Consider the following 70,281-nt stretch of genomic DNA (forward strand, 5'->3'; position numbering starts at 1 on the left):
GGTATTTACTACTATTTCACAGTGATTATTGTGCTGGGATGCTGTTGCAGGACACAACCTAGTTTTTTTATATGAATATAATTAGACAATTATAACAAACTACACACTCAGAAATAAACTGAGTAACATCTGAGTGTATGTATGTAGTGTATATTTGTGCTATCGGTTCCTTAAATTAGCTTTAGGGGATTATCATTGCTCTCAAAGGTCCATTTTGTACCTTAAAGTTTTTTTTTAAAAAGAAAGATGTATGCTATACCCCACCAGGTGAGATACCACACTTAATTTTTAATTCTTCTTTCCATTATTAGTATGAATTCAGAAAATAAAGCTTATAAAAAAAAAAAACCTCAAACATAAAAACTCAAATATAAAAAGCAGCCTAATTATTTATTATTATTTTAGTTTGGGCCATTCCAACATTTGCAATTCATTTTCTACGTTGACCTATTATTATTATTATTATTATTATTATTATTATTATTATTATTATTATTATTATTATTATTATTATTATAAAAAACAAACCCTAATAAAATTCATGAATTGGAAAGAAACCGACACCCACCGTCATGTGTGGCTTCCAGAATATTTATTCCGTTAAAAGACAATGTAGTCTTTTATAATAATAATAATAATAATAATAATAATAATAATATTTTGATTATATTCATAACAAATATATAATTAAATATATTATACTAGTTTATATATGCCAAATGCTGTAAATATGCAAACAAGCCATAATAAAACACACTGGATGTAACTGATTGAATTGAAACCCAGAGACTTTGCTGTCGCTTTATACAGTCAGAATATTATAGAATAGAATTTTGTTATAGAATGTAGGTTTACGTGAAGCGCTGCCATTGAGTTAAACAGCCTGTAATTCAACTATTGCAACATAAAGCCGCATCGGGTCTCTTTGTGTGTGTGTGTGTGTGTGTGTGTGTGTGTGTGTGTGTGTGTGTGTGTGTGTGTGTGTCTTTTCGTGCTTTTTCTTCCGTTGAGGGTGTGAATCCTGGTGCTCTCTTCATTGCCCTTCCATTGTGCGCTAGGAAAAAATCGGAGCCGTTTCTAAGGTATCCGAGCTCGCGCTTGATTTACAGCCTCGGTAGTAAAAAACGTTTTTTTTTTTTGTTGTGTTTTACGAGGCTCGCGCGTCCGTCATTGGCCCGCCGCGGACCAGAGGCGAGCAGCTCGCGCCAGTCCCGGCCCCTTCTCCGCTCCTTTCCCACGCGCTCCAATAACGCGCAGGACACTTTCTTCTTCTTCTGCCTCCGTCCTGAGCTTCGACCGGCGCTTATGCAGTCTCATTAATTATCTTCGTAAAAAAAAAACTTATTATTGTTATTATTATCGTTATTATAATTATATATATATATTTTTAACAACCTCTTAAAAAAATCTGCGTCAGGTGGTAAGTACCATCTCTCCATCCATCTCATCCATCTATCTATCTCTCCATCCATCTCTCCATCTACCTCCCCATCCATCTCATCCATCAAAACCAACAAGAATGCTTTCTTCTTAACCCAGCTTCATTTGTGTGAATGCTTTTCTTTAAAAAAAGGAAAAAGAAACGTTTTTTTAAAAAAAAATTAAATATAGATATTAGATAAAATTTTTAAAACGATTCCCACGTCTGCACTTTCACTATCATGTTGCAACCCGAATCCGCATCATGTTCATTTCTTTCTGTCTTAACTTCGCACGCAGCTCTGTTTTATGCCTAGAATATTCCAATGGGTATTAATGTAAAAAAAAAATGAAAGAAAGAAAAAAGAAATGACAGAGAAAAGAGTTTAGTCTTACAGTTTACTGCTTTACTGCAATGCGGCGAGGGAGAGAAAGAGAGAGAGAGAGAGAGAGAGAGAGAGAGAGAGAGAGAGAGAGAGAGAGAGAGAGAGAGAGAGAGAGAGAGAGACAGACAGACAAAGACAGATGGAGACAAAGACAGAAAGACAGACTGTAGACTCTCTGTAGAGTCGACAGTCTGTAATTAAACGTAGTTACATATTTAAGAACATATAAGAACAATATTTATTTCTAGAGCGAGTGTAATTTCATTATTTGAACTGAAGTACATTTGAAATGTGAAACAGAACAGATGTGAACAGCTGCATTACTCTTATATTCTTATTCTTATATTATTGTAACGTATATATAATAAATCTGTCTAGAAACGAATTTAAAACCAGACAGAAGATTCGAGGATTCACATAATCATAAATAAAGGCTTTATTTATAATAAATCGAATCTAGAAATTATTAGTGAGCGAAAGGAAATGCGCTAAAATTCTTTCCAACGCGCATTGTGTTTATTTTCGTTTTTATTTCCAGGCGGTTTTCGTGCTGACAGACCTGATGAACCCTGCTGATGTCCTGAAGTTCTGGCTCTGCTTGTTTATATCTACCCTGTAGAACCGAATGTGTGTCGGCTCACAGATCACAGATTCGGTTTTAGGGGAGAATATGAGCGACGCAAAAGCACCGCTGCCGAGATTCGGTCCTCAAAACCACGTTTTCAGACATTAATCTACCTACACTGAATTTCTCTGAAATATGATTAAAGAATAGGGAAAAAAATAGTATAAAGCAAGCAAGCGCACACGTACACACGGGAGCGCGCACACCGTTATCAACACATTAAATCAGACACAGTAAATAAAAAAATTAATCTAAAACCATTACATTATAAATTGTGTGAACATGCGCACAATTTAGTTGGAGCACACTAACACTAATTCAAGTCTGCCTTCATAATTAAACGAATTTATTGTAATAATACATGAATATGTAGCTATTTATTTGTTTTATTGTAGAAAGCTTTTGTAGTTATTTATTTATTTTATTGTTATTATTATTATTATTTTTAATCTTTTGAAAGATTTTGCTGTTTTTAAGATTACGAAATAAATAAAAATAAAGATGTGGATGCAGAAAGAGTCATCTGTAACTAATTCTTTCATTTTCTTGATGTGTGTGTGTATCTCATATATTACCTCAATCAATATTAAAATACACTGGGATACCTATATTAAACTATTACATAAATATTAAATAAAATGTGCTTGTTGTTCATGAATTATAAGAATTGTAACAGAAAGAATGTAGATTTATAAATGAATAGCTTATGTCTAGCACCTTGAGGAGAAATGTATATGTTCTGTAGAATTTTATCCATTCTTTGAACAACCACTTTAGAATGTTAGGCTATTTCATATAATAATAATAATAATAATAATAATAATAATAATAATAATAATAATAATAATAATTGTTTTTTATTGGGGAACTTCACTACAGCCTAATAGATAGATAGATAGATAGACAGACAGATAGATAGATAGATAGATAGATAGATAGATAGATAGATAGATAGATAGATAGATAGATAGATAGATAGATAGATAGATAGATAGATAGACTTTTGGTTTTTCCTATAGGTGATAATTTACATCTTTCATAAAGAATGTTCACTACAGACTGACTCATCATCTGGACATTTAAAAAATTAAGACACCATTTTCTCAAGATGTGTGTTTATTTGGTTCCATTGACAGAGAGACAGACAGAGAGACAGACGGAAAGACAGACAGACAGACAGACATACAGACAGACAGACGGGGAGACAGACAAACAGACAGCGAGGCAGGCAGACAGACAGAGAGAGACAGACAAACAGACAGACAGACAGACAGGCAGGCAGAGAGACATAGAGACAGACAGAGAGAGAGAGACAGACAGACAGACAGACAGAGAGAGACAGATAGACAGACAAACGGACAGACAGACACATAGACAGACAGAGAGACAGACAGAGAGAGAGACAGACAGACAGACAAACAAAAAGACAGAGAGACAGAGAGAAAGACAGATAGACAGACAGACAGACAGATAGACAGACAGACAGAATGGGAGCAACTGGGTCTCTATGACTGGATATCATACTAAAACAATACACTAAATCGACCCTATTATCCGTAAACACTCTTATTTAGTGTGTTAGTACAAACGAGCTCAACATTATTCCCCTTCTTTTTTAAACGTTCACGAAAATATATAAAGCAAACATAATAATCAGCCACCGATGAGCAGGACCTTTACCATGACAACCACCGGAAGTGAAGGGACCTGATTAGCCAGAAACACGGAAGCGTCACACTGTCGCTTCCTCGCTTTGCCCTTGTGTCTGAAAGCAGCGTGTTTTCTTGTTAAACGTCATTACAGCGTTTGCGTCGCGCTCGAACAACAGTCGTCATTACCACTCGACATGTCTCTTGCAGCGGAGGCTTTCGTCTCTCAGATAGCAGGTCTGTACCTTTCAGCTGCTAATGAGTTAGCATTGATGGCTAGCTGACAACGTTACTGATCTGCACCACAGCAGGGCTTTAAAGTCGGTGTCGTGCTGTGGACGTGTTTATAGTAAATACCCCTTGGTTGCGTGACATCTGGGTGTTTTCTGGGTGATCTGTCATGAGTACAGTAGGGCTAGTTAGCATGGAGCAGGCTAGTTAGCATGGAGCTAACTGGGTGAGGTTGTCATTGTACACTACAGTTTGTCTCCATGCTCATGTCACGCCAGCTGGACGTCCTTGGTGTCATGATGTCACTCGGTGCTGCTCAGGGCTTCACACCATTTAGTCCAGTGTTGTCCATCTGTTTACAACACAGAAGAAGCGTGCTCAGGATGTGACGTCATAACCCGCTGTGACGTCACAATCAGATCTGCATATAACTTAAAGTCAAGTCAAGTCAAGAAGCTTTTATTGTCATTTCAACCATATATAGCAGTACACAGTGAAACGAGACAACGTTTCTCAAGAATCATGGTGCTACATAGAACCTGGTGCAAACAATGCAGGACAAGACAAACAAGACAGTGAAGGACAAAAGACAGACACTGGGGCAGTGGTGGCTCAACTGGTTAAGGCTCTGGGTTGTTGATCGGAGGATCGGGGTTCAGGGTGCAGCACAGCCAGGCTGCCACTGTTGGGCCCTTGAGCAAGGCCCTCAACCCTCCCTGCTCCAGAGGCGCTGTATCATAGCTGACCCCAACCCCTCTGACCCCAACCTCCTCATTTGGGGTATGTGAAGAAAAGAGACAACGTTTCTCCAGAATCATGGTGCTGTAATGTATATGTGGCGATAATAAAGGCTTCTATGCCCCCTACAAGACAGTGTAGGACAAAAGACAGACAAGACAGTGTAGGACACAGGACAGACAAGACAGTGTAAGACAAAAGACAGACAAGACAGTGTAGGACAAAAGACCGACAGGACAGACAAGACAGTGTAAGACAAAAGACAGACAAACAAGAACAAGACAGAGACAGTGCAAACAAAAAAATTACAAGACAATACAAAAAAGACAATACACAAAAGACAATCAACAGAAACGGCACCTAAACCTAGACGCTGTTATCTCTAAACCTGTGTGCTGTGTTTAACCTTCTCTGTGATGTGGGGTTTCGTTTGCAGCTGCAGAGCCATGGCCGGAAAATGCCACGCTCTACCAGCCCCTGAGGGGTAAGTCAGGCTTTTATTAAAATGCAGCTTGTGACACAAGATTAGTGAATTTGCCCTCAGTCTGATATCATTGTTTGTTTGTTTCCCAGAGGATCAGATCCTCCTGTCTGATTGTGCATCATCTTTAGCAGTTCAGGTAAAGGAAAATGGAAACGGAAGCGCTGACATCATCTCTGACATTAACATAGAGTTCCTGCTGGGTTTCTCTCGATGCCAGATTATGTAGTGAAACGTTTGTCTGTCTCTCAGGCGTACCTCAGGATGCTGGGGCTGCCGGTGCGAGTACGATGCCGTGCTAATGCCGAGTACATGTCACCGTCAGGTAACACACTCACAAGCTCAGGTTAATCAGGTCGTTTAATCGTTCGTCAGAATCCGACACCTGATTTATTTATTGGGAAAATTTGCTTTATGTGTTTTAGAGCAAAAGTTTGTTCACGCTTTTAGCAGATACTATAAACTTAAACGTTAACTGTCAATATATTTTTTTCATTAATACTTCCTGTTTTAGGGAAAGTTCCTTTCATCCATGTCAGTAATCAGGTTGTTTCAGAGCTGGGGCCGATCGTGCAGTTCACAAGAGCCAAGGTAGGATCATTTATTTCATGAGTGAAACCCAGATTGTTCAAATTATTTTTGTTATTAAGTCAATGTTCTCTCTTCATTTTTTTTCTGTTTTCTTTCTTGTTCATTTCTTTCCCCACATTTCCGCAGGGACACTCTCTGAGTGACGGCCTGGATGACGTACAGAGAGCAGAGATGAAGGCTTACATGGAGCTGGTCAACAACATGCTGCTCACAGCAGAGGTGCAGGAGAACACACACACACACACAAACACAAACGGTTCAGTCCTGTCTATGATCTCTGTACATTTCATCGAACTTCATATTGTCTGTTTTTTTCCCCCCTTCTTCTTTAGTTATATATTCAGTGGTGTGATGAAAATACAGCTGCAGAGGTAAAGTTCCAGATTTTGTCTCTGCTAATTCAGTTCCCCTCATCCCTGATTTTCGGAGGACATAAATGTTGACGTTTTGTGTTTGTGTAGATCACAAGGCCTCGCTACAGCAGTCCATACTCCTGGCCTCTGAATCACATTCTGGCCTATCAGAAGCAGTGGGAGGTCCGGAGAAAGATGAGCGCTATCGGCTGGGCGGGAAAGACTCTCGAACAGGTCGGTATGACACAAACGTGGCTTGTAATTCCTGTACTATAGTTCCTGTACTGATTCATGTGTGTGTGTGTGTGTGTGTGTGTGTGTGTGTGTGTGTGTGTGTGTGTGTGTGTGTGTGTGTATCTTCTTTGTTTTCAGGTGTATGAGGATGTTAGTCAGTGTTGTCAGGCTCTCTCACAGCGACTCGGAACCCAGCCTTTCTTCTTCAATAAACAGTATGCATCACACACACCACATATATTTACAAAAACAAAACAATAAAATTAACATTGTTGATTTAAATAGTTGACTTGCAGCAGGTTCCTCGCGTGTCCATTGCAAATCCGACCTTTGCGAAGACTAAGCTTATATTTAAAGATGTCACCATAGCGATGGTCAAGAATGTGAAGTTTACAGCTGGTCGTAGCAGAAATTTGAGCGGTTTACGACCAGGTCTTAACTCTAAAGCCGTGAGTTTACGATCAGTTCAGCTGACAATCAGGCTTCAGCTCTGTTTACAGCAGCTGCTCCCTGAACACTAACAACAGGTCTCATAACCAATAATAATAATAACAATAACAAGAAGAAATTGTTCATGCTACCTTTCAGGGTAGTCAAGGACACTCGCATCTAAAAACCCTCAAGATGGACTTTGGTACTTTTAGTTCACTTATTATATTAAAAAGTAAACAGATTGCTATGAGTTCAAATATTAGACCTGGAATTAAAACATAATTACAACATGTTTGTTTAAAAAAATAAAAAAAGGCTTAAATTTATGTGTAAAATATCTAATGATTATTTACACCGGTTTGTGCTGAAGCGAGTTCATTTGAGTCCTACAATTTTCCTACAATCAGCTTTAATTGACTGTCTATAAGTGTGAAGAATCTTCTGGTAGAAAAATTGACATGTTGAAAATGCAGCAGGTTCTGCAAGACTTCTAACCCTTGCGCCGTTTAAACCTCTTGCAGGCCGACCGAACTGGATGCGCTGGTGTTTGGTCACCTGTTCACAATCCTGACCACACGCCTCACCACCGATGAGTTCAGCGAGAAGATCAAGTCCTACAGCAATCTGCTCTCCTTCTGCCGAAGAATCGAACAGACTTATTTTGAGTCGCAGGACAAAGACATCCAATCAGGGGCCTTGGATTACTCAAAAGGCCCCTCCCTTATGTGAAGCCCCGCCTCTACCCTTCCTTTCACCTGCTGATCTGAAGTCATGTGAGAAAGTGATAGGACTGATCCTGAGGCATGGTATCGTCATCGGTCGTGAATCACACAATTGTCTGTTATCACACCCACAGATTAGTGAACGAGAGGAAGAGGAGGAGGTCAGATCAGTCAGTGTTTAAAAGTACCCTGAGATTCTTTCCACATTTTCGTTTGCTTGATCATTACATGAGCAGGTCCGGATATTATAAATGATGTTATAAATCAAGACCGAAAAATGTAATTATTTAAACTGATATGAAATTCCTCTGGGTTTGTCTTCAATCTTGTGTATATTTAAACAATGTGTTCGAAAGACATCTGTAATTCCTAAGTGATTCATTCTTTTAAGAGATCAGCTTTATTTACCAAGTGTGAGCAGACATACAAGGGATTTGTTGTGGTTTTTAAGATGCTCTTGGTACATACATACATGCATACATAACTTGAATTAAAGTTGACATGCTGCACATGAATCTCCTTGACCATTGTTTCATTTGTTTACTAATTGATTAATCTGTTTTTTTGTATCCCACACGTGTTAAGACCATTCCGACTTAATGATCTGAACTGAATTACACCATGCATTGACAGTTTTGTAAATTGGTTCGATAGTGGCAGTGGCATTGAACATCCAGTAGATGGCGGTATTGCTCTGCAGTGACTGCTTTAAGTAAGACCACGCGGTACAAACACGGCTTTGTAAAGAACAAAGTACTAAAATATTTCAAATATAACATATTAGCTAATAAAAAAATAAAACGCTGGTAGAAAATTACAAAATTAATAAAACACGCGTGGTGTTTATAAGCTGAAGGGGTCGACTCTTACTGATGAACCGATTCAAATGATTTGACTCATTGGTATGAAAATATATCGACACTCGGATAATTGTACGCTTCTCTTGCTCAATGATTCATCACAAAACGTGCCAGGAGACACCAAGTCTGACACCTTGTGAAAGCAACGATAATGAGTGTCATCACATGAATATACGTGACTTCATAGTCAGCTCAGAAGCAGCTCACCGCGCCAACTCCTCGTTAGTATAGTGGACAGTATCTCCGCCTGTCACGCGGAAGACCGGGGTTCGATTCCCCGACGGGGAGACAGCAAAATCTTTTTTTTTTGTTTTTGTTTTTTCAGCTTTAAAAACGTTGTATTTAAAGCTGATGTACTGGTCTACGAACTAAAATAATAGTGGCAGTTGTTATTAAACATCCACCAATCCAAGATGATGGCACGGCAGTAGCACACGAATGTGGTGGGTCTCATCAGCAAGAATGACGAGTCAGCGTACAGAGAGGAGGTGCAATGTCAATAAAACCAAAGAGATGGTTGTCGACTTCAGGAGAGCACAGAGCGACCACTCTCTGCAGATGACGGATCATCTGTAAGTGATCTATTGGGTGAAGAGTGTGTGTGAGGTGTGTGTGTGTGTGTGGGTGGGGTGAAGAGTGTGTGTGAGGGGTGTGTGGGGTGAAGAGTGTGTGCGGGGTGAAGAGTGTGTGTGGGGAAGAGTGTGTCTGAGGGGTGTGTGTGAGGTGAAGAGTGTGTGTGGGGGTGTGTGGGGTCATCCACAATGCTTTTGGCTTTGCAGATGCAGCGTGTGGTGTAAATGTCCATGATAGAGGGAAGAGAGACTCCAATGATCTTCTCAGCTGTCCTCACTATCCGCTGCAGGGTCTTGTGATCCGATATGGTGCAGCTCTCAAACCAGACAGTGGCGCAGCTGCTCAGGATGCTCTCAATGGTCCCTTTGTAAAAAGTAGTCAGGATAAGTAGTCAAAAGTAACCATCTCTTTGGTTTTATTGACATTCAGAGACAGGTTGTTGGCTCCACACCAGGCAGTTAGCTGTTGCACCTCCTCTCTGTATGCTGACTTCTTATTTTTGCTGATGAGACCCACCACATGTGTGTGCTACTGCCACTATTATTTTCAATAACTATATTTTGTAAAGAGCCACACGGAACCGCGGAGTACGTAGACCAGTAAATCAGCTTTAAATGCTATGTTTTAGTGCGTGGTCAAAAAAAAAACAATAAATTTTGGTGTCTCCCCGTCGGGGAATCGAACCCCGGTCTTCCGCGTGACAGGCGGAGATACTGTCCACTATACTAACGAGGAGTTGACGCTGTGGTTTGAGCAGGTACTGTCATGAATGTAGTCTGGCTTGTGGATAGAAATTCTTACATTTGTGAGGGCCGAATGCTAGGTTTCTTTTTCCAGACAGCAGGAGAGTGAAGAGTGTTTGTGTTTGTGTGTGTGTGTGTGTGTGTGTGTGTGTGTGTGTGTGTGTGTGTGTGTGTGTGTGTGTGTGTGAAGAGTACACTGCGGAGTATGTAGACCAGTACATCAGTTTTAAACTGCATTTCATTAGCTCTGTACATCAAGAAGTCAAGAAGTCAAGAAGCTTTTTATTGTCATTTCAACCATATATAGCTGTTGCAGTACACAGTGAAATGAGACAACGTTTCTCCAGGATCAAGGTGCTACATAAAACAAAGACAGGGCTAAGGACATGTAAGTAGTCTTAGCCACATAAAGTGCAACTGTGCAACCTGGTGCAAACAGTGCAGGACAAGACAAGCAAGACAGTGCAGGACAAAAGACAGTGCAGGACAAAAAACAGTGCAGACATTAAGTTACAAGACAATACAAAAAGTACAAAAAATGCAATACACAAAAGACAATACACAGTAACAGAAACAGCGCCGACCGACCGGTGTGTATACTGAATGTTCAAACAGTATTTTGTGCAGTAAAAGAATGAACAGCAGCAGGTTCTTAGCAGCAGGTCCTTTGGATTATATATGGAGTTGTGCAAAAAACAGCAGATGACTGAGATATTGTCCAATATGTGCAAAAACAGCAGAAAAGTGTGCAAAACAGTGTGTGTGTTTTGTGAGGGTCTGTGCAGTCCATACAGATGATGTGTGTGTATGTTGTGCTCAGTATAGTACAGTTCGGTTATTGAGAAGTCTGATGGCTTGTGGGAAGAAACTGTTACGCAGTCTGGTCGTGAGGGCCCGAATGCTTCGGTACCTTTTTCCAGATGGCAGGAGGGTGAAGAGTGTGTGTGAGGGGTGTGTGGGGTCATCCACAATGCTGTTGCCTTTGCGGACGCAGCGTGTGGTGTAAGTGTCCATGATAGAGGGAAGAGAGACCCCAATGATCTTCTCCGCTGTCCTCACTATCCGCTGCAGGGTTTTGCGATCCGAGATCGTACAGTTCCCAAACCAGACAGTGATGCAGCTGCTCAGGATGCTCTCAATGGTCCCTCTGTAGAACATGGTCAGGGTTGGGGGAGGGAGATGTGCCTTTCTCAGCCTTCGGAGGAAGTAGAGACGCTGCTGGGCTTTCTTGGTGACGGCGCTGGTGTTGAGTGACCAGGTGAGGTTCTCCGCTAGGTGAACACCCAGAAATTTGGTGCTCTTGACGATCTCTACAGATGATCCGTCGATGTTCAGCGGAGAGTGGTCGCTCTGTGCTCTCCTGAAGTCCACAACCATCTCTTTAGTTTTGTCCACATTCAGAGAAAGGTTGTTGGCTCTACACCAGGCAGTTAGTTGTTGCACCTCCTCCCTGTATGCTGACTCGTCGTTCTTGTTGATGAGACCCACCACGGTCGTGTCATCGGCGAACTTAATAATATGATTCGATCTGTGCATTGCTGCACAGTCGTGAGTCAGCAGAGTGAACAGCAGTGGACTGAGCACGCAGCCTTGAGGAGCTCCAGTGTTCAGTGTGGTGGTGCTGGAGATGCTGTTCCCGATCCGGACTGACTGAGGTCTCCCAGTCAGGAAGTCCAGGATCCAGTTGCAGAGGGAGGTGTTTAGTCCCAGCAGGCTCAGCTTCCCAATCAGGTGCTGAGGGATGATTGTATTGAATGCTGAACTAAAGTCTATGAACAGCATTCGTACATAAGTGTCCTTATTGTCCAGATGGGTGAGGGCTAAGTGGAGGGCTGTGGTAATGGCATCGTCTGTGGAGCGGTTTGGACGATACGCGAACTGTAGGGGGTCAAGTGAGGGTGGTAGCTGGGTCTTGATGTGCCTCATGACGAGCTTCTCGAAGCACTTCATAACTATGGGTGTGAGTGCAACGGGACGATAGTCATTGAGGCAAGACACTGTAGACTTCTTTGGGACAGGAACGATGGTGGTAGTTTTGAGGCACGTAGGAACAACGGCGCTGCTCAGGGAAATGTTGAAGATGTCCGTAAAGACATCCGCTAGCTGTTCCGCACATTCTCTGAGCACCCTGCCAGGAATGTTGTCTGGTCCAGCAGCCTTCCGTGGGTTAACTCTGCATAGAGATCTCCTCACGTCGGCCGTGGATAGACAGAGTACCTGGTCGTCGGGACGAGGGATGGTCTTCCTTGGCGTAACGTTGTTCTGTACCTCGAACCGAGCGTAGAACTCGTTCAACGCGTCTGGGAGGGAGGCGTCGCTATCACAAGCAGGTGAAGCTGTCTTGTAGTTTGTGATCGCCTGTATGCCCTGCCACATGCGCCGGGTGTCTCCGCTGTCCTGGAAGTGGCTGTGGATTGTCTGGGCATGTGCACGCTTTGCCTCTCTGATGGCTCGGGACAGTTTGGCCCTTGCTGTTCTTAGGGCCACCCTGTCCCCTGTTCTGAAGGCTAGGAACATGTATCTAGGGTTAAAGTTTAATCAAATCTAAATGCTACTTTTTAATGCGTGGTCAAAAAAAATAAGGTTTTGGTGTCTCCCCGTCGGGGAATCGAACCCCGGTCTTCCGCGCGTGAATCGTTTAGCTAAAATTCCCTAAACCGTTTCCCATTCATTTTCTAGGTTAGTGCTAAACCACTACGGCTGCGGTATATTTTTGGCCGCTTGACCCTCTTGTGGCGCTGTTTATTCTTGTGGTTTATTCAGTATTCATATTAATTATAAATCAATATTAATTCTGAAATCAGAGTTTTCCAGGGTAATTACATACTAAACGATGAATGAAATTATCCATTCTTGTTTCTGGTTTTTTTTTTTTTGTATATTCTATATGTTTACAACAAAAGCGCAAGAGGCTTGAAGCACTCCGTGTTGGACGCCTGTGTAGGTTTTGTAAGATGGAACTAAAGCAGGGCCCAAACATTCCACACCTACATACAGACTTCCCTGGAATAGCTGGGAAATATATTTATGTCTTTCAAAAGTCTTTTCCATTTACCAGCATCAGGGGATGGATAAAGAAATGACCTGGAAGGAGTTTCAGAAGTCTGCATTTTATGAGATGGAAAGACAAAGATGGGTGGCAGAAAGAAGAAAAAAATGTTGTAAATGTCCTTTCACATGCAGTAAACTTTATGTAAACTTTTGTAAATATATTTGCTCTTTATTTTAATGTGTATTAATTGAATTAGTCTTTAATGTTGCATTAATATGTATAGGTGCAGCTTTTTTTTAAAGAAGTGTTTTACTCCTTTTAAAGTGTTTAGAATGCAAAATAAATATAATGATTAACACTAATTGCTTTGTAGTGTGTCTCGCTTTACAGAATTTGTTATATATTGTTCAGAAATATGTTAAAAAATATGTATATGTATATAGTACAAAATAGTGTGCAGAATATTTATTTTTTAAGTTGAGGCATTTTTTTCAAAGTTGCACAGAGTGGGATTCGAACCCAGGTCTAGACAAACTTTCTAGTCCAATCCATTTTCTACCGCTTTTAGACAAACTTTTAATTAATTAAAATGTTTGTTTAGACCGGGGTTCGAATCCCACGCAGTGCAACTTTGAAAACTATACACGTCTTGCGTGTGGAGGAAAATAAACAGGTGTGTAATAACCAATGTGTACATTCATGACAATACTTGCTAGCACTGAAGCGGCAACTCCTCGTTAGTATAGTGGACAGTATCTCCGCCTGTCACGCGGAAGACCGGGGTTCGATTCCCCGACGGGGAGGAAATCCTTTTCACCCACCTTTCTGGGGTCAAAACGCATCATAAAGCCACAAGCTCTACACACATTCTCTGTACAGCACAATGTGAAAGCTTGATGGTTGGATGAAGAATACTGTGGCAGAAATGGCATCATATTTGTTGTCCAGCATATTCTTGGTCCACAATGTGCCTCTAACCATGATTCTTACTTAGCAGACCATCGGTGCGTCTTGTACAAACACATCTCCACCAAGATAAATACTTACCTGCTTCTGACAGATAAGTCAGATGCTGTGATTAACAACAGGATCAGCATGAACCTGAAAGAGTCAACTCTTACTGGTGAGCTGAGTCAAATGATCTTACTCAATGAAAGCAGATAATCATGTGTAATAAGAAAACATTGAGGGTAATGCCAGGTGGAAAATATGGCACTTCAAGAGGAGCAAAGGTTATGTTAGTGTGGGTATAGACAAGAAATACAGTCAGTCAACTGCACGTTAATCTAGGAGATTGTAAATGCAGACGTTATACTGTCAGGAAGTCTAAAATTCACACCAAAGACAGGCTCACCCAACGTGAGAGCAACATATCATGAATATTATACAACCAAAATATTATACAATTCAAATCTTACGTTGAAGTTCATAAGTCTGTCCAACATGAAAGAACACAGCTCACTCCTCGTTAGTATAGTGGACAGTATCTCCGCCTGTCACGCGGAAGACCGGGGTTCGATTCCCCGACGGGGAGAAAAACCATGATTTTGCCCCCATATTTTGTGACACACCACAAAGACGTGCTCCATAGATGTGAAAAATGAGTTACTATTATTAAAGATCCTGTCTATAGCTGGCTGGCTAAACCCTTTACATACATACTGTGCCGTGTTATTTTACGGAACGTGTACTCGTGGACTACAACCTTAAAAATGTCTGTCTTACCGTGGTGCTTACTTAACAACCTGCTGATGGTGTCCTTCATTAGTGATGTCCAATGTTTACGGTCCAGTACAAACACCAGGTTGCATAGGTCATATACATATGGCTGCTCCTCTGGACAGGACTGCAGAAGGTGCATGGTGGTGTGGTTTCTATAGCAAACAGAATAAAGAGAGTAAAATAAGCGATTAGAGCTTGAATATAATAAAAAAAAAAAGCTTCCGGTGAATGAGACGCTGAAAATTGCAGCAGTCATCCCCTGCAGCTTTCCACATTGACATATGTACAAGATCCCACTCGCTAGCCCATGATCACTAATGCAAACAGTCAGGATGTGCTCATGTTAAATCAGCCACATCTTAATCGAAGTGACTTTAAAAACAGAAACATCGTAGGAATCTTTAGCCTAAGTTTAGAAATCCTTAAATATGTCAAATAAACAGAAAAGCACAACTATAAATGTTAAACATCCATGTGTCAATTTTATGTTTTTTTAGATGCCATACTAGCATAGTGTTTCATCGTGCATGAAATAAACATTTATGTTATTCACATTTTATACTATAAAGATGCAATGCAAACATCCTAAAACTGCAAGCAAATTAGGCTAATTATTCTGTTTTGCTTTTTCTTCTTAGACAAATATTTATTAATTGCAATTCCTCCTATAGATTTCCAGCCACATGCACCAAACTCAGATATGTCATAGACCCCGGTCTGATCTTTTCTAAGCAAGCGGAGTTCTGGTACTCACAGTACCGGGTCTCAAAGTGGCCTTTTTTGCCATAGACACCCATTATAAAGATTAGAGATTTATGACTTGGCAAGATTTTGTGTTTTCTACACCAAACTAAGCCAGCTTCTTTATGGTGATACTCTGGACAAAGGGTTAAATTGGTGTACCAAATGGCCTTTCAGTTTTCCCACAGCCCCGCCCATTATATGCAAAATCAAAAAACTTTCAACAACATTGACATTTGACATATCAAAACACTCAGAATAACAAGAGGAACTTTCTCAAGGGTATTAGGATGACGTCACGTGCAGCCCAGCCCCCAAAATCAAAATCAAACATTATCACAAAATGGACATGTGATATATCAAAACAGTCACTGGGATTGCGTCACGGGAATTCGGTGATGTCACATGCTCGTACCCACTTGCCAACAAAAGTATTGGCACCCTAGCATACCGACCTTTCCAAACTTGACAAGCCGACATCAAAGTTTGTCACGACAAACTTTAAAATCTAGTTTTATTTTACATTTAAAAGTTTGTCACGACAAACTTTAAAATCTAGTTTTATTTTACATTTATGCAACTTGATATCAGTTTATATTAAATTAAATTTGTCCTACAAAAGATGCTTTGTTTTAAAGCAGAACATTATGAAATAGTTTATTTTAAAATCATGTCAGTTAAACAAACCTGGCCTTGTGCAGTCTGTAGACATGATGGTTCTGCTAAATCATCAGCATCAATGTCGTATAACTGGAAAGATAAATTAAGAAAAAAAAAAACACACAAGTTTGTCAACTTGATCAATTTGAAAAGGCAAAAACCAAACACCAAACCATGAAACACTCAACTAATGTAAACGTTAATTAACTTTACAGCCTGTTATAAAGCGTTACTATCACCAAATATAAAAGTTTTATGGCTTAGCATATCATTCATAAATAAGACCATGATATAGAAGCTGCTTAGGAAAAGGTTACACTTACACTGCATACACAACATATAGTCAAAAAGAATCGAACGCGTTTTTATTTATTATTTCAAATCTTACCTTAACAGCTTGAGTTTAGCAAGTCTCCTCTTTTGTTAGCTGAAAATGATGGATTGTAGGCAAACAGCGCCACAATGCGTTAGTGGCCAATATATATATTACATCCCAGAGACATTCACATATCAAACCACGTGTCGTCCATGTAAAAATACTACAGCAATTTTGTAATGCAATTATCATACCACGTGACATTGCAAATATTATTGCAATATTAATATCAAGTATAGTATAATATTAAGTATAAAAATAATAATATTAAGTATAACTAACAAACAAACAAACGTGAGAAAATGAAGAGATGACAAAAGTATTTTGGTGTTTCCCCACAATTTGTACCTCAAACGCAAATGAAATAACTTTTAACACTAATAATATAAATAATACTGTCAAATAATAAAAAAAAACACTAAAAAAGATAAATATGCATAGATAGTATTAAACACTCCCGTAATAGATCTATATTCAATATTTCTTTCTTTCTTTCTTTCTTTCTTTTTTTGTAAAAACCACCCTACCTATTTCTATTTACTTTGCAGCACTGTGTACACACTCGGTGCGCGTTCACGCAGGAGGCATGCGCGCTCCCGTTTGGCAGCTCCACGTCGACATTCCTTCAAGTAACCGCACAACGCAGGGGGACGAGCAAGTCTGCAGCTGGTGCGTGCAATACATCCAGTGCATGATACTTGATTAGGACAGATAACATCTCGGAAATAGCTTTAATTGATGTGAAGTTTGACGTTTGTTTTGTTTTTGTTTTTTTGTTTTTTTGGAAATGCAGCACACTTAAAGCTGTAAAGCTGTGGACACTTGAGTGAGCAGTCACAGGTTGGTGGATGTGCTTCATTCCTCCTATTAAGTCATGGAATGTGAAGATCTTTAGTAAACTTCTTTATTCACTATTAATGTATAATGCAGGAGATTTACACCGTAAAGGTCATCTGTGTTCCTTTAAGCGTGGAACAAGTAAAAAAAAAAATCTAAAATATGAATAAATAAAGCAGGAATAAATACAAGTTTGATGAGTACAGAACTGACATGTTGACTGTTTTTTTTGTTTGTTTCTAAACTTAGGCCTTCTATTTGTAATAAAAGTGATAAATGACCCATAATGTCAACATGGACACTTTTTCATAGCCTCATAAAACATATGTACAATGAAACTGTTCTCATGTGTAAACTCATTATGTGTAACTTTTTAACATGTTAATTGTTAATAATAAAATCGTTCCTGAGGCGTCATTTCAACGAAATCGTGAATGCCATCTGTTTTTTTCCCAGGATCCATGGAACCATGTGTGAATCATCCAGACCTTGACTGATCCCTCCTGGCTTCTAATACAAATCTACAACATATTAATATAACAATGTCATTAAAAAAAAAAATATATATATAATATATATATATATATATATATATATATATATATATATATATATATATATATATATATATATGTATAATGTATTGTGATCAGTGTTGAAGAAGGAATTTTACTATCAAGCTACTGATAAGCAACGTCCAGACTACTGTTCTGATTAAACAGCTAGGTTGACTATACGCTAATGACAATAAGTAGCTAAGTACACTAAAGTTTGCATGGGTGTTACTAGCTATGGTGGTGGAAAATTTACAATTAGTGCATAACAAGCAGATTTGCATTTCTGTTCGCAAACCCATTGTCGAAGACACGTTTAACATAACACGACAGAACGATACAGAGAAGGCTCACCAGGCGCTTACTAGTGAGCTAGTTTTCTCCTGCTACACCACTACTAGCTACTCTACATCACTGTAGATAACGCGTAACAGACCCGACCTCACGGCTCCTCAGGCAAAGTTCTGTGGTCCACTCTGACTGTATGATTGTGTGGTCAGTGCATTACAGAGCTTTGCTTTAAGAGCGATTAACATCTGGCAGGTCAGCTGGCCTGGTCAGCTGTGCTCAGGGTTTTACAATCAGGAAGCTGAGTGGACTTGGAACTCTGATTTAGAATTTACAATCTGAGACTCATTTCACTCCAACTGATAAGAAGGACGCCTTTAAAATGTGTTGAAGGTTTCATCAGGACTGAGTTGCAGTGGCGTGTGAACCCACTGATATTACATCTACAATTATTTATGTAAAGGTAAAACCTGTTTTTACCCTTTCATTATGCAGATTTTGGATGTTCAAGATCAATACATTAAAACATAAAACCAACAAAATCTACAGCACATTATTCGTGTCTGTCTCAGCCCAGTCTTTGAATGTAATCATTAAAACACTTTTTTTTTAAATTACAATTTTTGCATTAAATTAAATAAGATCTTATGCTTGAAGCTTCTTTTCCCACAAGCCAGCCTGATGTTAGGAAAAAAAAAATATACATGGTTTGTGCACTCAAACATCTGAATGTGAAAATAATTGGAGTATCCCACAAGTCGTATGCTCAACACTGAAGCTCCATCATCCAAATGATATGAAGGTTACAGGAGGCAGAAATGTATATTCTCTCGTTTGCTTTTCTTTTTACTTTCAGTGATACTGATTGACACGATCACCTTGAAAGCACAACCCTGTTACCTAATATATAGATTTAATGTAAATAATTCATTTATGCTGATGATTAGAATGTCCTTAATGTCCTCATTAGCATAGATACGTGATTTTGTTTTTAATTTAGTCCTTCTATGCGTCTAAACCCCCTCAGCCTCGTTACTTCATCCAGTCAGCTGAACTTTTGTAACTTTTCTAAATAATTTCGTGAAGTACCTTTAAAACCCAACGGTTCCCTCTCACACCGAGGTGTGATAACGAATTGTACATAACCATAACGGTACCTTAATCTGACCTTCCAAATATTACTGAATAAAAAAAGCAGGACGTTAAAAGGACACTGGACAAACACTTCGACTTTATTGAGGTGATAAAATATCTGCACAAAAACTGTTGTGTAGCTCTACGGCCAACCCAAAGCCGTCATGTCACTAGCATTGACATGCTCTGTGTCACATTCTACATAATTAATGCCTACAATCTGTCAGGTAATTAAAATTGGGCTAATGTGTCTCGGTTCACTGCATACCATAAAGTGGTACCCTTTATGATAGGAAAATTACAGCTGTAGTGTTTTATTTATTAAAGAACGTACAACCCAGTCTTCTGTGAAAAAAAGAGCACACATTGAAGACACAACCATGTGACTGTCAAACAAGATTTTACAGATACGTAGAATCCCTTTTATTGTAGAAGACCTCTACAGACGCATGCACAAAGTATGAAAGGGAAAAGTTTTTTTTTTATTTAATAATGGGCTTTAATTTCATCTGGTACACAAGTTACCATAACAACCACTAAGAATATTAACATTGGCAGTCACAGGGTAACTCGATCCATATACAGACATTACAGTTAAATTAACCAGCGTACAGCTCCTGTGCAAACCAGGACAGACAACAGGAACCCATATCGCTGAAAAAGTCGGGCATCAGCGGAGCGTCACGACACTTATGTCCAGAATTCAACAGTCCAGGATGTTTAGTGATGACTTACATTGTTCAAGTAGGTATTGTTAAAAGACCAAAAAAACAAAAAACGTTAGAGACGTTTATTTTAAATATCTATATGCCCTCTGTGGATAGAACGGCGTTACGATGTTGCAGACTTCAAATATGCGATAAGGTCTGCACGCTCGCCCTTCTTCTTGATGCCGGCGAAGATCATTTTCGTGCCCGGAATGTATTTCTTGGGGTTCTCCAAGTACTCCATCAGAGTATCCTCACTCCAAACGATACCTAAAAAAATACAGTACAGACTTCAGCAGGATACGAGCAAGATGTCAGCTTGTAACGTGAGTTCAAGGTCAACACGGTCATATAAAAACCCAGTTTGAGAGAACTTCCACAACAAAATACCTTTGCTCTTGTTGGCATCCGTGTAGGAAAAGCCTTCTGCCTGGCCAGTCTTACGTCCAAACAGACCCCAAAGGTTAGGCCCGACCTTGTGCTTGCCACCGTTCTCTACTGTGTGGCACTGGGCGCACTTCTGGACGAAGACCTTCTTTCCCTTCTCAACATCACCCATCGTAGCCTAAAAGGACACAAAACGTTGTAAACAGTCTGTTAAACAGTAATAAAACACTATAGTTAGGTTAGTGAACTCAAGTGCAATCAAGTTAGTGCAATCAAGACAGTCTTCGGTCGTTCAAGGTGAAAGTACTAGTACTTCAAACAAACAAAAGTACCCACAGTGATTTTCTTACTGATGCTCCTTACTAATTTTAAAAATGAAAAAAAAAAACCTAAATGAAGATAATTAACTTAAAACAATAAAAGCCGGCATTCTGACACCGCATTGAGACAAAAACGACAATCAAAATCACCTTCTTAAACCGAAAACAGAAAGATTGTAAACTGCAACAGAGCAAAAAAATAAAAATCAATAATAAAAAATAAAAAAAATAGACATAAATTACAGAAAGGAGCCGGTAACATGGCTAGCTAGCTAGCTAATTAAGCTAGTGAAGCTAGTCATGCTAATCAAGCTAACTAGCCACAAGGTCGACGATGAGAAACTAATCCGGATTAATTGTCTCCGATACAAAGAAAAACATTTTACAGAACAAAACCCGACACTGACACAAATCTCACCAAATAATTCGCGATAATAAATAAAAACCGGTGTTAGCTTTAGCCACCTGTATGTGAAGAAGCCGGCTCGCGCGCTAGTTAGCCGACAAGCTAACCTACAAAAACCCTTTAAGAACACTGCGAATCGGTGCATTGATGGAATATTCCAAGATGTTTGCGTGTATTAAGTAAATCGTGTATAAACAGATCGCCATGTTTGTAGAAAATACATTCGAATTACCTTTAAAAACAGACGAGATTCTGGTCTCGAGGCGATTTATTACCTTTCGGGCACCGGACGCTACTGCACGAGCTCTAAGGAAGGTCACTAGATATGAGAGGCTCGTGAGAGTGACGTCACCAAGCTGACGCGCCCTACGTAGACGACAACGCGTACTACAGCACTAAAGAGTATGTAGGTGGCCTAAGTCCCTCTCATGATGTATAGTATGTAGTGTGTACTGTTTAGTACGTGAGTGCGCTGCGTCGGTTTATCCTTCTAAGGAGAAGAGTCATTGACTCACAACAAGAGGGGTTTAGACTGGTCTGGCAACAAGGGCTCAGGGTTGCCAGATCCAGCCATAAACGAGCAATCAGTCAAACAATTAGAATACTATTACTGCTATAACTGATACTAGTATTACAGCTTCTTCTTCTTCTTCTTCTTCTTCTTCTTCTTCTTCTTCTACATTTTATGTCATCTAATGTATGTAGACGTATATTTACATGCTGCAATAAACAGGGAAAACTGCAAACTTTGCAAATTGATCATGAACAGCAGATATGTTAATCCCTCTCCACTGCTTCTCTCTTTCTACCCATCCCGAGGCATCCAGAAATTGTACCAGCTCAGATGTGCGATGAACATTTTGGACCTCAACTGAGACTAGGCAGACTCTGAGAATCCTGAGGCATCTAGATATCTACCGGCTCCAGTCAGGCTCGGCGATAATAAAGAGGAGATGCGAACTCCATGAGATCTTTTGCATCAATACAACATTTGTCAGACTGTATATTTATAATCACACCCTCCGGTGTCACCCATATGAGGATGAGGTTCCCCTTTGAGTCTGGTTCCTCTCAAGGTTTCTTCCTTTACCATCTAAGGGTGTTTTTCTTTGCCACTGCTGCTGTGTCACCTCAGACTTGTTCATTGGGGATAAATACATAACCATTTAAATATATCTAATATCAATCTTGAATTTTGTATTTTATCAATCTGTATATTATTCTTTATAATAACCTTTTTTTCTATGTTTATGTTCTGTAAAGCTGCTTTGAGACAACGTCAATTGTAAAAAGCGCTATACAAATAAACTTGAATTAAATTGAATCGAATTGAAATGAATCATTCACTTAAATGTCCTTTGTATAGTGCTTTTACCCATAGACATTGACACACAGTTTTTGTTTTTTCCTCAAATAATCCAGGTGTTAAAAAAATAACAATTCTGGAATAATAAAATGAGGTAAAAACGTTTTGACATGTTTATTATATTATATTATATTATTATTATATGGGATTATTATCTTTATTTCTTATTTTTCTGTGAGCAGAAACGTCCCTGTGCAAATTAGTAGCAGATTTTTTTTATTAAACAAACGGTTTTTCATGAGCGTACTAATGATATAATTTTTCGTTAGGCATTATTGCTTTATAAAATTGTCAGGTATTACAGGGTTAAGTAGCATTTAGTGCAATGATGCAATCATGACACGGAACTTAGGAAATACTACTGAGTGGCCTCTAACTTCCATTTAGAAAACTCAGTGCCCTTGGAATCATCCTCAGTTTTTCCTTTCCTTTCCCAACACCCTTGTGTGTACAGTATGTGGCTGTAATGAGATCTCAAGCTGTGTGTAGGAAGGAAGCACTGCAATGTCACATGGGACACGTAGTTTGACAGGGGAACAGCTGACACATGTAGCCCTTCTTTTGCCCTTATATACTGAATCTGTTAAAAACAAAAAATGTGAAAAAAAATCTAGTTCTGTGTGTCAGTATTCGATATACTGTATATCAGTCCACAAAACCAGCTCAACTCACTTCTTTCTTTGAATTTCTGTCAATTTTTACATTTTTGGCTAGCTGTCATTGTCATTTGATTTGTTTTGTTCATATACAAACTAACATGATGACCTAAATAATGTATTTTTTTTTGTTGTTGTAGTAAACGTTTTAAAGCAGCAGTCTAACTGAACCGTATATATTTTTCCTACAGTAATTTACTGTTATCCAAATCTTATCCTGTAATAAGATATATAAATATCATACAAAAATGCACTTTTATTCTCTGTTGACAAAAACTCCGTATAAACATATATTCTGAAAGCTACAATATTTAAAAGGGAAATATCTGGCAACCCGGTAGAAGTAAGTGTTAAGTAAGTGCAACCTTAAGTTTTTTTTCTCACAGTGCAATTGCTATCACAAACCACAGAACACCTTCATTTCTATAAAATATTAAGGAAGTGTGTGTTATAACAGGGCTGTAACCTGGGCACATAACAGGTTACAGTCTGAGTCAATTTTTCCAGCCAACTCACTTTTGTCAGGAATTCATTCATGAGCTGTATGTAAATGAGGCACTTGTGTAAAAAAAAAAAAAAAGGAGGAAGGTTGAAACAAGGCCACACACTCGACTCCCAGCAGACTTCAGACTTCAAGAAATACAGTAATTCATGTGAGATATAAAGGGTTAGCGTGGCTCAAAGCTGTGTGTGTGGGTTGGAAGGATTTCTGACTTTGTTTATCAGGGGAAAAGCGATTATACTACTTTAATTTTCACACACACACACACACAAAGCATACAAAAATAAATCTAATGGAATTGTAAAATGTAACAATTATTTTACGAAAACGTTTCATTATGTAAAATAAATTCGCAATCAAAATTCTATTTAGTTCTCACACACACACAGACACAGACACAGACACACACACACAGGTCTCAGATGACAGAAAACCGAACAGGTTTCTACAAAATCCCACAAGTTGTTAGATATGTGTCAGACCTTTAACAGAAAATGATTACTTTCACTTCATAGCAAAAAGAAAAAATTTTGCTGTGAAAAAAACCTCGACATTTTCAAATCAGTCAGCAATACTACAACTATGAGGAACCTGTCTCATTATGATATGCTTTAGAAACAACATGCCGCGCTAGTGCATTTTCGCCTTTCACACATTTCATATTTGACATGTCGAGACACATTTTGCATGTGTGTGGGCGCGTGTGTGTGTGTGTGTGTGTGTAATTATATATATATATATATATATATATATATATATATATATATATATATATATATATATATTGCATTAATGCTATTAAATTATGAATTCTGATTGGTCAGAAGGTGTTGCTTATTTTTCTACAACTGCATCTCTGATTGTAGTGCAGATTCAAATCACAGGTTTATATTAAGGCGTCTCCATCAGTCAGATGTGAAACATGCAGTAAGTGTACCGGCTTTTCTTAAAATTACCCTCAATTACCCCCCCAACACACACACACACACACACACACACACACACACACACACACACACACAGTATGTCTGTGCTTGATTCATAACTCTTCTGTCACATTCCTGGCTCACTGACTGTCACATGACCATCTGCATATCTGAGAAAAGAAAGTGACCTACAAGGTTGTACAAATGTGCGCCAAATTACCAGGTGGTATTTCCAAGATTCGTTGCTTTCTAGGTTAAATTCTTTTTTAATCTTCACTGACCTTTGAACCAAACCTGCTTTTGTATATCATTAGAATGACTGGAAAGTAGACAAGAGTGAGAAAAAAATTACAAAAAATCATGAATAATATCAGTCCTGTGTGTGATGTGTGTGTGTGTGTGTGTGTGTGTGTATCCTGCATCAAGACAACAATCCAGGCCTAAGTTACAGGAAAAAGGATCCAAAAGATTATGTGAAGGCTACAAAGGAATATAGTGAGCAGTGATGTTTCTCTATATGTAAGACCACAATAGGTCTAGCTTGTTCAACTTCTACGTAACGAAGCATGGACATTGTCTGCGGTGGTTTAGCACCCAGGAAATACCCTTATTGTGGTGTTCCTACAGTAGCTGGAGGATAACCTATAGCTCATACAAACCCACAGACGTTTACCTAAAAAAAGGTGTTGCTAAAATCTACGTCCATCGAGAAAAAGTCACTAAGCGTCGAATGAATGAAGTTTCACCTTTCATGTTTTCAGAGAGCTTGTCTTTTGTGTGCAAGGTCAGGGTCTCCTACAGAGGGACTCTGTGGCTGAGAGACGGTTGAACTGTGCTAAATTTAACAGTTATTATTGTATAGAGAGAGGCCACAAAATGTTCCATACTGTCTAGGGCCGGTGAGACTGGAACTGGTTATAACTGATATTATTATTTATAACTGGAACTAAAAAAAAAAAAAGGCACGATGTGGCATTATTTATTATTTATTTAATTCATTTCTTTTTAAAAAATGGGATGGTTGGTAAAAGAGGAATAAAACACTTCAAGAAATCAAGATCAAGGTTGAACACGTAACCGATTATTTTACTAAGAGCATGTACTAGGTATTTTGTTGAACTGAACAGGGCCAAGGTTTGTTTCAGGTCTACTTTCAGGTAGGAAGCACACCACTAATTAAGACTAAAACAGATTTCCCCTTCATGTGTTTGTGGTTGAATTCTGCTGAACAGATGAACTGATAAGACTTTACACCATGTGCATGTTTTCTGCAGTCCAACACAACACACTTGTTAATAGAGATGTGAAATGTGTGTAACAGAAATAAATAAAAGCTCCAAGCTGTATACCTCCCTCCCTCCCTCACTCCCTCACTCCCTCGATCTGCTATGTTACTCTGGGCCAGGGGTCGGCAACCTTAAACACTCAAAGAGCCACTTGGACCTGTTTCCCACAGAAAAAAAAACACAGGGAGCCACAAAACCTTTTGACATCTAAAATGAAGATAACACTGCAAGTGTAGAAAAAACTGTAGTGTGTTGCATTTATGAAATCAAAGAACTGCTACCGAGTAAACAAAATTTTATTTCTGCAGGCAAACAAAAATATTTTGAACAGTTCTCTTCGTATTCATGGCCAGGGCTCTCAAGTTTTGAAGACGGGCAAGCGTGACATCTCCAAACCCCAATTTTTTTCATTTGTTGTTGTGTTAAATCTGTCCCAGATAGTGCTATTCTCTGATTGGCTATTGTGTAGCCTCTTTTTTTGATTGGCTGATAAGTGTCAGACTCACTAAGAACTGAGACGTGCTTGATTCCTGCACGGTTCCATAGAGACAGCGGTGTGGACTGATACATTTTGTGTGCTGCGGCTTATTAACTATATGATAGTTAGTCGAAAGGAAATACGATGTGTGGCGGGAGAGCGGGAGAAATATAAATACAAAATTAACTCAATTACAAGTTTGCATTCATTAAGAGTATACTACAAACATTGCCAGAGATATAACAGTCATTCATATAAAGTCAAAACATTGCAGTAAATATACTCACAATGGCAATAGATACTGTTTACAAATAATAAACAAATAATACTGTTTCCCATTAAAAGGCCTTTCACTGAAGCCAACACAAACCCTGATAAACCTAGACTCGGGTGGAAGCCATTTTCATTTCCTTTACTAGTCTATCCCCTTATAAACATTCAACGTCAAGGTTGCCCCCTATAGGTAAGGAATAGAACAACTAGTAACAGGCCAGACCTGTTACATACCCCTCACGTCAGAAAAAGTTGGGACATACCCATGGTAGCTTTTCAAATTCTGTACGTGATAAGTGTCCCTATTTTCAGGATCATCAAGAAATGATACTGCGTAATTTACAGGGCCCAAACACTTCTCAATTTTGGCTGGACCTTTCCATTTAGCAGAAAGTTTTGCCATAAAACCTTCCTCTGACTTGGGCGATGGGTGAGCACGGACCCAAACTACATCACCTACTTGGAAGTGTGTCGATTTTCTTTTCTGATTGTAATAATGTTTTTGTTTAGTCTGAGCTTTTCCTACATTCTCCCTTACCAATTGGATCAAGTTTTGCTGTCTTTCTAATACTTCATAGGTAGAGCTGCTTGGGTCAGGTGGATAACGGATGGCCCTTTCCAGAGGCCCCTTTAGTTTCCTTCCTAGGGCCACCTCGGCAGGTGTAAACCCAGTACTTTCATGCCATGCCGTGTTAATTGCAAATCTGAACTCCGCCAACCATCTGTCCCATTGTCTGTGGTGCTCTTCCACATAAGAAGCGATCATGGTTTTAATGGTACGATTAATCCTTTCAGTGAGGTTGGTTTGTGGGTGGTATGCAGTTGTTAATTTTTGGACCACTCCCCATTGTTTGCACACTAGGTTTATTAGTTGCGATGTAAACTGTGCTCCACGGTCGGATACAAGGTAAGCCGGAGTTCCCCATCTAGTAAAAATTTCTTCAACTAAGATACGAACTATTGATGGTGCTTTAGCTGTACGTAAGGGAAATAACTCAACTCACTTTGAACAGTAGTCTACCACCACCAACAGATGTTCATTCTGCTTTCCACTCTTTGGAAAAGGCCCCATCAGGTCTACTCCCAGCATATAACCTGGCTCCACCACTGGTGTAGATTGTAAATGTCCTGAAAGTTTAGACAGGTTAGGTTTGTACTTTTGACAGACTTGACAATTCTTACAGTACTTCCATACATCTGCTCTTACACTAGGCCAATATGCAACTTGTAACAGCCTGAGAAGTGTCTTCATTCTCCCAAGATGTCCACTTAAAGGATTGTCATGGGCGTATTGTAAGAATTCATGGCGGAGAGATGTTGGAATAATTAATTGTAGTTTCTCCCCTTGAAGACTGCTGGGGACACTGCGGAACAACAATCCATTCTCATACACGTATCTTACCCGTGTATTGTCTCCCTTAACCTGTGCATCGACTTTCTTTTCCATTTCTTGTACTTTAGTGTCAAGAGTACTAAACACTGAGGCACCATGTAAAGATTCCAAGATGTCTTGTATCTGTGGCATTGGGTAGGCATCTAGGTGAGTTTTTGTGTTCAGCCCTCGACAGTCAATACATAATCTTGATCCTCCATCCTTTTTTGGTACCACCACTACAGGGGAAGCCCATGGGGAAATAGAAGGGCATATAATTTTCTTATCCAATAACTCTTGGATTTCTTTGTCGACAAATTGTTGCTTTTCTCTTGACAGTCTATATGGTCTTTTTCTCATAGGGACCTCGTCTGTGGTAATAATGCGATGTTTAACTATACTCGTTCGACCAATTTCATTTGTGCAAACTGTAGGCCAGTTAAGCAGCAACTCCTCTAACAAACTCTTATTCTGTTGGTTGGTGTTGGTTTTTATTACCAAATCACGTATAGATTGTTGAGTGTCTTCTGAAACCCTAGGCAAGGGTATAGCAAGATAGAAGTGTAAGCTTGCACAGGATTCAGGTATCATCAAAGGAAAAGTTACCTCTTCATCACCACTCTCTTCTGACCTTGTTAAGCGATATTGGGATCTTCTAAAGTCAAGAACAATCCCAGAAGACCATAGAAAATCCATTCCAAGCATAAGAGGTACAGTCAAGTTAGTATCACGCATTATATACAATGTGACATCCATTTTCTTTTCTTGTAATTCACACTCCCATACCACCTTGCCAATGGCCTCCTGTCTAAGACCATTGGCTAACAAAAATGACTGACCATTGCTGGTTTTACAAGGTTCTTGCCCTCGTAACTGTTTCCAGAAGGCTTCTTTAATAAGAGATAAGGTGCTACCTGTGTCAACCATTGCTTGAAAGAATCTGCCGCGGAGAATAATAGGGAGAGTAACCATTTCTGGTTGATCAACGTTCTTTACAGGCTGCATTACCCGAGTGTTAGCTGGTGACGGCTTAGCTGTTGCTTCTCTTGCAATAGTGGTCTTCCGCTGTTGTGACTCTGAATTCACTTGGTTCCAGTATCTTTTAGACTCTTCAAAATCTCTTTCAATTTGCGTACCAATTCGTACTAGCTCACTTACTCCTTTTACATTACCTCGCAGCAAACTAGCCAGCCTCGGGTTGCAGTTCCGTAGTATGGCATGAACAATTTCTTTATCAGTCATGTCCTTGTTTTTGCGAAGGCATAAGACTCTGTAATGATAAGCAAAATCTCTTATATTTTCTTTGGCACCCTGCTTTCTTTCCATTAACTTTCTTGCCACTTCTTCTTCGTAGTCCTCACTTAGGAAAGACTGCAAGAAGACTTCTTTGAACTGCTGCCAAGATTTTACATTCTTCTTTTCAGCCAACCACCATTCTTTAGCGGTACCTTTCAGCACAGAGGTAAGGGAAGCAAGAATCTCATAATCACAGAGAGGGCGTAGAGCGAAATATTCTTCACACCTCTCTAAGAAAATAACAGGATCTTCTTCTTCACCATTACTAAAGCTTGGGAACTCCAGTTTCACTGGTGGAGGCAGAGGCAAGCTGGACATACCTTCTAAGCATTGCGTAGGATCATTAGAAACACTGTATGCTTGCCTATCAGCTACATATCTTGGAGCAGGCGTTGAATATTTTGGCTGATGCTGTATGGGGGTAGGCATTACAGAAGCAAGAGATTTCAATTTATGCTCAGTTTGGACGTCTCGCCTTTTTAAGCAATCCGCAATTGTTTTGCCCAAATCCTGCAGTTCAAGCTCTGTTTTCTTTTGAATTCTTTCACTTTCTCTTTCAGACCGATAATTCATCCTTTCTTCAATAGTCATACACTGGGTTTTCAATTCAGCCATGGTAACACCTTCATTGCCTTTCTGAATCCATTCCTCAAAACGACTCTCCAGTTTGTTAACTCTGTCATTTAGCTGTTCTAATATTGTAAAAAAAAAAAAGGTATTTGGACTTCTTCTTGTTCTGTAACAAGTACAGGAGGCAAAGTTGTACTATCCTGTTGCTCAGGTCCTTGCTCAACATCAATCCTCTCATTTTCTTCTTCAGATTCAACATAGAGCTCACTAAAGGTATTAATTAGTTCTTTTATAGATTCTCGTCTACTCAGAAAAGCTTCAGAGGTAAAGTCAAGTTTGGGACCTTGCTCTTCCTCGTCACTATTCTCTTGGCTTGCCATCTTTAGTCAGTGGTCCAAACAATCTCTCATACACAAATGTGTCCCTGTTCGGGCGCCATTATATAACCTCTCTGATCAAACTTAACTCAAAGCTAGCTATATATCTGAATTGGGGGGGGGGGGGGGTTTCCACATAAGTGATGATCCAGACCACTCATTAAAATAAGGCAGCCAGAAAACGATCTCTTTGCTTAGAGCTATTTATATGAACTCTCATTTACTTTACCCTCATTGCATATGATACCACAGTACACATTACAATGTGACACAAGTTATTGAACAACATATCTTAGAAATTCCAACAAAAGCAGTCTTATCTAGGATAGATGTCCAGTTTTAAAGAGGCTCACAACACTGAAGACGAAAGCAAAAGGGTTCTTGCAAGGAATTGTTAAGCTTATCCGTATTGTGTTGTCTTCTGAGTGCTTTACGGCATATCCATCACCACCTCCTCAAATAAGGTAGCTGCATTCTCCAGTCACCATTTTAATCCATTGTCCATGTTATACTTTTAAGTATGCAATGGGGGTGACACAAGAGGCCCTTCTATAAATACAAAATTAACTCAATTACAAGTTTGCATTCATTAAGAGTATACTACAAACATTGCCAGAGATATAACAGTCATTCATATAAAGTCAAAACATTGCAGTAAATATACTCACAATGGCAATAGAAACAACTGTTTCCCATTAAGAGGCCTTTCACTGAAGCCAACACAAACCCTGATAAACCTAGACTCAGGTGGAAGCCATTTTCATTTCCTTTACTAGTCTATCCCCTTATAAACATTCAACGTCAAGGTTGCCCCCTATAGGTAAGGAATAGAACAACTAGTAACAGGCCAGACCTGTTACAATATGTACGACCACAATAGGTCTAGCTTGTTCAACTTCTACGTAACGAAGCATGGACATTGTCTGCGGTGGTTTAGCACCCAGGAAATACCCTTATTGTGGTGTTCCTACAGTAGCTGGAGGATAACCTATAGCTCATACAAACCCACAGACGTTTACCTAAAAAAAGGTGTTGCTAAAATCTACGTCCATCGAGAAGAAGGCACTAAGCGTCGAATGAATGAAGTTTCATCTTTCATGTTTTCAGAGAGCTTGTTTTTTGTGTGCAAGGTCAGGGTCTCCTACAGAGGGACTCTGTGGCTGAGAGACGGTTGAACTGTGCTAAATTTAACAGTTATTATTGTATAGAGAGAGGCCACAAAATGTTCCATACTGTCTAGGGCCGGTGAGACTGGAACTGGTTATAACTGATATTATTATTTATAACTGGAACTAAAAAAAAAAAAGGCACGATGTGGCATTATTTATTATTTATTTAATTCATTTTTTTTTTAAAAATGGGATGGTTGGTAAAAGAGGAATAAAACACTTCAAGAAATCAAGATCAAGGTTGAACACGTAACCGATTATTTTACTAAGAGCATGTACTAGGTATTTTGTTGAACTGAACAGGGCCAAGGCTTATTTCAGGTCTACTTTCAGGTAGGAAGCACACCACTAATTAAGACTAAAACAGATTTCCCCTTCATGTGTTTGTGGTTGAATTCTGCTGAACAGATGAACTGATAAGACTTTACACCATGTGCATGTTTTCTGCAGTCCAACACAACACACTTGTTAATAGAGATGTGAAATGTGTGTAACAGAAATAAATAAAAGCTCCAAGCTGTATACGTCTCTCTCTCTCTCTCTCTCTCTCTCTCTCTCTCTCTCTCTCTCTCTCTCGCTCTCTCTCTCTCTCTCTCTCTCTCTCTTGGTCTGCTATGTTACTCTGGGCCAGGGGTCGGCAACCTTAAACACTCAAAGAGCCACTTGGACCTGTTTCCCACAGAAAAAAAAAACCACAGGGAGCCACAAAACCTTTTGACATCTAAAATGAAGATAACACTGCAAGTGTAGAAAAAACTGTAGTGTGTTGCATTTATGAAATCAAAGAACTGCTACCGAGTAAACAAAATTTTATTTCTGCAGGCAAACAAAAATATTTTGAACAGTTTGAACTAACCGTAAGAAAAAAGACGCTGGGTTGAAGGTTACTTTCAAATAAAATGTTCAATGTCTAATTGAGTTCTCTTCGTATTCATGGCCAGGGCTCTCAAGTTTTGAAGACGGGCAAGCGTGACATCTCCAAACCCCAATTTTTTTCATTTGTTGTTGTGTTAAATCTGTCCCAGATAGTGCTATTCTTTGATTGGCTATTGTGTAGCCACTTTTTTTGATTGGCTGATAAGTGTTAGACTCACTAAGAACTGAGACGTGCTTGATTCCTGCACGGTTCCATAGAGACAGCGGTGTGGACTGATACATTTTGTGCGCTGCGGCTTATTAACTATATGATAATTAGTCGAAAGGAAATACGATGTGTGGCGGGAGAGCGGGAGAAAAGACCAAACTCTCAACGTGTGACACTTGACAGCCCTGCATGACATCATAATTTTAACTTGCCGGCTGCAGCAAACCAAAAATGCGTCTGCTTCTGTGTGTCGGATTTCGCAAGTCGGCAGTTATGACGCATAATTTGAGCGACAAAAAAAAGTTAAACACGGTTTATTTTAATGTTACAAGAGCATCATAATCTTAGAATTTAGAATTACATTTTTTTAAACTAACAAAATAAAATAAATTTTAATTAAATATTTATTTTCCAAATCTGGAGCCGCAGCAGAGGGATGAAAGAGCCACTTGCGGGTTTCCGACCCCTGCTCTATTGCACAGTGTGAACGTTGTGCATGCAACAGCTGTCGGTTAAAGGCTGGATGGCAAACGTGCATTCAGAGCAAGTCAGTGGTGAAATACGCAGACGTGTGACAAAGGAAGAACAATCGTCTCAGATTTGAGAACGTCTTCGCTTCTTCTTGGAATTCAACCTTCGTATACTGAAGCGATAATCTTCGTACTAGGTTTCGATGTTTCAAGAAATAAAACTAACCGAGGAATACGGTGGAACTGGCCAGATTCCTTAGTGATAGGATTGAACAGAATTCCTTAGAGAAGAGGTGATTAGTCGCAATTCCTTAGGAAATGACCAGGATTGGTCAGAATTCCTTAGGGAAAGGGAAGGATTTGTCAGAATGCCTTAAAGGATGGGATGGGATTGGTCAGAATGCCTTAAAGGAAGGGATGGGATTGGTCAGAATGCCTTAAAGGAAGGGATGGGATTGGTCAGAATGCCTTAAAGGAAGGGATGGGATTGGTCAGAATGCCTTAAAGGAAGGGATGGGATTGGTCAGAATGCCTTAAAGGAAGGGATGGGATTGGTCAGAATTCCTTAGGTTACGTGAAGGATTTGTCAGAATGCCTTAAAGGATGGGATGGGATTGGTCAGAATGCCTTAAAGGATGGGATGGGATTGGTCAGAATGCCTTAAAGGAAGGGATGGGATTGGTCAGAATGCCTTAAAGGAAGGGATGGGATTGGTCAGAATTCCTTAGGTTAAGTGAAGGATTTGTCAGAATGCCTTAAAGGATGGGATGGGATTGGTCAGAATGCCTTAAAGGAAGGGATGGGACTGGTCAGAATTCCTTAGGGAAAGGGAAGTGGGTGGGATCTGTCAGTCAGGCAGTATTCCTTGATGAATGGTTATATCAGTCATAATATCGTTGACACGGCATCGGATTGGTCAGTATTTCTTTGGAGGAGGAAAAGAGATTAAAAAATACTCCTTATACAAACCTTTAAAAATGTAACTGGTCTCTACATCTCTTGACACGATGGCAGTGTGAAACATCTTTTATTTTAATGCTCAATGCTTCTTAAAGACAGGCCTTCGTGTCGGTTAACACCTACATGTGAAAAGTGCGTATAACCTTCAAGCCGTCCTATTATGTACGGCAATCACTTTAAGGCGTTAACAGAAGTGAGTGTAAAGTGCAAAGAATTGTGGAGAATTCTCACTTCTAAGCGAAGGTGCAATCGCAAGTTGCTTTCTACAAAATCGCTAGTCAAATCCTAGGCGTAATTTAGATGACTTCACACTTTAAGGTTTCTTAGTAACAGATTAAGTTGTGATTTTTTTCTTTTCGTCTTATTAATCAAAGTGGAACGAAAGACGAAAAAGAAATAAAACGATTTTGTTGATCGATGTGGTGCAAGAGGAATAAAACACTTTTGGAAGGACGCCGAGTGTGTAAGGGTAACTTCAGTTCATCACGCTACCCTAGTAGTAGTTATTCGTCACGCGGTGATAAACATGACCTTTCTTATTGATGACTCCAACATCATGAGCATATACTCGTACTTATTCAGTTGTGACTGTGTGCTGAGAAGGTGTTGTGTTTTTTTTTTTGGCTTTTGGTTTACTCACTGAAGTAATATAGAAACGTGTGGTGTGTGTACAATGATCCTGCACAGGTTGTGCTGTTTTTTTATCTTCACAACTTTGACGGTTTATGCAAACCACTGCATGTGAAAAGTGTGACAGAGTGCATTTAGAACACGCTACAAGAAAAGAAAAAAGAGGCCCTGCCCTTTTAGCGTATAAATGTAAAAAAAACGTCTGTTTAGGGTTTGAGCTTGAATCGTATGTTTATAAAAAAGCTTTATTTGTTATTGTAAGCATTACAAAATGTAGTACACATAGGTATCAAATAAATGTGTGTGTACGTGCACTATAGATTAAAAAAATTATATATATATATATATATATATATATATATATATATATATATTTAAAAAAATGTTTTTCATATTATACATAATTAAAAAAAACAGCTTGTTTTTATTTATTTATTCATTAAAAAAGTACAAAATCTGATATAGCTGATGGAACAACATTTGAAGTGAAAAAAAAATAAGAAGAAAAATAAGAAATTAATGAATAACCACAATATTTATGACAGAAATAGTAAAGCAAATATACTCTAAAAAGAGGAACAGTCAGTGGCTCATGGGGAAAATGAAGTGGTGTCAGTATCAAGCCCGGCCGAGGATTTCCTCCTACCGAAATATATGACATGGCTTGGACTCGAGAAGCCCAGAAACTTCATCAGTTTCAGCAGATCATTGCGAAACTTCACTCCAATAAAAGCGTACAGGAAAGGGTTCACGCAGCAACGCAGGAAGGCGATACCTTGGGTCACGTCCAGGGCGAAGAGCAGGCTGTTATCGAGGTCACACACGGTGGTGTTGTGCGTGCTCAGTCCCATCACCACGTTATACGGAAGCTGGCTGATGACAAACACGGCCACGACGGCGAAGATCACCTTCAGGGCTTTATTCCGCTCAAAGCTCCTGGCTTGCACCAGGGTTTTAATGATGCAGCTGTAACAGAAAACCATCACGAGCGCAGGCAAGATGAATCCCAGCACCATCTGGCTGACTAGCATAGAGAAGCGGAGATCTTCATGCTGGTTGCTGTATACCACGCAGGTGTTGTTGGAGTTGACGTTGGAGTAAATGATCTCAGGCAAGGAGAAAAACACGGCCAACACCCAAGTAACCAAGGAAGATATGCGTCCGTAATGAACGGCATTGGAGCGGCATCGGTGAGCCGAGACAGCTTTGGTGATGGAGAAGTACCTGTCCACGCTGATGCACATCAGCAGGAACATTCCACTGAAGAATGTGATCTTGTAGATGGCGTACATCGCCTTGCAGAGAATCTGCCCGAGCATCCACACGGTCATGACGCTGGTGGCCCAGAAGGGCAGGGATAGAGCGAAGAGAAGGTCGGCTATGGCCAGGTTCAGCAGAAAGATATCCGTCATCGTCTTAATCCGCTTGAAATAGATGTAGGTCAGGATGACCAGGAAGTTTCCGAGTAGAGCCAGGAAGCAGATGAGGCTGTAGATGGTGGGTATGAACCAGGATCGGAAGCTTCGATTATTGTCTTTCCCACAAATGGTTTCATATTTAGCATAATCAAGCGTGTAATCCCCATCAGTCATTTCAGCTGTGAAGTCGATAGTCACGTTGGACCAAGTCATCTGTAAGAGAATACGAAATCACAGGTTCCGTCAACAGCAGCTTCTTTTAGAACATGCTTTTAGAACAACGTCTTAAACTTGGCTCGAGGTAAACAAACAAACAAACAAACAAACAAACAAACAAACAAACAAACAAACAAACAAACAAACAAACAAGTCATGATGCACAAAGTCATGGTGTTATATATGTTACCTGAAAGTGGCAGGACCACAACAGCAGAACAGGAGCAAAGGCTACAGATATAACAGAACACAAATGAGAAAAAGTGATGTAGATCATTCATGGATTCCAAGATTGAACAAAACTGTGAACCTTTTTTGCACTCATTTCACTTTTATTTACAACATAAACTGGAAGCAGACAAAGATTACAGAGTACTCACCCGTGAACGAGACCATCGTTGCTGAACGAGCGTGCGTGTTCGACGTCCGCCGCACTACTGCTCACAACAGCGTGATCAGCGATGCTTTTTTTTCTCTCTCTCCCCCTCTGCTCATTGTGGGAACACGTCTCCTGTCTTTGAAGCCACGATCAGAGGTAAGGGTTTTCACCTCACCTCACACTGTTTCGAGAAAAACAAGCTAAGACAATAAGGCTTTTATCTGTACAGAGTTTATGATTTCTGTCTTGCTTCTTTTTGGGTAACGTATTATGAAATCGGTCCTGAGTTACACTCAGGGCAAGCAAGTGCAAAACAGAGGGTGGCAAATTCACTGATACAAAAAAAAAAATCCAAGATAAAAAAACCAAACCTTTCATTTTCTGTGGATTATTTTCTTCCTCATGTAGTGAGAAAACTGTCTGAGAGTTAATAAAGACAGAATTAATAGATGGATATTTAACAAAAAGCTATTGAAACATAATTCTTATGCAAATAATGTGGTACAGAGGGAAGCGACAAGGGAAGTAAAAAGTATTCAGACTTAAAGGGGACATCACAACAAAACAATGGCACAACAGGACACACAAACAAACTCATCAACAACAGATGAACATTGTAAGGTAACGGGGCAACGGCTGGAAACTTGCCCCTTTCCTGTCACCTGAATTTGGTCACCTGTTCTGTCTTAATCCTCCATTAAACCGTCTGAGTTCCGGTCAAAGAAGATGGAGAAGAAGAAACCTGGAGAGGAAAGAAACAGCCTCAAATGGGAACCCATCATCACCCGGGTGGACACAAATATCTCATACTGGTGAGATTTACATTTACATTTACAGCATTCGGCAGACGCCCTTATCCAGAGCGACGGACATAAGTGCTTAAATCTCTAACATTGAATACATTAATGCTGGTTCACTAGGTTACATACTTAAGATACCATGAGTTTAAAACATTTGTTCAAAGTTACAATGAAAAAGTGTCAAAGGTTTTTTTTTTTTTTAAATGCAAAAGATAAGGAAAAAAGTGCTAGTTGAATTGTTTCCTGAATAAGTAGGTCTTCAACCGCCGCTTGAAAATAGCCAGTGACTCAGATGTCCGAACCTCTAGGGGAAGTTCATTCCACCACCTTGATGCCAGAACAGAGAAGAGTCAAGATTTATGTACGCCGAATAAAAGATGAGACTTGTTTATGTGAAGTGCAGATCTTCAGGGTGTCCACGAGGAGTGGAAGAAATGCAAAACTCCAAGCGAAAGAAGAAGTACAGTATGAGGATGGACGAGGGATGATGTACTGTGGGTGAAAGGCGCCACAGTGTGTCAGGATCGGGTTAAGGATGAATCGAATAGCATAGGGTTAATGTGGTACAGCTGCAGACTCGTAAAGTAGGGCAGAGGAAAACATGGCCGTGTGGGAAAAACAACGCTCTAACCTTTTAACTGGTTGGTTTGTTATGTGCAGCTGTGGCTCATGTTTTTATGACGTCGACGTCATCTCTTTTTGAATCACTCTAATACCTAAGAATTTCATTATGTGTGAAGAAAAGCCACAAACAGACTTTTGCACAGTAATCCCGACTTGTTCTGTAGTGAAATTCTGAACCTTTTTAGTCTTTCGTCGATGTTCATTTTGATGAACGGTTTCCCATACTTTAAATTACCCATAATGCCCCGTTGATACTGTTTCCAGTGGGACTCAACCTGCTCTTCATCACTACCTAAAGAGAGCGATGCAGTGGCGCTTTAGACCTCCAGTCTGTCCAGATCAAACACATTAACCATCGAAATTTACATCCGTACATCGCTAACTAGCCGAGCCGAGTCTCTTACCGTAACCGTTGTATGTAAATTTGCTGAACTTCTCATTTGTATGATGATCTGAAAATGAAATGTGAGAAAATGAGAATTTGGAAATGGCACATAGTAAGCTAGAAAATGATCAGATTTTCTAGGTGTTAGCAACAGGGCTGTCAAGCGTCACGCATTGAGAGTGACAGTCACGCATTTGGGTCTTTTGTCACGTTCTCCTGCCACACATATTTCTCATTGCAGAAAAACTTTTTGACTATTTATCATATATTTAATAAGCCGCAGCGCCCAAAATGTATCGGTCCGCATCGCTGTCTCTATGAAACCGGGCAGGAATCAAGCACGTCTCAGTTCTTAGTCGAGCCTGATACTTATCAGCCAATCAAAAAAAAGAGGCTACACAACAGCCAATCAGAAAATAGCACTATTGTATCTGGGTAAGATTTAACGCAACGACCAATGAAAAAAAAACTTTCATTAGAGAGAGTATTTTCGATGGTCGGTTTGAACAAAACCTCAACACGAAACAGCTCGTCTCTGCACGGGACATCGTCCTCAATCATGTCCCTAAAAATGTCTGGGCTTGTGCTGAACTGTTTTATATGGGAGCAACATTACACATGATAAAGGGGTCCAAAAAGGTAACAAACACTTACAATAAACAACACCAGTCATAATCTCTCTCTCTCTCTCTCTCTCTCTCTCTCTCTCTCTCTCTCTCTCTCTCTCTCTCTCTCTCTCTCTCTCACACACAGTCACTCACTCGATCTCTCTCTTGGTCTGCTATGTTACTCTGGGCCAGGGGTCGGCAACGTTAAACACTCAAAGAGCCACTTGGACCTGTTTCCCACAGAAAAAAAAACTCAGGGAGCCACAAAACCCTTTTGACATCTACACACACACACACACACACACACACACACACACACACACACACACACACACACACAAACACACACACACACACAAAGTAATAAATGGAAATTAAACAAATCCTTTGTATTTGGTTAAATTGCGGTCAGTGATCCTTACCAAACACAACAACTCCCCCATTAATGTGTTTGTTTGTTTGTTTGTTTGTTTGTTTGTTTGTTTGTTTGTTTGTTTGTTTGTTTATTTAGGGGGGGTGCCGATGTCACGCTAGCCTGTCTTCAAAACTTGAGAGCCCTATAGCAAACTTGCAGCTATCAGACAATTAGTTTTATCAAGAAGGGATGGCATCACGCTGATGTTTCCTCAGAAACAGATAGATCTCATTCTAAAAAAAAAGGAAAAAAAAACTCTAGGTGACCTCAATCTTCACAAATCAGTGAACTTAGCTCGGGTCAAAGGAAATGATTCGGTGGATTGTTTGTGTGATGCTGCGATAACAAAACTTTCCAAGTGCTAAACCATTATCGTGATATCAGCCAAAATCACACCTGGGTTTGATCTGGTACACAATTACAACTCGATACGAAAAACCAGGAAGTGAAAAAATTGTAAAGCAGCTGTGGTTTCATTATTGTTTTTTTTACCTTTACTCTCATCTCCCCTCCCCCCCCCCAATACCTCTCCACGCTAACCTTAGCTTTGGGTGTGCACAGGTACACACTCCGGTTGCACGCATGAATCTGCGGTCGGTTTGTACTAGAGTGCTGCTAAGGAAAGGGGTGCTGACAGGAAAAAGTGCAGCGACCACAATCCAGGTGAGTCACGTGACCATGCAGCCAGCACGTTGCACTCTTAAAAAACAGTGCAAGTCTTCACTGGTGTGGACCTGCATGCATAGATTTTCGAGACGATTTCAAGATTTGCGTGGAATTAAATCACATTCAGCTGCATGGCCTGAAAGGCTTTCAGAGATCAGACGACCTCCTCAACGAGTTTTGCATCGAATTGCATGAATAAATATTTGTATATAACAAGACGGAAATCAAAAAGAGTATTAAATTAGCTGTAAATGGAATAATACTAAAGATAACGGTATAGGAAAAGGCCGTGTCTGCAAACACGAGGGCTGAGCTCGGGCTGAAGTCTTTAAAAGCTGCACAAACAAGAGACTCTGTGATTAAATTTAAAGAGCATCAGTCAAAAAAAAAAGTACAACTTCCTGTCTGCAAGCCACTTTCACTCATAAAAACACTTTCCGTTGTGAGACTTATCACAGTCTCCGTCGATCAATGATTTAAAAACAAAAAGAAAACGAAAAAAAAGAAAAAAACGTTTCTTTTGTACATAACTTTCTTACATTACGTTACCTTTATGGGATTTTAATTGTTTAACGTTCTAATGACGTATTTCTAGATTTTTTTTATCAAAAAGGAAAAAAATTATTTTTTTTTGTTTTGTTTTACTTAAACTAAAAATGATTTTATTTTTTTCTTATATGTTGTTCCTATAAATTGTATATATTTTATATGTTCCATTTGCACGTCATTCTTTTGATTATATATGATATTTTTATTTACTGTGCATGATACATTTCCTATTTTTAATAAAAACACTTTTATATTTCACTGGATTACTTATTTATTTTGGTAGCATTTTTATTGTTATACTTTCATTATATGTGTCATTATATGTGTGTTTATGTGTGTGTGTGTGTGTGTGTGTGTGTTATAACATTAGCATATTCTTTCTTATGTTAATTTTTTGCCTATTTTAGAGCATTTACTATTCTACTTTTTTCTTTCTTTTTCTTTTTTTTAAAACTAAATAATTTTGAGATTATTTAATAATTAATATGAATAATTAATTAATTAATCAATCAATCGATTGATTAATTAGTTATTTGTTTGTTTGTTTATTTATTATGTGTTTGTTTGTATTATTATTATTAATTATTATTATTATTATTATTATTACTGACATACTTCTAATTATTATTAGAAGATTAAAATAATAGTTTTTTTTAAAGGTAGTTTCCTTTTTCTACACAAACAGATAAAGGAACTCTTTAAAAAAACAAATTTCAGAGGAACAGAAAGTAGACTTTAGGGGGGGGGGTGTTCAGGTTTATTCTTTTCAAGTCACATTTCATCGAACATCCCTCCCACGTGGAACAGAGCCGTTTTCAGCACAGACGCCACAAAACCTCTCTTTATCTGTGAGAAAACTCCCAGCTCGGCCTCATGGCTCTGACGCATGGGCATGTTACTGACTCACACGTACCATAATCCATTATTTAATCCAGAATAATCTCTGACCTCCTTCGATACTTTTTCTCCTTTAACTGTCCAAATAAGACAGTGTGTGTTTTGTCCAGTTTTTATATTATTCCTTAACCCTCATTATGCAAACATGAAGTTTAAAAGGTTTAATAAGGAAAAAAAACATGCGAAACCGAAGCTTCTATTACACATTTATTAGCGTTCAGCAGCCTATAAACATCAAAGGCGATGGATTATAATGTACATATACTCCATACATACAAGAACATATTAAATATATAAAATCTTGTAAATGTTGGTAACTGAAAGGATATCACGCATAACATTCTTCTGAACTAAGACAAAAGATAATAAATAAAGATAACCTTTAGGCATGTGGTTTGATATGAGTTAAAACCCCTACACAATTCTCTGGGATTGTCACCTCAATCTCTCGTTCTCCTCGATGCACAACATTGTGTAAAGCTGTCTTGTTTGGATGGGAGAAAAAAACCCAGAAGACCCTCATTATAATCTCCTCATACACGAGTTTCAGGTTAACTATGGATTAACTGTGACTAGATACATAATCATAACTCATGCTTCACTTCCATAAATCCATCCTACTTTGCACACGTTTGGCACAGGAATCCAAATACATACTCACGGCTCAAAGATCTCAACCTCTTTGGAACACAACAGAGTGACTCTAAAGGTCACTACTGAGCACACGCTAACGCTACTATAGTTTAAATTATCGTACGATTAGCCACCGTTGCTAATCATGCTGGAGGAAGTGCCGCTGTCGCGTTGTGTGTCCAGACCGAGCTTCTGGAGGTCGACGCCCATGCTGGCCAGCACCTGGAGCAGGGTCATCTCCTGCTGCGTGGCCTGGTCAATCAGAGCCGGACACGTCGGGTTGCACTGAGGCCACTGGCACGTGTCGATCAGGTGGAAGGGGCAGCCTTTCAGTGCCGTCTTGCTGTTCTTGTTGGCCTCCTGAAGGCTTCTGTCCCAGCACTGGAGCGCACGAGACAGAGACGTGCCTTTCACTTGGAAGTCCATCCAGTTACTGAAATCAGAGTGAGGGTCAAGGATTCTCATCAGGATAGGAGATCTCCTCATAATCATTGTTCGTGTTTGATTAATTGAATGACTTTTTTTTTTTTGCAACAGATACAAATAGTCATGAGGTCATTTTACGACCCACATAAAAGTCTGTGATATCAGATATCGTTACTCTGGCTAGATGTGTGTGAAAGTGTGAGGTGGCATTTTGGTGACATACAGAATGCGGCGTGATGGATGCGTGGTCGAAAATGGCAGCATGAGCTCACCATGTGCAGCTGCAGTGTCCTTACCTTTTAGTGATCAGCGTGTGGGACAAGCAGGATGGGGCGAACACGGCGCTGGAGGAAAAAACAAAACGAAAAAAAAAACATAAAACCACATGACGAGAGGCACTTATGTGGTCCGTTTAAGTTTAGCGTAGCACCCTGTGAGAGTTCAGCGCTTACGTGACATCTTTGAGGGAGTTTTTCAGCTCTTTCCCGAGATTCTGCATGTAGGTCCACTGCTGTTCAGAAAGAGACTGTCCTCCCACGTAAATGTTCTCCACACGAAGCTGTTCCTCGTCAAAGAGCCACTGAACCACAAACAGTGGAGCTGCAAAGAACAGATTTTGAACATCAGCGAGAAAACCCAAGCGAGTTGAGACCGTAACCCTACTGTATTATGACCACAAACCTTAACCTAGCACCAATTAACTGTCCCTTAAATCAAAGGGGACCCTAAAATGTTTTCAATCCATCCAATTAAATCTCTGTCCTTGTCCTAGTGATTCTATATGAACTCACAGCTCAATAAGGAGTAGAGCTTGTGCCCGAAAAAGCATTGCCACTCCTCGCCTCGCTTGTATTGCTGCTTACACTTGTCTGGTAAAACTCCATTCCACATTCTGTGGGGAACAATAAGATGAGTTATTCTCCAGTTTTTAAAAGAATGTCCAAGCATTAAGGAAATTTACAGATACTTTACCGTAACCCTTTCTTGATCGCATCAACCGGAGTGCAGGACAGACTATCCGGACACTCTTGGGTCTTTTGCTGCTTGCTTTCCAGGAACCATCCGGAATCGACCAAGCCTCGAACCTGCACATCTGCCCCAAGCTGCTCCAGCTGACTGGCCACTTTCTCGATGTTCAGCAACACACCTGTACCTCCAGCACTGCAGGTAAGTGCAACAATAACCAAAAATAGCCAAAACAATTCCGACTGGCACAGAAGACATTATGGGACATCTAGTCGGTGCGATAACGGCGTTCATGGGTTTGCATTCTTATTTTGGACGAACAAACATGCCGCTAATCTGGGAAGAATCTCCAGAATTCGACATCCCTTTGTGGAGTGATATACATAGATATTATGTCATCGCGTCATAGTATACATCTTCGTGGTGGACGACAGCAGGGACTGAAAATAGAGCTCCTGCCAGGGTTGCGTGTGCTGCTCGGATGGTGCCGACAAGGAGCTGGCTCCATACATGGAGAAAGTGTTTATGCCACCTGACCCGATGCCTCTGCGTCTATTGTTTCCAGCAATGTGCTATTGAGATCTAAATGTATCTTGACAGCTATAACGAGTTGCCTCTGATACGCATCTCAGCCTTACCGAGTGTAAGGACATATGATCCTGGACATAGCACTTTTCACTTTGATAAGCCACTTAATTTAATTAAGAATGACCACAGCGCTGTTGAATCCTTGATTCTGATTGGTCAGTGGGTGATGATTCGTGTCCTATAACAGCAGCTCTGATGGCTACGGCCTGAGATCAGTGCGCTCGTTCTAACGTGTTACGGTTTCATTAGTAACAACCCGTTCGGTTGGGCTTGTGTAAAGGATGTGCCATATAAACTGATTAAAAATCATGTGCTAGAGAATATATTTCTATAACGGCAGTGCTTTATGCTTTACGTATTACCTCGTTCCAGCCAGCATCACCACTTTGGCCTGTTTCAGTCCTTTCGTCGCAAGCTCTTTGATCAGCTCCCTGATGATCACGGATCCCATAAAGGAGTACTCTGACACGGAGCAGACACAAACATAAAAAGGGTAAATGATGCAGATACCAGTCAAAAGCTTTAATCGGTGACTCTGACCATTGCATAGATGTTAGTGGTTATTGAATTATTATTTTTTTTTTATTAAATGTAAAAAACGACTAGGTGTTGGTAAGACGGTGGCGGTAATCCTGAGAATTTTGGGCCCTTAAAACCGAATCATTCGCTTAAAACAAACCCTGTTGTTTTTGTCACCTGTTTCTTTTGCTTGCTTGGTCTTTGCTGCTGCTTTGTTTCCACTCCACACATCACTGGAGCAGTAGGGGACAAACCTGGTCACAAAACACAGAGAATCCAAATTAAATATAAAGATGTGCTTAGTTGCTCAACACATGCATTCACAATTACGAGTCTGATGCACTTACACGATGTTGGCATTATACCAGTGCGGATTCTCATCGGATTGGGAAGACAAGATTCCAGTTCCTGGAAAAAAGCAACAACAAAAAGACATTCACAAGGGGCTCAGGCACTCAAAACAGAAACACACACACACACAGTGAGAGAGAGAGAGAGAGAGAGAGAGAGAGAGAGAGAGAGAGAGAGAGAGAGAGAGAGCATTGGCATGTAATGTTAGTGCTTAAGGAAATGGTAGACAGCAGCCTACCTTTGCGAGTCTGCAACCAGTCAGATGAGCTCATCAAGCGAGGGATATTTTTATATCTGGAATCACAGGTCTCTTTGTTGTAACAGCACCAACCACCTAAAAATAATTCACTAATATTAGCCGGACATCCGGTTTTACTAGGGCAGCTCCGTTAGGCTGCTGTTCAGGCTCTCTTGGTATGGAGCACCTGCACCGGCCATGCTGTAAAAGTAGCAGTGCGAGATATGACCGGTGCAAAATTATTAACTCTCACATCACTAAATAAAGGCAAAGGAGCACAAAAGTCTTCAAAAATGTATTTTTTTTAAAATATCCCAACAAACCTGAACACGTTTTATAGCAAGAATGCAACCTAATCTCTTATTTAGCATCAGAGCTAGCTAGTAGCATTCAGCTAGTTATTATCATGCTAGCTAGTGCTGGACAGATTAGGAACAATTTTGATATTAGCCTTAGGTAATGTTTATTTCCCACCCACATACCTTGAAATTAAAGTATATTAACTACCCCACAGTAACTGAAATCCTACACATGACTCATTTTTTTTTTACTTTTACTTCATCCCACAGAGGTCTATGCTAACGTGAGCCTCTTTTTCATACCAAAGATCTTTGGTGTTTATATCCTTTTTTTTTCTTTTCTTGACTATCTGACTTTGAACAAAAGAAGAAATCCTTTTGTTTATAGTATAATATTTCATACTGAAAAGGTAACAGTGACTAAAATATAAAAATGTCTGCTGATTTAAAAATAACTGCTAGATATGTATTATTTATTTATTAACTACTGAGCAATATATACCTTTAATGCCATAGAAGTTGTTTATTCATTTCAACTAACATTTTAGCTTTTTGCCAAAGGATTAATTTAGATGAGGATTAACATTTTTAATTTTTTTTATTTAATTTTTTTTTAAAAGGAGTAAAGAATTTCTCTCAGTAACACAGCTATACTCTCCGACTACAGAGCCTACAGGGGTTTATTATCTTTTTGCAATCTGGTAACATAGTGGGTTTCTTTTCTTGCCCCGTGCCGACACCATCGATCGTACATGTAATACGAAGTCGAAGCAACACGTCGGCACACGGTCCAAAATAAACAAAAGCAAAAAAACAAAATAAAGAGCATGCCTCCGAGAAGATATAAAATAACGGCCAAAATAACGCCGAGCAGAACATTTAAGCCTGCTGATGGCCTCTTGACAAAATTAACCTCGTTTTAAATACTCACCCTCCAAAAATATCAGCCACCTCTTGCTTCCTTTGAACTCCTTTAGGTAAAACCTGTGGGCGGCATAATAATAATTATAGAATGGTATAGAATAGAAAGAGGTTATGGGATATTCCTAGGACCATGTTGAGGCGTTTTCCTAATTAAGCCTGTTTGTCAGCCAACGTTTATACCTTACTGTTAGATCTTTTCTTATTACTTCGTTTGACAGTAGGATTAATTAAAAAAACTATTAAACTGTGTTTCACTAAACTACCGTACGGTATCTGTGGACATGCTGTGGTCAAGCTGTGTGTGTCTTTTTAGACAGAAAGGGTTTATAGCTGCTGCAATGCAAGCGATAACAGGAACTAGCTTGTAAATGAATGCAATGAATTAATAAAAACGACACCATGTTGAAGATTAAAATGAGTGTGCTTTGAAACTCCGAGGTATAAAACACATTGCTATCGGTTGCAGCTACACCGTCTCGCCTTCTCACCCGGCCGCAGTTCCATCGTTGCACGTGGCCGGAGTGTTCCGCAGGAGGTGCAGCTTCATGTCGTCGGCCGGCTTGTTAGCGGATGCCGTCTGCTGGTTCCCTGCACGCGTGTCTTTACCGGGACTCGGTGCAGAGTCGTCGTCTGGACCGACGTCTGCAGACGGACTGCTGGGTTTTTTAGCCGCTCTGCCACTCGGTTTGGCATTTCGGTTATTCTGGCAAAAAATGCCCCCCAGCATGAACAGGAATGTTACATGACACAGGACCTTCATATCTAATCCAGCAGGACCTCCTTTGAAACAAGAAAGAAAAGAGGTAGAAGAAGAAGTAAAGTGTTTTCGAATGATTAAAAAAAATCTCTCCAAGACTTACTTAAAGTAATTCTTCACACCTACTACTACTACTAATAATAATAATACAATCAGATATTTCTCAGTATGAGTTAAACCTACTTTAATTTCCAGAAGTAAACACTTGAAATAAGGAGAATGAGACAAATTTAAAACTGACGTACAAAATAAAAAATAATCTTCATTATAGACAAATCTGTGTAGAATTTCTCGTCACGCTCGACCTATTCCGAGCTAGAAAAATTGTCATTTTGAGAGTAAATGCTTGAACTGTGCAGGTACATGTTAAATGGATAACAGATAAAGTGATAATATATTAAATTAAGACATATATTGTCACTTGTTAATACATTTCTTCTAATATTGGTAAGTAAAAATAAAAAAAAATGGCACTGAATTTTACTTTTAATTTCATTACCTGAATTTTGGCTTATTAGAAATTAGAGAATGGAATACACAAAGATATAGAAATGGCTCTTTTAATATATATATATTTTATATATATTTTATATCTACTGTATATAGAAATAGCTGTGTTTATTATACATTTATTATATATCTTTTCAAAGTGAGAAATAATAGCTTGTTTTTAAATAGCAATTGAGTTATTGTTGAACTTGGCTTTCTTGAATAGAATAAGAGAAAAAGAGAAATAAAACGATTGTAATGAAGAAGAAGAAGAAGAATAAGAAGAAGAAGAAGAAGAAGAAGAAGAAGAAGAAGAATGAATGAATGAACGAATGGATGAATGAACTGTACTAAATTATTTAGAGTAAAAAAAAAAACATACCCTTTACAATCACGTCGTCCTGGTCACCTTGTTCCCTGTAGAAGTCTGCGGTGTGGACCACCGTGGACAAATTGAGAGTTATTGACCTGATGGTTTACTGAAGCGAGCAGCGATGATCTTGGACTATGGATATGGATGTGCTAGGTTTTATAGTGCCACCATATGGATTGCATTTCCTAGCGTTTATCTCTCCCCCCACCACACACACTTTGAGCCGGTGCCAGCTCCGTGCTGTAACTGATGACACACCGGCGCTGGACGCCTGATGCCAAGAAGAAAGATAACAGGCACTCTACCAACCATATTTCAAAGCCAGGCCCTACCCCTCCCTCCAACAGCGTCCCACAACAACTCCTCCTCCTCCTCGCTGACGGCTCGGGCCGGCTTTGATTTAAACACCTACATGGCTGAAATACCTGCACGGACCTTCAGATACATGGCATGCAACAGGTCAGTGGAGTGAACGTCTCCTACACGCTCCAGCGAGAAACAGCAGGTCCCGAGTGAAATGGTGTTTATAATCCAGTCATCAACATGGAGCAAATTTACACCATGTCTGATGAATTCTTCACTTTGATAATAATCACAAATACAACCCAATTGATCAAATATTTCTCATGAACAGATCATTACATAAGAAATATGTGCAGTATATCTCTACTAATCCTATCTTAGTTATTTATTTTTACTAATAAGCTCTGTTGAACTGTTTTAGGAATCGATTCACATTGCAATAGAAAAGATATTTTCACTTGCTAAGGCATCGAATTGAAGTGAAGTGACGTGACATACAGCTAAGTACGGTGACCCATACTCAGAATTCGTTCTCTGCATTTAACCCATCATAAGTGCACACACACAGCAGTGAACACACACACAGCAGTGAACACACACACACAGCAGTGAACACACACACACACACAGCAGTGAACACACACCCGGAGCAGTGGGCAACCATTTATGCTGCGGCGCCCTGGGAGCAGTTTGGGGGGGAGGGGGTTTTTCTTCGGTGCCTTGCTCAAGGGCACCTCAGTCGTGGCCGGCCTGAGACTCGAATCCACAACCTTAAGGTTTAGATGTCAAACTCTGTAACTCTTAGGCCACGACTTTAAGCAATAATGCAATTTTATTTATAATTGTGTTTTAAAGGAAATCGTGCTTGAAAAACATTTTCATGCAAATCTTCTAATATTCTGAATCACAAAAATGTGCATCACTTTATTATTATTATTATTATTATTATTATTATTATTATTATTATTATTATTATTATTATTATTATTATTATACGCCTGTCGTGTTGTAACAGTCAAAACAAAACGAAGCATCACGTGTTTCTTACTGATTTTACTGATTACTGACTGAATCTTGATGCAAGACAGAAGAAATAAACAGACACCATGAATTTACTTTTGATTTTATCTTTAAAACTGAGAACTCTGAGACGGAAGGAACGGTTTCCTCTGTGCGCCTTTTGAACTCGGCTGAAGTGTTTTGTTATCGCTCTGGAATTAGATATGAATCTATTACTATTGTTATGTGAGTAGATAAAACATAGAGATAAAAAAGTCATCTGAAGGTGATAAACCAACTTGTATCATATGGTATTATTTATTTGTTTGTTTGTTTGTTTATCTATCTATCTATCTATCTATCTATCTATCTATCTATCTATCTATCTATCTATCTATCTATCTATCTATCTATCTATCTATCTATTTGGTTATTTGATTATTTATTTATTTGTTACTTTTGTATTTATTTATTTTATATATATTATTATTATTTTTATATATCAAATATTATTGAGTATCTTGTATCAGTGCCATTATTTAAAGCAGTAACCAATTTTAGATCCATTTTTTTTTCCCTAAACAGGTTTTTTTACAGTGTTGCGTGATGCTAAGATATATATTTTTTTTACTTTTATCGTGAAAAGATAGCTGGGTGCTTTAAAGCTTTGCCAGAAAATATTTCACGTACATGAAAATATTCGAGTAACGAAATATCTAAACAAGTCATCCAATGACATTGCGTTTTGGATTTGATCTACCGGGCCTTCATTCTTTTGCTATTTAAACGCGTGCAAGCCTCATTCTGTCTTCCCAGAAATCATTGCAACAATCTGTTAAGCAGACCTCAAAACACTTAAAAACCTGAGAGAAAGAAAAAAAATGGTGTAAATCAAGCAAGAATGTTTAGAAAAAAAAGCATTTAGATGGCATTGCTGGTCTTTTATGTCTTTGATATCTGCTTCAACAGATTTTTGCAGAAGCTGGCAAAAGACTGCAGCACTTGGGATCGATAGTGAAGACTCTGGATCGTAGCTGGAGCTTAAACACCCTCACGCTCTCACTTAGAGAATGACCAGATGCCCACGATGCCTCAGTGGGTCAAAGGGAAATCCAATGACAATGACTTTTACACACAGAGAGAGCATAAGGAGTGCTATCGCTATAAAATAGCAGGGGAAATGATCTGCTTAATGTGGAAGTGGAAAAATATCAGGTCAAAAAAACGTTCTTTCAGATCGAAGTCAAAAAGTTGCTGCTTTTTTGCTATGTCGTCGAGTAGAAGTTTAACTGAGATGAAGTTAACACCAAGTTTTTGTGTGATATGTAACTTGAAGTTATCTACAAATGTTTTTCGGTGTAAAACAACTCCGCACTTTTTAAAAAAAAAAACATAATACAATCGTAAGTTTGATACTCACATGCACAGCTAACGCTCGATAGTTTGCTAACAGATTAATCAGAAGTAAAATATTATGTAAGTAGATTTATGAAGTTCTTCGCAACAAACTTTGATGTTGGCTTTGACGAGGCAAGTATTCGCAAAGGCCGGTGCTTTTTGGAGGCAAGTGGACATAGTGTTAGTTTTGGAAGCAAGTAGACATAAAACTTTGTGAAACCTAGTGGAGCGCTAGGGTGCCAAAACATTTGGAGGCAAGCCGGAGACGAGCATGTGATGTCATCCGAAAACCTGTGACGCAATTCCTCTCCTTGGGCTGAGTGTTTTGATATGTCACATACCCATGTTGTGCTAATGTTTTTTGTTTTCACGTGACATCACGTGATGTCATCAGAATACCCGCGAGGCAGTTTCCATCATTGTGCTGAGTGTTTTGATATGTCACTTGTCCATGTTGTAAAAAGTTTTTTTGATTTAGCATATTTGTGGGCGGGGCTGCGGGACAACCGAAATGTAAGTCGGTACACCAATTTAAACCTTTGTTCAGAGTCTCACCTTAAAGGAGCCGGCCGAGTTTGGTGTAGTCAGTTCGAAAGCTTGTCGAGTTATAAACCTCCAAAGTTTATAATAGGAGTCTATGGGAAAAAAGGCCACTTTGAGACCGGAAGTACCGGTACTCGGATCGCTTGGAAAAGTAATAGGAACAAACTTCAGACCAGGATCTACGACATATCCGAATTTGGTGCATTTGGCTCGAAAGCCCTAGGAGGAGTTACTCTTGATAAATTTTTGTCTCAGCTTAAATAGGAAGACAGAACGTTGGCTTCTACAAAGCGACATAATTATGATAACTAGTAGATTATTCTAGCTACTGCAATTGATGTTAACCTGCCAAGGAAACTAACGCTAACTATGTTGTTTAGCATTAAAAGAGACAACTTGGTGTGGTTCTTGCTAGCTTTTTATACTGTTGACCTTCGTTTGGTGCTAAACCGAGCCAGGATTGGACGAGAACGATGACCGAACCGAGATGACTGGAATTTTTTTTTTTTTTTTACGGAAATAGAGATATAATGTCTTTGAACTTCATTTTATTTCCTTGCTTAAAGCTTAAAGTTTGCACAAATTGATCTCTGTGTGACTCGTTTAACTTTTAGCAATCGTTTAAATGGAAAGAGATCGATTCTCTTAAGCTGGAATGCCACTTCAGAAGGTCATGGGCTCTCACGCGTCGTCTAGGACGAGGTGTGTGTCATCGCTACTGTATAAGCAAGCTACATTTCTCAGCTGACACGCATCAAAGCATGCCACGCCACCGGTAATCATAATAAATGGCATTTTCGACACGGCGTAATGTAAAAAGGTCGGGATCGACATCTAAACTTCTGCAGTTTACATACCAGACACATATGTAAGAGGAATGAGGATGATGAGGGATCGTGTGGTTCTCATGAAATGGCACTTACAGCTTTAACGGATTCATGAGAAGGTACAGCGTCGGGTATTATGTGAGGTGTTGTGTGGTGGGGTCGATGGTGTAGAGGGCTTGGTGTGTGTGGCTCTCTAGTGAATGGCATGAGGGGTATCAGGACCTCGTTTTTACATGGGGCAGTCGTGGCCTAATGGTTAGAGAGTCTGACTCGTAACCCAAAGGTTGTGGGTTTGAGTCTCGGGCTGGCCACGACTGAGGTAGGCCTTGCTCAAGCGCCCACCGAATCCCCCCCAACTGCGTCCCAGGCGCTGCAGCATAAATGGCTGCCCACTGCTCTGGTGTGTGTTCACTGCTGTGTGTGTGTGTGTGTGTGTGTGTGTGTGTGTGTGTTCACTGCTCCGGGTGTGTGTTCACTGCTCCGGGTGTGTGTTCACCGCTGTGTGTGTGTGTTCACTGCTGTGTGTGTGTGTGTTCACTGCTGTGTGTGTGTGTTCACTGCTGTGTGTGTGTGTGTGTGTGTGTGTGTGTGTGTTCACTGCTGTGTGTGTGTGTGTTCACTGCTCCGGGTGTGTGTTCACTGCTCCGGGTGTGTGTTCACTGCTGTGTGTGTGTTCACTGCTGTGTGTGTGTTCACCGCTGTGTGTGTGTGTTCACTGCTGTGTGTGTGTGTTCACTGCTGTGTGTGTGTGTGTGTGTTCACTGCTCCAGGTGTGTGTTCACTGCTGTGTGTGTGTGTGTGTTCACTGCTCCAGGTGTGTGTTCACTGCTCCGGGTGTGTGTTCACTGCTGTGTGTGTGTGTGTGTGTTCACTGCTGTGTATGTTTACTGCTGTGTGTGTATGTGTGTTCACTCCTGTGTGTGTATGTGTGTTCACTGCTGTGTGTGTGTGTGTGTGTTCACTGCTGTGTATGTTTACTGCTGTGTGTGTATGTGTGTTCACTCCTGTGTGTGTATGTGTGTTCACTGCTGTGTGTGTGTGTGTTCACTGCTGTGTGTGTGTGTGTGTTCACTGCTGTGTGTGTTCACTGCTGTGTGTGTGTGTGTGTTCACTGCTGTGTGTGTGTGTGTGTGTGTGTTCACTGCTGTGTGTGTGCACTTTGGATGGGTTAAATGCAGAGAACGAATTCTGAGTATGGGTCACCGTACTTAGCCGTATGTCACGCCACTATCACTACATACTTAATAACGGAGGGCATTTGTTGTCAATGTTGAAGGTCCAAAAACAAAAGATCCATGCAGTTCACACAGGTTGCTTAAGTTGCAGGTCTCAGACTCTCATTTCAGGCCACAGAAGGAAACATCAGCAGGGGCTCGTAGAAGCGACTTACCTAACAGGGTCATATGCTCGGGCCGAATAGCTCCAAGAGCCAGCCGAAGCTCATGACAGAGGCAAGTAGCTACGTGGCCTTGGAGTCAGAGTCCACCCGCACTGTCACGGCCTCTGATTAATTGCCGAAAGGGTCACGCCGCTCTGAAACATCGCCCCAGCTGATCCAAAATGTGCCAACACAACTGCTGGCCTCCCGGAGCAGCGAGATGACTTACAAAGGCAAACATCCATACATCCACTCATGTGCTTGCCTGTTCCAAATGACACTAATGTGCATTTTACTGTCATGTTCACATGAGTGATGGAGCTCCAGCTTCGCAACAGCCGAGCACTCGCATGCTAACTGCAGTCCGAGCGAATGTCAAAGACGATTAGATCTAGATTCAAATACGAGGCTTAAAACAAAGATTAATCAACAGACATGAAAAAAAATGCACTAAGGTCTGAAGCCGATTGATGAGATCTCTGGTACCTTTAAAAGAACCTTTCAAATCATCTGAATAGTATATAAGAAAGACATAATTGGCAGCTATTCGAAGTATCCTTATTATGTAGAACTGTGAGGCACACCGAGAGGAACAGGCTCGGCCTCGGCCTGACACTGACGGATTATATCTAATACCAGTCGCTTAATTACGCTCCAACCGCACCAGTTTTCCTCTCGGTTGTCCGTGTGGACACCCGAATTTGAGGTTAAAGTGAGATGGAGCCTGGTGGAGGACAAATCTCTATTCTATTTAAGGACAATGCCCTGCTGTTCATCTCACATGTCCCTGCATGGGACGGGACGGCCTCGACGCGAAAAAAGTGTGCGGGTCCTTTATGATGTGTATAACAGCCCGGATTCCGCTGAACACCTCCGAGCTTCTGAGAAAGCGCCGGCCGAGCACCACCCACACCTCAAAGTGGACCGTTAGTTCATTTTAAATTTATCGCTACCTGACAGACAGCGTTTATGTTAGGGCACACGACTTATAAATGAATCCTCTGCCCTCTGGACTGCATCTACAGGGAAAACGTTTTTAGGTAAGGGTTTAGAGAGAGAGAGAGAAAGAGAGATGTATAAAATCTGTTTTATAATTGGAAATAGGACATAAAGGTGCACAAAGACTGGATTCTGTGAGGCAACACGAGCTTCACAACCCTAAGCTTTAGTGATTGATGGAGCTTTGGAAGCTAAGAAACACAATGATCTGCATCCGAAAGTTTTTACGAGCACTGTGGATTTATATTAACACCGCTCACAAAATTTACAGCAGCGATTTTGCACAGTCTGAGGACCAAGCCAGTCTGACTCTTCACAGCCCTTGTGCTGATTTCCTGCTTAGTGTCAGCACAGATTCCATGCAGAGGTGAACTTAGGCGAAGCAGTCATGCAACAAACCGTGGAAAATAGACACGTACAGTATATGTAAATGTTATTTCTATTAAATCAACAGGAAGCGTGGTGTCAAAAACAGGTCGATACAGATGTTCGCTTTTATAGTTCGCTCTTATTAACGCCTGCAGTGTGCCCGGACTCATCACTCAGGGGTTTATTGAGCGATTATTTTGTCACCCCTTCACAGGAGCCAGATATGTCTCTGTAGAAAGCTGGACGCTTTTTTTTTTTAAACATTTGCATCATGAAGATGTCAACACTATTAATCGGAAACCAAAATAATTCCCTACGTCGGCTTAACGTAGCTCTGCCGCGTAGGTGCGTACGGTAAGATCACTCAAAGGAACACAGCAAAGACGTCGTGGTTATCTCGTCTAGATCAGACGACGTGATACCGGAGAATAATCAGAGAATAATTCAGTTCTAAAACACAAATCTGTTCAGAGATCATTCATTCATTCCTTTCTTTAGGAACTAACTGATCCTGGTCAGGGTCGAGGTGGTGTTGCTGGAGTTTTTAGTTTCAGGAACACTCGGATGCCGTTAAATTGCCAGGTTTCATTACAGCACAGACTCAGAACTGTATTTCAGTGGAACTGAACGTTATGGGAAATGTTTTTGAGAAGTGAGAGGAGTCAGAAAAACAGATAACCTAAAAGAAACCCACGCAGACATGAACAGAAAAAAACAAAAAGAACCAAGTCCCTAGAAGATGTCCTATTGTGCTGTGGCAAACAGAGGAAAGAGATAGCAAAACACAAAGTGACTACATTTTGTTGGACTTTGGTTGAAACTTGGGCTCGAGTAACTGGATAAACAATGGCTGGATTTTGATGATACTTAAATATGAGTTATAAAATTATATGTAAATGAATTAAACACGGTGACTTAGTGGTTAGCACGTTCGCCTCACACCTACAGGGTTGGGGGTTCGATTCCCGCCTCCTCCTTGTGTGTGTGGAGTTTGCATGTTCTCCCCGTGCCTCGGGGGTTTCCTCCGGGTACTCCGGTTTCCTCCCCCGGTCCAAAGACATGCATGGTAGGTTGATTGGCATCTCTGGAAAATTGTCTGTAGTGTGTGAGTGTGTGTGTGTGTGTGTGTGTGTGCCCTGTGATGGGTTGGCACTCCGTCCAGGGTGTATCCTGCCTCGATGCCCGATGACGCCTGACATAGGCACAGGCTCCCCGTGACCCGAGAAGTTCGGATAAGCGGTAGAAATGAATGAATGAATGAATGACTGAATTATACATGAGTTTTAAACGTGATAATCGATACAGAGACGGAGCTTTCCGGCCTTCTTACACATGAAAAAAACAAAATGGCCCATAGACATATAGATCATATGGAAATAAACTGGCTTAAGTTACACATTGTCTAAATTTTACACAATTTTTAGAGTTTTGAAACTACAAAAGAAAGAACAAATTTAGCCACAAGTTATGGCACATCCCTTGTCAGTTCCTTATTTACGCAGATGTTCTCATGTCCAGGGGTAATGATGGCTCAACTGGTTACGGCTCTGGGTTGTTGATCAGAAGGTCTGGGGTTGAAACCCCAGCACTGCCATGCTGCCACTGTTGGGCATTTGTGCAATGCCCGTAACCCTTCCTGCTCCAGGGGTGTTATGTTGTAGCTGCCCCTTTTCTCTGACCCCTACCTAACCTCAATATGTGAAGAAAAAAAAATTCCACTGTAATGTATAAGTGGTGATAATAAAGGCTGAGACTGGAGACTCCTTCCATCTTCTCCTCTCCAATCAGTCTAGAACCCAACATCTCTGCATCTAGCAGCCTGAAGCAAGAGATGATTCACACTTCCAGGTGTTCATGTTTAAGACCTGAAAACACACACACACACACACACACACACACACACACACACACACACACACACACACACACACACACACACACACACACACACACACACAGACAGACAGACAGAGAGAGAGAAACACAGCGAAGGAATGTAGCACCTCAGAAGAGCTGGAAAGCCGTCAGTGAGCTGATACGCATTCTGCAGCATTACCAACGACAAGACCACCTTAATTGCCAGTGTCCAGCTCATCTGTTGTTTTTCATTTGGAGCTCAATGGGGGTGTCGTTATTTATGAAGGTACGCGTGACGTTTATTTATACACGCTGAGCGGCTCGTGAGTAGGTCAGCTTAGCGATGTGTGCAGCGGTAATGATGTCACCCAAACACTGCCAACAAGTGACCACATATGACAAATCAGAAGAGCTTCTGTTTCATCCAGAGGTATTTTACAAACATCTTCATCTGGTTCTGGAAATTGGTACCGAGTTTCAGCTTGTCGGTTCGGGATTTCCCACGTTTTCTGGCAGAGGCATGGGTATTTTTACAGGAAGAGTTACAGTGGTTTAACCTTAACGCTCTTCTGTCACACATGAAACCTCAGCCACAGCTTCTTGTGAGAAACACAGAGAGCAAACCTGCATCTTAATCGTGAGGTAATGAGGAGAAATTTATATATATATACAGTATGTATAAAATAAAACACACAAATTGAAAACAAAATTAATCAAACTGGGTTAAATATAACCCGGCTCAAAAATCCAGCCTGGATGAGCAGCTCAAATTAGTAGGCCATCTTACCAACTGGTAGAAAGGAAACATTCTGCAGCAGTTCTTTATTTTTAATTAGCACGAAGCTTCAATTAAAAGCACTTTCTGCCCTCTTCCACATACAGGAAAAATCTAAAACATTCATTCATGCATTCATTTTCTACCGCTTATCCGAACGTCTCGGGTCACGGGGAGCCTGTGCCTATCTCAGGCGTCATCGGGCATCGAGGCAGGATACACCCTGGACGGAGTGCCAACCCATCACAGGGCACACACACACTCTCATTCACTCACACACTACGGACAATTTTCCAGAGATGCCAATCAACCTGCCATGCATGTCTTTGGACCGGGGGAGGAAACCGGAGTACCCGGAGGAAACCCCCGAGGCACGGGGAGAACATGCAAACTCCACCACACAAGGCGGAGGCGGGAATCGACCCCCCGACCCTGAAGGTGTGAAGCGAACGTGCTAACCACTAAGCCACCGTGCCCCCATGTGCGAAATTTAAAATCATTCAATTCCAAGATTCAGTCAAAAACAAAGCTTGCTGGAAGTCTCTGGTACGGTTTATTAGCGTTCTTCAGTTTCAAATGCTTCAAAAGGAAAAAAAGATTCCGAAAATATGAGCCCAAATCAGTGGAGTTATGAGTCGTTATCTGCGGAAACGTGTACAGATAAACCACTGGCTAGCTAAACATAATTTAAACCCCTTTTTTTCCCCACTCTGAACTGAAGCATTTAGTTGATTATAATTTATAACTCTACACTTAGTGAAATACAAACACCGCTTCTGGGAAGGCTGCACATCAGACCATCATAAGAACATCAGAAACTACAAAACATCTGCTCACCACCAGATGGCACATTACACCCAGCATAGAATATATACCAAGTGTAGTTTTTTTTTCTTTTTTTTCCACACCGGAGCTGATTTCTAGAGATGTGCAGTTCTGATCATCTCCACTCTTCTCTAAAGGCTTTCCGCTAGATGTTGAAGTGTGGCTGTGTGGATTTGTGTTCATTCAGATATTCAGGGAGATCAGACACTGATGTTTGGGATGTTGAGGAGACTCCAGTTCATTGCAGTGGTGTTTAGTGGAGTTGAGTCGAAATCAGGGCTCGGTGCAGGACACACGAGTCTTTCAGCTCCGACCTGAACCTCCACACCATGTATGTATGGAGCTGCTTTGCAATCCACAGATTTAAAAAATATTCTAAACAACTGTGTGCTTCGAAATTTGTTTGTTGTAGAACCGCCTCCGAGCGGTGCATAAACTCACGGCCGTATAGCGTAGATTCTGGTAGTTATTGCTGGGTAAAGTTTATACACAATTTTTTTGTCATTCAGAGTTCTTTGTAGTTCAGGAACACATTCACATAAAAAAAAAAAACAGCAGCATTTACATCCATAGGTTTTATTCGAACGGTAATGAAAAATCTTTGGGAAAAAATAAACATGTTCCTTACACTTGATCATTAATGTGACCCGTAATCGAAATAAACTCGACTTCAGCCGATGAAATGATAATTCAGAGAACACACCGATGCACAGTTCCTGCGTTTTAATTCGACAGCAACGTCACAACTCAAGACCGAAGTCATCCACGACATCAAGATGTGCTTTAAAACAAGCAGAGTCTCACGTTCCTGTCACTAAACATCACACTCGTCACACCTTCTCGATCACACTCAACACCGTGCTAGATTAAATAAGACGAAAAAGAAAAAAAAGACGCTTCTTTTTAAATCCGCTGTGAGATATAAATCGCAGCTTTACAGCCGACTTGGATCAGAGTCTTCAGAACCGGATATCCAGGAACCTGGAGGAAAAAAAAAACACACACACAACAAACAGAATGAAATTATTCTCATTATTATTTTTTTACAAAGAAGGAATATTCTACTCATGATGATGAGAGACAGACGTCAACCTCGGGTTAAAATCGTCTCTCACCTTCATCCCCAGAGCTTCTCAATACCAGTCTGAAGGAAGGATTGGAAATAAACATGAAATAATCTATAGCACCTTTACCCCAAGCAGTCGGGCCAACAGAAACCTTCTTATTTCCAGCTCCGAGGGTCTTAATTCATCCACATTAGTTTCTTCTATTAGCTTTTTATCGTTTGTGAACAAGGTCACAACTTCAGACACATTAAGGCTGCTTTAAAAACTATTTATCATGTTTTTTTTTTTTGGATTATTTACAATCACACTAGAAACCTTTCAAGACATTTAACAAAATAATATTCGGACTTTTACCGTTCAAGATGAGTTACGTATTTGGGCATGTTCTTGTACTGAGCTAAAAAGTGTTAATACTCAGCAGTCCACATGCTCATGTTACATATTCCATATTCCTGGATTGGATTCTGTGGTGAATCGCACTGGTGAAAAAGGACTAAAGGTGAACACGCCACATTTCCTTAATAAATAATTAATTAATTAATAAATAGTTCTATTGTTGTTAAGCCAATCTAAAAAAAATTACTTTTTAAGCAATAATGTAAGAGAAAACTCTGTAAAGGAATGAATGAATGAATGAATGAATAAATAACACAGGGATTGAGAAGAGAAAGCGACAACTTTGTTTTGCTGTAGCATGACTCACCGACTCGGCGTCGTGTTCCAGCCCAGTGTCGTGATGCTCTAGTTCATCATCACGAAACTCTTTAATGAGCTGATGGAGTCAAACACACACACACACACACACACACACACACACACAGAGGAAATAAATGATCAATTTTCATGAAAAATCTGTCCCTAACGAGTACATGTCAGAGGTGACTGTGGTAATGATTAAAAACTCCCTGAGATGTCATGTGGAAGAAACCTTAAGAGGAACCAGACTCACAAGGAGCCCACCCTCATCTTGGTGACACCTGATAAGGTCTGAGATTTGTCTCACACCTGTAATAACTCCTCGTATCTCTCGGGATCCTTCTCCATTAGTGTGCGGATTTGGTTGTTGTAGTGTTCAGAGATGCTCTCCTCCACCGCCACAGTGCAGGCCATGGCTCCCTCTTTCCCCAGAAGTGCAGTAGATGCTCCTTTACACACACACACACACACACACACACACACACACACACACACACACACACACAAACACACACACACACACTGTTTCAATCCACAACTTCAGTATAACTTCATTGAACTGTATAGATTCATAATCATTAAAAAGGCAAAAACAAACCTACCAAGTAAAAATCCTGCAACGTTCCACAGAGGCAGCATGAGTGTCGGTCGCACTCGGTTCTCCCCCAAGATCTCATTAAACGTCTGCAAATGCATCTTTTCTTGGTCCCACATGTGCTGCCAATGACAGAGTTTGGTCTCAGTGAACGTTAAAAACAAACATTCTGAATGCTGTTTCTGAGTCTCTTGCCTTCGCTGCACGGTGGAACGTTCAAGAAAGGTGCTCCAAATTCTGCTGTGCACGAACACATAAATGATTTAATACCTGGATAAGGGGACCTGTCTGAGTTCTTCCCAAAACAGCCATCTGTCCGGCGTAGATGCGATTGGCCCCGTATTCTCCTGCATGGTCCACACGTAGCATGCTGTCCAGTAAGGCTTTCTCCTCTTTGTCCCGAGGAGGAGGAAGAGTAGTGTACTTTCTGCATAACAGGGAGCTGTTTACTGGAATAAAGGATGGAGACTGGTGCCATGTTCCTGCAGAGGTCAAGTCCATCATATGACAAACACATAAAGGACAGAAACTCTCTGGAATAGTGTTATGATGTTTGTTATGATTGTTTAAATATATTGTTATGATGTTTAACAGTGTTATGATGTTTGTTATGATCATATACATATATTGTAATGATGTTTAATAGTGTTATGATGTTTGTTATGATTATATGCATATATTATGTTTAATAGTGTTATGATGTTTGTTATGATTGTATACATATATTGTTATGATGTTTAACAGTGTTATGATGTTTGTTATGATTGTTTAAATATATTGTTATGATGTTTAATAGTGTTATGATGTTTGTTATGATCATATACATATATAGTAATGATGTTTAATAGTGTTATGATGTTTGTTATGATCATATACATATATAGTAATGATGTTTAATAGTGTTATGATGTTTGTTATGATCATATACATATATTGTTATGATGTTTAATAGTGTTATGATGTTTGTTATTATTGTATACATATATTGGTATGATGTTTAATAGTCTTATGATATTTGTTATGAGTGTATACATATATTGTTATGATGTTTAATAGTGTTATGTTTAATAAAGATAATAAAAAGGTTATTTATGTTTATTAGCCTGACACAGTATTAATTATTGTACTAGTTTGGTGTATAAACAGTCATTAATGTGTACAGTTGAAGTACAAACACACTGACAGTTACCTCGGTTAATGACAGCAAGAACATTTCCTCCGTTTAACGGATAAACAACACGGCCCAAAACGTAATTCGTGGCTCTCTGCATAATTACTAGACGGTGACAATCTAGATTACTAGACAAAATACTAAAAGAAAATAAAACCTAAGCTCCGTTATGCAAAGGTTGCGTTGGAAGTATTTGTCGCTTTTTAGATGACGCAATCACTGCGCGTCATCACAAAAAGAGGCGCTTTCTTGTTATTCCGCCCGTTCTCTGGCTAATCCGTGTTTCACATTTTATATGCATTTATTACCATTTGCGAAACGTCACCATCACCTAGATTCCCTTTGTTTAACATTGGAATGTTTTGTTATTTATTATACAATCTATTTTTTGTGTTTTATCCAAGAGTAAAAATAGTTTCAGTCTCGATAGGTGGCAGCATTGAGCTACAGGTTTGAGACAGACAGACAGACAGCTAGACGGACAGATAGACAGACAGACAGATAGATAGATAGATAGATAGATAGATAGATAGATAGATAGATAGATAGATAGATAGACAGACAGACAGACAGGTATAAAATAGATAGATAGATAGATAGATAGATAGATAGATAGATAGATAGATAGATAGATAGATAGACAGACAGACAGACAGACAGACAGACAGACAGACAGACAGATAGATAGATAGATAGATAGATAGATAGATAGATAGATAGATAGATAGATAGATAGATAGATGACAAAGGGATCTATCCCTACCTGCATCCATACATACACTGTTTTCATATTTAAATAAAGACAGATGTATACTCCTTGACCAACTTTCTGAAAAATCTGAAATATTCCTGCCAGCATTTAGGTCAGAAATTGAGGCTAAACAGAGAGAATAGAGTCCCTTCAGTCCCTAATCGCTGTCACGTGTGTCCGAGCAAAGACGATTTCTGCACACATCATGCCGGCAGTGTAATGTACACTAACAGCACAATGAGCCCGAGGAACAGGGCAAAGAATAATAAAAAAGAAAAAAAAATCATGTTATTTTAAAGTAATGTGGCATTTATTACTCAGCTCTGTCTACCCTGTTGCACCATAAGATCAATGTTGACTAGATGTTACTTGGTCGTAGTAGTTACTATGGTATTACTTGGTAGTGTAACGTCACTATGAGTATCAGGGATTTTAAACACTGTGTACATTTACACACTTCTTTACACACTCCTACGTTGTTAGTTCACACTGTAGGTGTGCAGGTATTTTTCCATGGACAGAGTTAGTTATTTGTGCTCGAGCTGTGGAACTGCGTCACTGTGTGAAGACAGTGTTCTGTTGGTTGATGGCCTTTTTTGGTTGGTAAAAATATTTGAAAAGCATGTAATTTTATTAAAAAATTGAGTTTAATACAGAACCGAGGTGTATTAGAAAAGACTATGAAGAAGTGGGGAGTGTGTGTGAGTATTTGTGTAACCAGTATCCTTTGTTTCCTGCTCTTCCCGCTCGTTGTGAGACAGAAAGTGTGGACTTGGCATTCGGAAGTGAAGCGTAACTGTTCTCTGTTTTTAGCGTAACCAGTGAGTGTTAGCGGCCGTGTTTAATTGTTACGTTGTTTTCCATAAAACATCTATGAGAATTCTGCGACGTCGCCTTCGCTTCCCGTCAGCCTCTACAGCTGAGTGGTGAATTTGTGGCTGAAACAAGAATGCATGACATTTAACAAATCATTCTGTCAGTGTCATAATGTAAGGGTAGACAATAATCCTGCTGGGTCTGATTAATACTATTTTAAATTCTGATCTGAGGCTACAGCGGGCACCGGTTCAGCCAAGATTGGAAAACATCTCCTGGTCCTTCTCTGATCTGTTTAGATTTGGAAAGTCTGTGCCCACTGTAGTCTCAGATGAAGCCTCAGTTCTCACCTGACAGCAGTGAAACCTGCTGTGAACTGTGATGCTCCTAATTCAGGTCTAATGTGAATTGTGATGCCCCTGGTTCAGGTCTGATGGGGACTATGATGCCCCTGGTTCAGGTCTGATGTGGACTACGATGCCCCTGGCTCAGGTCTCATGTGGATGTGATGCCCCTGGTTCAAGTCTGATGTGGACTGTGATGCCCCTGGTTCAGGTCTCATGTGGATGTGATACCCCGGTTCAAGTCTGATGTGGACTGTGATGCCCCTGGTTCAGGTCTCATGTGGATGTGATACCCCTGGTTCAAGTCTGATGTGGACTGTGATGCCCCTGGTTCAGGTCTGATGTGGATGTGATGCCCCTGGTTCAGGTCTGATGTGACCTATGATGCCCCTGGTTCAGGTCTGATGTGGACTATGATGCCCCTGGTTCAAGTCTGATGTGGACTATGATGCCCCTGGTTCAGGTCTGATGTGGACTATGATGCCCCTGGTTTAGGTCTCATGTGGATGTGATGCCCCTGGTTCAAGTCTGATGTGGACTACTGTATGATGCCCCTGGTTCAGGTCTGATGTGGCCTATGATGCCCCTGGTTCAGGTCTGGTGGAGACTATGATGCCCCTGGTTCAGGTCTGATGTGGACTATGATGCCCCTGGTTCAAGTCTGATGTGGACTATGATGCCCCTGGTTCAAGTCTGATGTGGAATACTGTATGATGCCCCTGGTTCAGGTCTGATGTGGACTATGATGCCCCTAGTTCAAGTCTCATTTGGATGTGATGCCCCTGGTTCAGGTCTTACATAGATGTGATGCAAGGATAGAGTGATGCCTATATTTCTTTTGGTTACATGCCAAAATTATTTCCCCATTTTCTTTTATCTTATACATAAATGTTGTGAGAGTGTTTTTTGTTTCTTCATTCAAGACTGCTGGTTATCCAGCATTTGAAGAAAAACATCTATGTATTCCTCCATGTTTAAATTCTGATTGAAATAAATCATCTATTCACTCTCACACTTTCCTTCATGCTGTTTTACTGTCTCACATTTAAAAGCTCACTTGATATTCCACACTGTGTGCATTGTGGGCATCGTGATTCAGACAAATACCAGGTCGTATGAGTCCTTGCTGAAACACCAGGTTAAATATCCTATATATATGTACTTAAATTGAATTTCTTTTATTCTCTCTAACAGACCCAACCATTTGTCTCAGACTTTTAGTGGAAGCTGTGATGAATCTGTCTAGATCTGAGGAGCTGGACCTCTCATAACAACAAACTCGATTTTGACAGAATTAAAATAGGAAATGTCTTACTGTAATTAGCAGAATTGTTTTCTACACTTAGGTATTATTCTCCAAATAATAAAAAAAGTACAAATATAATTCCTGATAAGTACAAATAAAAAGCCTGATGTTCTACAAAGAACCCGAGGAGGAACCAAAAGATTAAGGATATACATTTCCTAACTAACATTATTACCTACATTAATATTAGCAAGCCACAAAGCTCGGCATTAATAAGCTCTGTAAGTTGTAGGTGTGTAAGTTTGGAGCGGAAGAACTCGAGGGTTTTGCACAGATCTGAGTATGACTAATAGCCACCTTTAATACCTTTAGGATGAACTGGGACTGGAGTCTCATCACTATCCCAATCTCAGAACACAACTTTCCACAGCCACACTGCAGCCTCTAGTGTTAAGAGAAGAGAAGAGTGGAGCTGGAGGTCCAGCGAGCTCATCTGATGGCCAGGGGTGCACATACTTCTAGCTATACAGTATATATTCAAGTGTCAGAAGCTTTTGTTCACAGTGATGCTGAGTGAGGAAGAATTCAATCATATGTCTTTACCAAAGATCTAGTTGAGTCTGTAGGCTATCACTGGAACATGGATTTTGTTTGTTTGTTGTGTTTTCTGGCTGTGACTGGTGGACGGAGACAATGTGTTCTTCAAATGTGATGTTTCATGGTTCGGGTCAGACAGCAAATATCTGTGGTGGAACTTTGACCGCGATCCCCAGGCTAATGTGAGTCAACATGTCTGCTGACTGCTGAGAGACGTAACATGGTGTGCCTTGACGTACACAGGCTTCGGCCTGTTCGCTTCCATATGTACAGTATTAGGAGTGTTATTTTTAACTAGTAGCCAAGTTTATGTGGTTGAAGAAAAAAAACTTGCACCTCAACTATGACTTGAAATCCAAAAGTCAGACCTGGATTTTGGCTTTATGATCCCTTTAAAATCCCTAACTAGGAATCCTGCAAACAAGAAAGCAGAGATATCCTGAAGACACCAGCTTCAGGTAGACTGCAGCAGAGAAAGCTTGTGTGATTATCACGCAAGCTTTTTGAGTTCACTTAAGTTCATAAGCTCACTCACTCAGTCATTTGCTCACTCACTCACTCACTCACTCACTCACTCACTCACTCACTCACTCGCTCACTCACTCTTTGCTCTCTATTGCCGTGAAAGAGTTTTTGTTTGCCAAAGGGTAAAGTAGATGTTTAGACAGTTTTAATGTGACGTGGTAAAGTAGATGTTTAGACAGTTTTAATGTGACGTGGTAAAGTAGATGTTTAGACAGTGTTAATGTGACGTGTCATCAGTGAGTCAATGTGTGTACGAAAGGATAGTTCAGAACGCTATATACAGTATATACTCTATATATACATGTGTGTGTGTTTATGTGTGTGTGTGTTAAGGTCTGGTGGTCATTTGGGTGCCTGAGAATCCACGTTGAGTAACAGAGTCACCAGTGTGTAGACGTGGTTGTGTATTTTGCAACAGACAACGATCAACAGAGGAGAAAAGACGTGATGAGGGTCTTTAAGGGTTATGCAGAAATACAGTATGTTGGTCTAGAACTTTCCGTTTAATTGCCTCAGCATGGTGCGTCCCCTGGACTTGTAGAAAACAACAACACCAAACGTCAAATTTGGATTTAAATACTCAACCACCCAACTCTTTTTATAGCCTGCTATATAAGACATAAGCCTGGGGTGACAGAGAGAGAGAGAGAGAAAAAGAGAGAGAGAGAGAGAGACAGCGAGGCAGACAGGGATACATTTTACTGGTCATGGCAGTGTGTTTATGCTGAAAAACAAACCCCAGCATGTCTCTCATTCAAAACAGCCTGGCCTCAGAGACACAGGGAATTCGGCATGCGTCTGGTGGAAGCGCGCAACCGCTCATCTGTCTCGGATGCCTTAACTCCGTCACTTTCCTCGTCTCATTTCCACCTACTGCTGTCTGAGGGACCCGTGCAACATTTTCACGTCAGGACATGTTTCATTTCCCAATCAGCCGAAAGACAAACAAACGGTAGTTTGCATAAGACGGAGAGAAATCCACGTCTCATACTGTAGGGTCTGGATTTTTGATTTGACACTCAACCTGTTATTTCGTTACGGATTCAGTGCAATTACAAAGCGAGGGATAAATCAGACCTGTGCGATTTAGTGTGAACAAATATTTCATCTAGAATCTAGACCTTTTCCTACAGATAAAAAAAATAAAAATCTTGCTTATAGCTTCACAATTAAACTTTAAAATTACAGTACAGTACAACCAACATTTATGCTAATCAGGCTAACAACAAAAGGAAGCTAGCAGCTAATCATGCTAAGAACCATTAGTCCCATTAGTGTTACGCTAATTGGTGTCTTTTTGCATGGCTGTTCTTTCATCTACACTAACATCTGCACCAATATGTAAACTTCTGCACTAATCCTGATCCTGGGGCAGTCGTGGCTCAACTGGTTAAGGCTCTGGGTTGTTGATCGGTGTTCAAGGCCCAGCACAGCCAAACTGCCACTGCTGGGCCCTTGAGCAAGGCCCTCAACCCTCCCTGCTCCGCTGTATCATAGCTGTCCCTGCACTCTGACCCCAACCTCCTTAGTTGGGGTATGTGAAGAAAAGAATTATACTGTGCTGTAATGTATATGTGGCGATAATAAAGGCTTCTATGCCCCGTTCTATTCTATTCTATCTTGGTATCCATCAAAAATAGAAAAGCAGCTCGGTCGGACCATCACAATCCAGAACTGAACAACTCCTGGGTATTAAAAGGGGAATAACTGAGTAATAAAACCGCAAAGTTTAATTCCAAAGCTTTTCTGACACAAAAAAAGCAACTGCCATGAATCACTGTGACTGCTAATTAAACCTTTCTTTGTTTTTAAACCTCACTATGTGAAAAATGCTATAAACCGAGTAAAGCCGGTACCACTAACCATTGATTACTCAAGAAAATAGAATTTAGCTTTGATTTGGTCTGTTAAATGGGCCGAGACATTTCTTTTTAAAATAGCGGATCGAACGTTTGCGCTAAGCAAGCTAACGAGCAATAAATAACACGCTAGTTACTTTTTTAGCATTGTTTTGGCTTTTTGTGGAAATATCTTGGTTAATTTTATGGATAGATGTTTTTAATGTATAAATGCTGTCATTTAACTGGTCACTGAAACGATTTCTTAGTATCTCTCAGTATCGGATTAACAACGAAGTAGGTGCGGTTCTACCGCGGTTCGCTGTTGGAAACATCGGATCGGCTCTTACTGCCGTCTGTAGAGTATTCTGTAAATCTTAATCCGAATCATTTTACTGGTTGGACCTATTGCGAGGTCCATAATCACCATAATTTATGAATTGACATGCACACTTCACCTTCTTCACACCATCTGATCAGTCCACCTCTGCTCTCGCTGCTCACTGTCCTGGTAAATCGTTCCTTACATACGAGTTTTATCTCCTACTTCCATTATGTGTTGGATTTTGTGGATCTCATAGTACAAGCATCACTCAAAACATTTGGATATAATAATATCACGCTTCTGAAGTACAATTCAAGGTACATTCCCGAATAATAATAATATTAGAGTGATGACAGCATTTTACCGAAAACCACCGACTAAAACAATTCCCATAAACTTCATGGTGTTGTTTAAATGTCATTCTTGTTCACCTCGAGCGGCCTCGAGGCACATCTGGATGGCAGCTGTGTCGCCTGCCATAAATAGACCCAGGATTTGACCAAGAAACAGAAATTTGGACTTCATTTGAACAGACACGTGACTAATAGGGGTCCTTTAATATACTTTTTATCCACGCTTGCTTTACCTTCATTCGGAGCACCGATGTAGTGAGATCGTGTAAAGCTTCAGAAACATCAGGTTCAGAGGATTATTTATAGTAGAAATAAAGAAATAAACAATCCAATCAGTCATGGGAAGTGAGAGAACATTTACTTTTTTTTTATTGTTGTTGTTTTTTCTGTCTCTAATAATGTTTCTTTAATCGTTGTTGTCCTCGATCGAGGAGCACTCATAAACATCTCCGCACTCCTACGTACACCTCAGTTCTGTATTTTTAGTCCAAAATACGGCCATAAAAATTAAGCCGTGTTTGTGCGGCTCGTGTCTGTACCGCGATTTATGTCACAGATGAATGGAAATACGTCACGGAGGAGCTTTGAGTAGGAGGCTTTCTCCGTTAGATTAGAGGAACGGCTCCAGAGAGCTGTCTGTGGCTCGGGCCTACGGATTTCCTTACACTTCTATTTTGGAGCCATTTTAGGGCCTGTTTTTAGTTATTAAAGAAACCACAGCATCGTACAAAGCATTGTGAAAGTAATTGGGAAACACTCGCTATGTGCCCCGCCTCACTTACAAGAATACCCAATACTTTTAATACCGTCAAAACACTTTAGGAACTTTAGGATATACAGAATGTTTTGTAAAAATTTGTGCAAAAAATATCAAATCTGGGATCAAATGCATGAAAAAAAAACATGCACAGAAATGCACCAAACTGAATTGTTCCATGGTTTTCCACCTCCATCCTACAGATTTTACTATGACGTTTCTGATGCGTGTAAAGTGCAGGACTGGCGGCGGGTTCTTTCAGACCGGACGATGATGTTACACCGAGATGTTTACAGTACCGCACGATGGTTTACACCCCAGATCACTAACCATCTCTGTTCCTGGACATCTACCACCTACACAACTCGGTTCCAACCCTCAGCCTTGACTTCTGTTCCAGATAATTAGATAAACCATCATCATGGGCGAAGCTAAACAGTAGCCTGACCCCAAAGTGAGCCTCAGGTCCTATAAACAGGTTTAGCTGGAAAACGAAAGAGTGTTCATAAGAACTGTTCCTCTTAATAGGAACGGTTCTATATGGAACCCTGAAATGGTTCTTTATATAAGTAAACAGCTGACTGAAAAGAAGAAGACGATAGGGTTTATTGAACCCCAGTTCGATGCTTCTTATATACAAATTTAGACAAGAAGATTCATCCAATGGGGGGCATGGTGGCTTAGTGGTTAGCACGTTCGCCTCACACCTCCAGGGTTGGGGGGTCGATTCCTGCCTCCGCCTCCGGGGTTTCCTCCGGGTACTCCGGTTTCCTCCCCGGGTCCATAGACATGCATGGTAGGTTGATTGGCATCTCTGGAAAATTGTCCGTA

General features: G+C 40.1%; 6 protein-coding genes, 1 long non-coding RNA gene and 4 other non-coding genes across 13 annotated transcripts; 4 read left to right on the forward strand and 7 right to left on the reverse strand.

Moving 5' to 3' along the window:
- Positions 1–4,127: 4,127 nt before the first annotated feature.
- mtx2 (metaxin 2) lies at positions 4,128–8,376 on the forward strand. Its single transcript, XM_027159600.2, has 10 exons — positions 4,128–4,316; positions 5,485–5,532; positions 5,622–5,668; positions 5,782–5,854; positions 6,044–6,120; positions 6,247–6,339; positions 6,453–6,491; positions 6,582–6,707; positions 6,846–6,922; positions 7,661–8,376. Exons 1-10 carry the CDS (start codon positions 4,277–4,279, stop codon positions 7,866–7,868), a joined length of 828 nt encoding a protein of 275 aa, XP_027015401.1. The 5' UTR covers positions 4,128–4,276; the 3' UTR covers positions 7,869–8,376.
- A 561-nt stretch (positions 8,377–8,937) lies between these two features.
- On the forward strand, positions 8,938–9,009 carry trnad-guc. The gene has a single exon. It is a non-coding gene; the product is annotated as a tRNA-Asp (tRNA).
- Positions 9,010–9,957: 948 nt separating this feature from the next.
- On the reverse strand, positions 9,958–10,029 carry trnad-guc. Its single transcript has one exon. It is a non-coding gene; the product is annotated as a tRNA-Asp (tRNA).
- Positions 10,030–13,760: 3,731 nt separating this feature from the next.
- trnad-guc lies at positions 13,761–13,832 on the forward strand. Its single transcript has one exon. It is a non-coding gene; the product is annotated as a tRNA-Asp (tRNA).
- A 659-nt stretch (positions 13,833–14,491) lies between these two features.
- trnad-guc lies at positions 14,492–14,563 on the forward strand. Its single transcript has one exon. It is a non-coding gene; the product is annotated as a tRNA-Asp (tRNA).
- Positions 14,564–14,760: 197 nt separating this feature from the next.
- LOC125141176 lies at positions 14,761–16,591 on the reverse strand. Its single transcript, XR_007140539.1, has 3 exons — positions 16,541–16,591; positions 16,180–16,242; positions 14,761–14,903 (listed from the first exon to the last, which is right to left on the reverse strand). It is a non-coding gene; the product is annotated as an uncharacterized LOC125141176 (long non-coding RNA).
- A 3,133-nt stretch (positions 16,592–19,724) lies between these two features.
- LOC113651163 (cytochrome c) lies at positions 19,725–21,554 on the reverse strand. 2 transcript variants are annotated; one of them, XM_027159893.2, is made up of 3 exons: positions 21,437–21,554; positions 20,439–20,613; positions 19,725–20,318 (listed from the first exon to the last, which is right to left on the reverse strand). In XM_027159893.2, exons 2-3 carry the CDS (start codon positions 20,605–20,607, stop codon positions 20,173–20,175), a joined length of 315 nt encoding a protein of 104 aa, XP_027015694.1. In that variant the 5' UTR covers positions 20,608–20,613; positions 21,437–21,554; the 3' UTR covers positions 19,725–20,172. The 2 variants fall into 2 exon arrangements, with proteins under 2 accessions (XP_027015694.1, XP_027015693.1); XM_027159892.2 differs by having other exon boundaries at positions 21,394–21,549.
- Positions 21,555–26,384: 4,830 nt separating this feature from the next.
- Positions 26,385–31,032, reverse strand: LOC125141175. The gene is made up of 2 exons (XM_047813295.1): positions 30,932–31,032; positions 26,385–30,812 (listed from the first exon to the last, which is right to left on the reverse strand). The coding sequence occupies exon 2, from the start codon at positions 29,929–29,931 to the stop codon at positions 27,649–27,651; it is 2,283 nt and encodes a 760-aa protein (XP_047669251.1). The 5' UTR covers positions 29,932–30,812; positions 30,932–31,032; the 3' UTR covers positions 26,385–27,648.
- A 3,962-nt stretch (positions 31,033–34,994) lies between these two features.
- ccr7 (chemokine (C-C motif) receptor 7) lies at positions 34,995–36,978 on the reverse strand. 2 transcript variants are annotated; one of them, XM_027159888.2, is made up of 4 exons: positions 36,961–36,978; positions 36,591–36,770; positions 36,401–36,441; positions 34,995–36,207 (listed from the first exon to the last, which is right to left on the reverse strand). In XM_027159888.2, the coding sequence occupies exons 2-4, from the start codon at positions 36,604–36,606 to the stop codon at positions 35,167–35,169; spliced, it is 1,098 nt and encodes a 365-aa protein (XP_027015689.1). In that variant the 5' UTR covers positions 36,607–36,770; positions 36,961–36,978; the 3' UTR covers positions 34,995–35,166. The 2 variants fall into 2 exon arrangements, with proteins under 2 accessions (XP_027015689.1, XP_047670366.1); XM_047814410.1 differs by lacking the exon at positions 36,961–36,978 and having other exon boundaries at positions 36,591–36,903.
- A 4,749-nt stretch (positions 36,979–41,727) lies between these two features.
- Positions 41,728–48,326, reverse strand: notum2 (notum pectinacetylesterase 2). The gene is made up of 12 exons (XM_047813885.1): positions 48,106–48,326; positions 46,966–47,257; positions 46,485–46,537; positions 45,255–45,350; positions 45,013–45,073; positions 44,843–44,919; positions 44,509–44,608; positions 43,565–43,753; positions 43,384–43,484; positions 43,045–43,192; positions 42,889–42,936; positions 41,728–42,599 (listed from the first exon to the last, which is right to left on the reverse strand). Exons 2-12 carry the CDS (start codon positions 47,235–47,237, stop codon positions 42,293–42,295), a joined length of 1,452 nt encoding a protein of 483 aa, XP_047669841.1. The 5' UTR covers positions 47,238–47,257; positions 48,106–48,326; the 3' UTR covers positions 41,728–42,292.
- A 10,751-nt stretch (positions 48,327–59,077) lies between these two features.
- Positions 59,078–62,135, reverse strand: coq7 (coenzyme Q7 homolog, ubiquinone (yeast)). Its single transcript, XM_027159889.2, has 6 exons — positions 61,917–62,135; positions 60,998–61,209; positions 60,735–60,849; positions 60,442–60,581; positions 60,140–60,208; positions 59,078–59,350 (listed from the first exon to the last, which is right to left on the reverse strand). The coding sequence occupies exons 1-6, from the start codon at positions 61,996–61,998 to the stop codon at positions 59,273–59,275; spliced, it is 696 nt and encodes a 231-aa protein (XP_027015690.1). The 5' UTR covers positions 61,999–62,135; the 3' UTR covers positions 59,078–59,272.
- Positions 62,136–70,281: the final 8,146 nt, after the last annotated feature.

This window comes from Tachysurus fulvidraco, chromosome 5 (assembly GCF_022655615.1).
Source record: "Tachysurus fulvidraco isolate hzauxx_2018 chromosome 5, HZAU_PFXX_2.0, whole genome shotgun sequence".
Classification (NCBI taxonomy): Eukaryota; Metazoa; Chordata; class Actinopteri; order Siluriformes; family Bagridae; genus Tachysurus; species Tachysurus fulvidraco.

Bases quoted from the DNA above. Each gene is read 5' to 3' on its own strand.
- LOC113651163 (XM_027159893.2), bottom strand. From the start codon at position 20,607: ATGGGTGATGTTGAGAAGGGAAAGAAGGTCTTCGTCCAGAAGTGCGCC. The intron at 20,319-20,438 runs GTATTTTGTTGT...GTATTTTTTTAG, and splicing joins GGATGCCAACAAGAGCAAAG to GTATCGTTTGGAGTGAGGAT.
- notum2 (XM_047813885.1), bottom strand. From the start codon at position 47,237: ATGAAGGTCCTGTGTCATGTAACATTCCTGTTCATGCTGGGGGGCATT. The intron at 46,538-46,965 runs GTGAGAAGGCGA...TGCCGCCCACAG, and splicing joins AACGATGGAACTGCGGCCGG to GTTTTACCTAAAGGAGTTCA. The intron at 43,193-43,383 runs GTGAGTTCATAT...TGTTCTTTGCAG, and splicing joins GCTCTACTCCTTATTGAGCT to CTCCACTGTTTGTGGTTCAG.
- coq7 (XM_027159889.2), bottom strand. From the start codon at position 61,998: ATGCAGAGAGCCACGAATTACGTTTTGGGCCGTGTTGTTTATCCGTTA. The intron at 60,582-60,734 runs GTAGGTTTGTTT...GTGTGTGTAAAG, and splicing joins CGTTGCAGGATTTTTACTTG to GAGCATCTACTGCACTTCTG. The intron at 60,209-60,441 runs GTGTGAGACAAA...TGACTCCATCAG, and splicing joins GATACGAGGAGTTATTACAG to CTCATTAAAGAGTTTCGTGA.
- mtx2 (XM_027159600.2), top strand. From the start codon at position 4,277: ATGTCTCTTGCAGCGGAGGCTTTCGTCTCTCAGATAGCAG. The intron at 4,317-5,484 runs GTCTGTACCTTT...TTTCGTTTGCAG, and splicing joins TTTCGTCTCTCAGATAGCAG to CTGCAGAGCCATGGCCGGAA. The intron at 5,669-5,781 runs GTAAAGGAAAAT...TCTGTCTCTCAG, and splicing joins CATCATCTTTAGCAGTTCAG to GCGTACCTCAGGATGCTGGG.
- ccr7 (XM_027159888.2), bottom strand. The intron at 36,208-36,400 runs GTAACATATATA...ATTCTCTTACAG, and splicing joins TGTGGTCCTGCCACTTTCAG to ATGACTTGGTCCAACGTGAC.
- LOC125141175 (XM_047813295.1), bottom strand. From the start codon at position 29,931: ATGGCTGAATTGAAAACCCAGTGTATGACTATTGAAGAAAGGATGAAT.